This window comes from Alexandromys fortis, unplaced genomic scaffold (assembly GCF_014885135.2).
Source record: "Alexandromys fortis isolate MF-2015 unplaced genomic scaffold, M_Fortis_MF-2015_v1.1 scaffold_168, whole genome shotgun sequence".
Classification (NCBI taxonomy): Eukaryota; Metazoa; Chordata; class Mammalia; order Rodentia; family Cricetidae; genus Alexandromys; species Alexandromys fortis.
The window spans coordinates 287,555-357,738 of NW_026068058.1; the positions used below are offsets into that span (position 1 = coordinate 287,555).

A 70,184-nucleotide genomic window follows, 5' to 3' on the forward strand; every position below is an offset into this window, starting at 1 on the left:
CCAAAATACTGAGCAATGATGCATGAGAAACTGTGTGGATTTTGTGTTGTATCACAAGACACAACATTCTACTTGATTGTCTATTTGTTCTACAGTACGTAGGTGTCAAAATTCAGATTTGAAATCAACTTTCCAATATAATAATAGTTGAGGAAGTAGCTATGCCTTAAGGGTAGGGCTCATGAATAAGAATGGTGATCTTATAAGAGAACCCAGAGGCTCTTTCTGCCCTTTCCAAGCTGGCAAAATTCAGCAAAAAGGCACCACCTGTGACAAAAGCAAACAGGAATGTAGTGGTTTTTCAATTATATTTTAATAAATAAAGAATACATGAAGATCTGAAAGTAAAACAGTCCCACTGGTCAGCTTTACAGACCAGGTTATGGTAACACACACCTTTAATCCCAGTAACCACAATGATACACACCTTTAATCCCAGTAGCTACATTAGTTGCCATAAAAATCGAGCTGTACGTGCCTTTAATCATGGTGATGTATGCCTTTAATCCCAGCCCTAAGCCCAAGGCAGAAACCTCTATAGGAGCAGGTACAAGGGAGCAACTGCTGAGGGAGCAGGCTTGAGCCAGAGACCTCTGTGGGATGGGCACAAATCAGGAACCTCTGAGAGAGCAGGCCTGAGTAAGCAACCTCTGATGGAGCAGGCCCAAGGCAGCTACCTCAGTGGGAGCAAGCCCAAACAAGCAACATCAAAGGGAGCAGGTTCAAACAATCCCTGGGAAGGCAGAACAACCCCTGGGAGTGCTGAGGGACTTCCAGGAACACTGAGTGACCTTTGGGGTGACTGGAACAATGGCTCTGACTGCATCACAAGGAGCAACCATCTGAGCCTCAGATTCACTGGCACCTAGAAGACTGATTACCAGAGACACAGCCCCAACTACACCAATCAGAGTAAAAGATGAGTAGACAAGGTAAGAACACATGCAACACCACAAAGAACAACAAGACACCAACTAAAACTGGTGGCCCTACAACAGAAAGACTTGAACACCCCAATATAGATGAAGCAGAAGACCTAAAAAATAACTTTAGAAGAACATTTGAGGCCCTTAAAGAGGAAATGAAATTTTTCCTCAAAAAAAATGGAGGAAAAGACAAACAAAAAATGGAAGAAATCAACAAATCCCTTAAAGAAAACCAAAAAAAAAAAACGCAATCAGACAGATGAAAGAAATGATTCAAGACTTGAAAACTGAAATAGAGACAATAAAGAAAACACAAGTAGAGTGAATTATAGAAATGGAAATTATGAGAAAATGATCAGGAACCACAAATGCAAGCATAAACAGCAGAATACCAGAGATGGAAGAGAGAATCGCAGGCATTGAAGATACGATAGAGGAAATAGACTCAACAGTCAAAGAAAACACTAAATCTAACAAAAGCTTAACACAAAATATCCAGGAAATATGGGACACCATGAAAAGGCCAAACCTAAGAATAACAGGGAAGAAGTCCAACTCAAAAGCACAGAAAATATATTCAACAAAGTCATAGAAAACTTTTCCAACCTAAAGAAATATACGCATATGAAGATAAAAGAAGCTTACAGAACACCAAATAGACTGGATCAAGGAAAAAGTACCCTCGTCACACAATAATCAAAATATTAAACATACAGAATAAATAAAGAATATTAGAGCTGCAAGGAAAAAAAGGCTAAGTAACATATAAAAGCAGACCTATCAGAATTACAACTGACTTCCTTATGGAAACCAAGAAAGCCAGAAGATTCTAGTCAAGCATTATACAGACATCAAGAGACCATGGATGTCAGCCGAGCAAAACTATACCCAGCAAAACTTTCAATCACCATAGACAAAATATTCCATGACAAAACCAGATTTAACCAATACCTAGCCACAAACCCAGCCCTACACAAAGTACTAGAAAGAAAATTCCAACCCAAGGAAGTTTGCTACATCCACAAAAACACAAACAATTGATGATCTCACAGCAGCAAATCCCAATGAAGGGAAAAAGACACACAATAACATCACCAACAACGAAACTAAAATCCCAGCCCTAGGGAAGATTATAAAATGAGAGGAAACAGCTCTCAAAACACAGTCTCATTCTAAGATTTCAGAAGGCAGGATTACCATTTCAGACTGAGGTCAAAGTAAGAACCAGTGGCTGGCTGTTTTGCTTTTCAGATCTTCAGATTGAAACCCCTCACTACTGGCTGAAATGATCCACTCTCACAGAATACTCCAGTAAGGACTTGACCATAATCCTAAATTTTCTTTGGGTCCCCATAAGATTATCAGCACCCCCAATCAGCAGGAAATAGCCTAGAAAACTATGCCCACATTCCCAAAATATGGATTATGAATATTCGTTTTTGTTTAATGTGTTGGTTACAAGTTGTTACAGATAATGGTCAGAAAAAAAGCTAAACAAAGGAATTTAGATTCAAGGTTTTTTTTTAAAAAAAAAAAAAAGGCCAGGCAGTGCACATATTTTATCCCAGCACTTGGAAAGCAGAAACAGGTGGATCTCTGTGAGTTCGAATTCAGCCTGGTCTACATAGTGAGTTCCAGGATAGGATCTATAGGTACTGAGAAACCCTATCTTGAAAAAAAAAAAAAAAAAAACAAAGGAAGAAAGAAAGAAAATAAAGGAAAAGAAAAAAGGGAATACAAATATGAGAAGATAGAAAGATAGATTATTGAATCTACTCTGAAAAGGGAAAATATAGACATGATAATATTAAAAAGATAAATTATTGAATCTACATTTTAAAAACACCCATTAGTATAAATGTTTTACAATTGCTTTTACTTTTGTATATTGTATACAACTTTTATATATTGATACAAATTGAGATTAATTTTGTTAAAACATATTGTACATACATTTCTAATCTTGTTCAAGGTTTTATACTTATACATCTCATTTAACAATGTAATACAAATTTCTAGTCCTTGAAAATTATTATTATCAAATGTTTAGGATAATAAAGAAATATAGGTTAGTAGTTAATCACCTCCTGTAATCAAACTTGTAGTCACATTAGGTATGTTTTCAAGGTCAAACAAAGATATAATTTAAATAGAGAGGTCATCTTCAAACACTTCAGAGATCCACAGAATATGGCATTTAAGATGTTTTAATAACCTAGGCTTTTTTTTAAGACAATGAAATATGTCTGCTCCCCACAGCACCAATCTACTTCAGAAAAGACAATGAGCATCAAAGAAACTCCACATGGAGTTTGCTTTCTTTGTAGCAAAAGTAAGCCACTAGGCAAGAGAATGTTCCTGCCTTGACTTCTGACATTATGCTGTTGTAATTAGACAAGCAGAACACAAAATATCCTGCTTCAGAGAAAAGTCTGTTGAATATGCTAGGCCTGTAGGATGAAGATGGATGTCCCAACATTGCAGAGGAACTTTGGGTGACTGTCCAGGTCACCCAAAGTTTCTGTTATTATTCATATTTTTTGGAAGTAGCTTTTTTATGCTTCTTGCTGACTCAGTTAATATTATTTCCTTCTTGGGTCTCTGAGAGAGTTGAAGATTAGATAGCTATAGTTGTAATTTACCAGACACAGAGCAAGTTATTAGGTATAAGACTTTGGACTCACCAAGATAGAATACATATGAATTTGTCAAATGCAAATAGACTAGACATTGTTGATGTATTTATTGCCTGTATATATTGTATATAATCATTGTACATTTTGTGTATAGTTTTCTTATATTAGTTATAGCCTTCTTTTTTATTTTAGACAAAAAGAAGAAAGGTAGTGGCTTTTCAGTTGTATTTTAATAAATAAAGACTGCCTGAATATCTGAGAGTAAAACAGTCCCACTAATCAGCTTTACAGACAAGGTTATGGTAAAACACACCTTTAATCCCAATAGCCACACCCAGTTGCCATAAAAATCGAGTGGTACATGCCTTTAATCCCAGCCCTAGAGAGGATTATAAAAAGGGAGGAAACAGCTCTCAAAACACAGTCTCATTCTGAGATTCCAGGAGGCAAGATCACCTTTTCAGACTGAAGTCAAGGAAAGAGCCATTGGCTGGCTGTTTTGCTTTTCAGATCTTTAGGTTGAACCCCAGTTTCTGACCCTGAATTTTTATTAACTGCTTCACAGGGAGAAGCTTTGAAACCTGACTGTGCCTTGATCTTTGGCTTCCCAGCCTCCAGAATCTAGAGCAACAAATCTGTGCTGTTTATATTATTTATGTTCTGATGTTCTTGTGATAGCAACCCAAACTGTTTAAGATAATTTTATTTTTGAATGACTACTATACTATTTCATCACTAGGATTCTGAGGATGTCTTCCATGTCTGATTAGAAACGTCCACTCACTGTCTGTCAGTTCCAGTGTTACTGTGACAACATGCATGATAGAAACTTAAGATATATTTCAGCTCACAGTTTCAGAGGTTTTGGTCCACAGTCCCTTGGCTCTATTGATGTGGGAATCTTATAAGGCACAGCATCTTAGCAGCATGAGCAATGTGATAGCAGAGATTCGTTTAATCTCATTACAGACAGGAAGCAAAGCAAGAGACAGAATGAGGCAAGATTCAAGTTATCCCCAAGAACCTGCCCCTGCTAACCTAGTCTCCAGAATCCCCCAAATACCACTCTTTGGTTAAGAGCACTTGTTGCTCTTGCAGAGCACCTGTATTTGAGTCCCAGCATCCACATGAAGGCTTACAACCGTCTATAACTCCAGTTCCAGGGGATCCAACACCCTCTTCTGCCCATCGTGGGCACCAGGCACACATCTGGTGCACAGAAAGAGACACAGGCAAACCACCTATATACATAAAATGTTTTTAATCAAGATTACATATTTTAAAACAACCTGTGATATGAATTAGTGCTTACAGTAGGAAAGAAATGTTGAAAAAGAAATGACTTAAGGATCTTTCTTAACAAGTTGTTATTTAAAGAATCATCAAATTAAATGTAAAGAAAGTAGCAAAAGGGGAAAAACAAAGACTGTCTGCTTCCCAGGGTTGAGAACCTGAGTTCAATTCCCCAGAACCCGTGTGAAAGCTGAGAGTCATGACACATGTCTGTATCCCTAGGGTGTGGGTGCAGAATTAAGCAGATCTCAGAAGGTCTCTGGCCTGCTATTCTAGCTGAATGTGGCAACGCTAGATTCAGTGAGAGACCCTGTTTCAAAATCCAAGATGGGAAGCTGGGCAGGTGATGCACACCTTTAATTGCATCACTTGGGAGGCAGAGGCAGGTGGATCTTTGAGTTCAAGGCCAGCCTAGTTTACAGACCTAGTTCCAGGAAAGAAATCCTGTCTCAGGGGAAAAAACTGTAAGGTGGAGAACCAACATAAACCTCTGGCTCCATATGCATGTGAACACACCTGCACACATACATGTGCATTCACACACATTTACACACAGAGAGAAAAGTACAAAAATGAAATGACAAATTAAATTAATTTTAAACTAAGTAGCAAATTACAATTGAATCAATAAAGTTGGGGTTGGGAAATTTTAAAGACTATTAAATCCAACACACTTCTCACGAGAGTAATCAAGAAGAAAAGAAGGCTTTAAACAACTGCCTGTGGGTGTGTCCTGTTTGGGGGCAAAGTGAGAGTTGACATTGCAAGCAGAATTAAAATTGTTCATCAGCTGAGTTGGAGGGTAGATTAGGTGGGACCACCCAGGTGGCCCCAATACAAGGAAGGGAAACAGTATGAGAATGATACACTCACTCAGTAAAGTGACCAATCTTTGCTGGCTTTGGAAACAGTAAGATACCATTAACATAAACTGTCTTGAGCCACCAAGTTTGCAGAACTCTGTCATTGATTCCCTCTGGGTTTGTTTGGTTGTTTTTTTTTTTTTTTTTTTTTTTTTTNNNTTTTTTTTTTTTTTTTTTGTCACCCTTTTACTGCGCAGATGCACAGCGCCATCTCCTGGAAGCTCTGGCCCCTACAATTCTGCCGCACAGAAACTTCAGAGAAGGGGAAAGGAGCCCAAAGGGAGTTAGGCCATGCCAGGAATATTCTTCCTTATAGCCACAAGGAGGAGCCTTTTAGAGAAAATGTGAGAAAAGAAAATAATATCGTTTTGAGCTATGTTTGCGGCTTTTTCTCTGTCCTCTTTACCCTTACACTAATTTATTGTACAGATGCCCAGCTCATCACACTAGACAACGTGGTTCTTATGACTTTGAGGTTCTTGTCGAGGTCCAACTCCTATGAGTCTGCTGTGTTTGTCAAGGGCCCTGTATTTCCTAGAAATAATTATAAGACCATTCACACAAATTAAAGACTGTATTTGTTAAGTTGGGAGCGTAGCCCCAGCTCCTGGCCTGGGAGTTGCTTTGCTCTGGACCCCAATTCCCCCCAGGGAGGGGTCAGGACCCCTCTCACAGGGTGTGTAAGGGGCCTCCTAGAGGAGGAACACGTGGTTTTCAGGTCTGCAGGGGCTCCCTGCCATGTGCTAGGCCACCGGAGAGCATCATTCTTAATAAAACGATGGGCATTTTTATTGGACCTCATTAGATTCTTATGCCGGCGGAGCTGCCTTTTTTTCTTATCAGTATTCTCTGTCCCCTACTTTTTTTTTTTTTTTTTTTTTTTTTGGTTCCAAAGTACGCTTTTGGAACCAAAGGCTTAAAGAAAGTATCTGCACCTACAGGACCTGAGTAGACAGCACTGAGGTACGTGTAGCATTGTGGCCAATTTGTGTCTACCATTAGATTGTTTTATTAAGAAGTGTAATTCTAACCCGGTGGTGGTGGCACGTATCTTTAATCCCAGCACTCTGGAGGCAGAGGCAGGCGGATCTCTGTGAGTTCGAGACCAGCCTGGTCTACAGAGCAAGTTCCAGGACAGCTGTTGAAGAGTCCAAGAATAAGAAGATAAAAATGTAGATTCCAAAAATAAGAAAGTGGAGGAGAATGAGAACAGACTGTCAGCAGCTTTCTCGGCAGATCAGGGATCATTCATTCACAGTGGGCTATTTTCTGACATGTTTGGGAAGCTTAGGTCATTTTACAACTGGCTGTTTTATTTACAAGACCAGAGCTTCCCCCTGCAAATTGAGAGTGGTGTCCTGGCCATCCCTGATAAACGACAGATGTGAACTGAGTTAACCTTTAGGAGACAGAGATACGTGAGCTCCGGGTCAGACACAGTCTCTGTTATGGACAACTGGCGCCAGAACACGATATCTGTGGGTTGCATCTGGTCACGAGAAAACATTCAACCCCCTTGGGTACCTTATCAAAACTGTCAAAGCAGCCCCCCAGGGTACCTTATCAAAACTGTTGGATGGCTATGCTCCCCCATGCTGTCCCCAGGATGACCCAAGCCCGCCATTTAAAGGACCAATGAAATTGCTGTTGCTATGTTCCCCCATCAAGTAACCTGTAAAATCCTATATATGCTGGTTGGAGAGCTTGCTCCGTGGACTCAGCTGGCGGGAGCTGCTGTGTCACCCACAAGCGCTTGTGAGCATTAAAGAAGCCTCTTGCTGATTGCATCCGCTGGCCTGGTTTATTGAGTCTGGGGGTATTTCCAAACACCCTTGAAACCGAGGGTCTTTCACTGTTACACAGAGAAACCCTGTCTTGGAAAAACAAACAAACAAACAAAAAAGTGTAACTCTCTTTGATTTCCTTAAGAAGATACAACCCTAAGGGCTGGAGAGATGACTCAGAGGTTAAGAGAACTGACTGCTTTTCCAGAGGTCCTGAGTTCAATTCCCAGCAATCACATGGTGACTAATAACCATCTGTAATGAGATCTGGCGCCCTCTTTTGGTGTACAGGCGGACATGCAGGCAGAACACTGTACATACTAAATACAAAAATCTAAAAAGAAAAGAAGACACAATCCCTTTGTTGTGTGTCATAAGCTCTAACTGTCCTCTCTCCAAAACCAATTCTTCGGGAATAACCCATATCTTTTCCTCTGGAAAGCGCTAGGACAAAGTGGGGCTTGTCATCTGAGCTAGTCACATCCTTCCCAAACAGAAGAAAGTTCTGTGAAGCACGTTCCAAGAAAGAAACAGTGCCTGCCTGTGCACTGGCTTATCAATCATGTTCCCGTGGAGGTAGAAGGCAATATACACAGATTAGCATTTCTAATTTTCTCCAGAATAGCCAGGGTAAATTAAATTACGTAAGTGATGAGTTAGAAGCCCCCTTCACTTTGGGCCTGTCATTTTATTGAGATAGGGAGGCAAACTGGGGTAAACAATGACATAATAATAATTATATGACTGATTAGTACACACATTGTAAGCCAACAGATCTTGGTTACAGTTGGTTGATAAATATAATCAGTCACTTCGAATGCAGTATATCAGGAGATCCAAAGTATCGGTAGGTCCAGTACAAATTTCTGGCACACAGAATGTCAGGTCCGTAAATTTTGTTCTGTGTCTTCAGGAAACGTATGATGATGCTCTCAAACAGGCAACACAAAGCATGGATTTTTGTGAACTATGAATTTTCTAATTACATCTTAGATGCTTTCTCTAAACATAATTCCAAAAGGAATTTGTGCTATTAATTTTTTTTATTTTATGTATGAAGGGACTCTAATCAGCTCAAGCGTGGCAAACATGGCTCTGGCAGGCCTTGCCCTTCTCCCCTACTTCCTCTGCCTTGCTAAAAAACCATTAGATTATGTACCTACAGCTAGTCACTGATGTCTACTTCCTCATCCTGAGGCTGACTATCATGGTCCAGCAATCAAAAGCCCCCCTTGGCTCACCTGATTAACATGCACAATTAAAATTAAACACCTCATCCTAATATGGGGTTTCCCACTTTACCTTTATAAACTGTCATTTGCCTATGGACCAGATCTATTTCCTCTCTATCCAGAGGCAGTCCTTTGTCCCCTGGGGCAAATATCCCTTCCCATTCTCTCTTATTTCCTTCCCCCTTTTCCTCTTCCTCTATTTCCTGTATTTGCCTCTCTTATCTCCTGCCCATTGTTCTCCTGGGGCAAATAAATCTCTTTTGTGCTGAGTACTTGCTCTTGGGATGTCCTGAGTCCATACATGTCTCATGTATGTATGTGCATGTGTCTGTGCCAGTGAGGGAAGGTGCCTGAGGAGTTCAGAAAAGGGTGTTGGAGTCCCTAAAGCTGCCCATTGTGGGTGCTGGGAACCAAATCCAAGTCCTCTCAAGAGCAGCACATGTTTTGGGGTTTTTTTTTGGGGGGGGGCTGTTTTTGGTTTTGTTCTTTTAGTTTTTCCAGACAAGGTTTCTCTGGCTGTCCTGCATCTCGTGGAACTCATTCTCTAGACCAGGCTGGCCTTGAATTTAGAGATCCTCCTCCTGAGTACTGGGATTAAAGGTGTGTGCCACCACCGCCTGGCCTATAGATGCCCTTAACCACCGACCCATCGATACAGCCCTATAACATGATTCTTAAAGAACAATGCTTGGCTTAAACTATAAAATGTAAATTTCACTCCAAACTATATTATACAATGTGCATTATCACTGGATAAACTTCTATTTTAAAAGTCATAAGTCTTCACTTACAGTTTCCAAATAAATGCTTCTGTAGAGAAAAAGATAAATAAAACAGAATGCAAACAAAGGAAAAATTATGAATGAAGGAATATTAGTCAACAAAAGGTGAGCATATGACTGCTTTCTTTTTCAGGGAAAACTGTAAGCATTCTTCTTAGTATTTAGAGAATTTGTGCATGCATTTAAAGACTGTCATTTGAAAAGTTGCCATTAGCAATAACGTACTGCCAGATTTTGTGGGTATCAAAGACTGTGTCAAAGGACAGACTAACAGAACTGTTGTCTTCTCAACAACAACAATCTTTTAAAAATGGAGTTCCAATTCAGAGTCTAATTATATCAGATATAATTATTCAATTATTCAATAAATTATTCAATTTATAAAAGCTAGTTGTAAGTAGCATATTAAATATGGCAAGAAAATCAAGCCATTCTGATGATGAGTTTATTAAGCAATGTATGGGAAGCATAATAGGTATAATCTTATACAAAGAAATATATATATAAAGGACTATTTGTTTAAAAAATATAGTTAAATCATCACTTGTAGCATAACTGATAGTGGAACGGCACCTGGCAACAGGTGATGATGTAACCACTTTAGTGGCAGAGGCAGCAACAAACATTCCTCCCATTTGTTTATTATGAAAAGAGGAGGAACCTGGAACAGGTGATGACGTAACCACTTTGACAACAGAGGCAGGCCGCTACTGTGGCAGCAGAAACTGACAGGGACACACCGTGACCCAGACTACTCTTATAAAGAAAGTATTTCATTGGGGCTTGCTGACAGTTGCAGAGGTTAGTCCATTATTGTCATGGTGGCATGAAGGCAGACATGGAGCTGAAGAAGCAGATGAGGGATTCATCCTGATCTGGAGGCAAAGAGAGAAATACTGGGCCTGGCATAGGCTTTTGAAAACTCAAAGTCCATCCCCAATGACACACTTTTTTCAGTAAGGTCACAGCTACTCCATCAAGGCCACACCTCCTAATCCTTCCCAAATAGTGCCATTCCCTGGTGGCTAAACATTCAAATGCATGAGCCATTCCTACTCAGACCACCGCATTGGTCCAGATCATATAGGGTCCAGGGACAGAATTTCCTCTGTAGGTATGTAAGCAGAGTGACTTGATTATCATTTTAGGAAACCTCATCTGGTAATGATATCGAGGACAGATTGATCCATAAAAGATATAAGAAAAGGCATGGAGCCATTATCTAATGAGAATAAAGAATAAAAAAGCACACTGTGTTTAAATACGTTATTTCATAGGTACTATGCTAATATGCGTCTTCTCACTTACTGACCAAGTTTATCCAAGCTTACAAAAAGAAGATTATCTGCGTAGAGCACAAATGTTTCCTCAGTTCTCACACATCACTTAACACACTTCATTATTTACTTTATTATTTTACATACTGAAAGACTTTGAGGCACCTTAGCATTACTGCACCCCCCTTCCTGGGAACCAGGCCCTTAGCATTACTGCACCCCCCTTCCTGGGAACCAGGACCCTGGTAACCAACCACGCATGCACGGGAGCTTTGAGTACTTTCCATCCCCATTGTAGTCTTTCTTCAATAGACCCGGACCCTGGAACTGGGGTGAGACGACCTGCAGGTGTTCCTCCTTGTAACCGCCATAACATTGATCAAGTAGTTAGCTGGCCATTGAATGAACTAGTCAAAACAGTTGACAAATGATTTTTGGACTTTCTCTTTGATTCTGTACTACCCCCCCCCCCGATTTTGTGGTTTTTTCCCTTTAAAAGAGCTTGTAATAGACAAAGCAGGCGTCCTTCTTCTCTTGAGGCTGAGGGACCTCTACCATGGCAGAATAAAAATTCCTCTTGCTGTTGCATCAACCATGCTGAGAGTGTCTCTTGGGCGACCTCCTCCTTGGTGGGGCCTTAGGGCCCAACAGTACATGAGTGTTTTACCTGTTGTACATATGCATGTTCACCATGTGCCCACCTGGTACCTGTGGAGGTCAGAAGGCAATGGGTGCCCTGGACAGAGAGTTGAAAGCTAACACATAGACACTAGGAATCGAACCTGGGTCCTCTGCTAGAGCTCTTAACCGCCGACTCAGTTCTCCATCAACACAACAAACTTCTTTCATCTAACTGCTTATGCTCATCTCCCCAGGATATCTCAAGGTATCTTCTGGATGTGTAGCATCTCCTAAGCTCAATGGTTTAAAAGACGGGACCCCAGTGGGTGAATCAACTCATCGGAAGGTGGCTAGATCCGAGGGGTCCAACCTCAGCAGTTGACCAACTCAGTAAAGGTTCATAATTTGGGGGCATTATTAGGAGGTGGGACCTGGTTAGAGGAAGTAGGTAAAGAAGGTATGCCCCAGCCCCTTCTCAGCTACCTCTCCATCTCTCTGCTTCCCAGCAGCCATAAGATAAGCATCTCTGTTCTGCCTTATGTGCCCACCATGATATTCTGCCTCACTAAGCCCCAGGAATGGTAGAGCTAAGTGAGCATGAATGCAACCTTTAAGCACAATGAATCTTTCCTCCGCTGACATTGCCCTGTTAAGCTACAGCAGCAATATACATCTCTCTGTCCCCTTCTTAACATCCTGGCCGTTATCAGCTTAGCCTAAAGTACCACAACCTACACCTGGAATATGCACTTATCTCCCATTTAGATTTTACATAGAACTGTGCACACATCATGGATCAAAGGATACACAGTATTGTGGCATGAACCAAGAACGAAGAGATAAGTGAAAGGACGAGAAGGGCCTATGCAGTGAGACGCATGTTATAGGTAGTGGAAAAGAACAGGCAAAGGTCGCGGCGGATGAGAGACTGAAAGAGAACCAGGAAAAAGGTAGATAGTAGAGATGAAATGAAGAGGTAGCTTCTCTAGAATCACTAATTATAGGCTCAATGTCCTTTGTTTATGGCTAGAAACCAAATATGAGTGAGAACATCCCATGTTCCTCTTTTTGGGTCTGGCTTACCTCACACAGTATAGTGTTTTCTATTTCCATCCATTTGTATGCAAAATTCAAGAAGTCCTTGTTTTTTTACTGCTGAGTAGTACTCTAATATGTATATATTCCATACTTTCTTCATCCATTCTTCCATTGAAGGGCATCTAGGTTGTTTCCAGGTTCTGGCTATTACAAACAATGCTGCTATGAAATCTCAGGTCCAAATCAGGAGCAGAAGGAGAGAGAGCATGAGCAAGGAACTCAGGACCGCGAGGGGTGCACCCACACACTGAGACAATGGGGATGTTCTTTCGGGAACTCGCCAAGGCCAGCTGGCTTGGGTCTGAAAAAGCATGGGATAAAACCGGACTCGCTGAACATAGCGGACAATGAGGACTACTGAGAACTCAAGAACAATGGCAATGGGTTTTTGATCCTACTGCACATACTGGCTTTGTGGGAGCCTAGGCAGTTTGGATGCTCACCTTACTAGACCTGGATGGAGGTGGATGGTCCTTGGACTTCCCACAGGGCAGGGAAACTTGATTGCTCTTTGGGCTAACGAGGGAGGGGGACTTGATTGCGGGAGGGGGAGGGAAATGGGAGGCGGTGGCGGGGAAGAGTCAGAAATCTTTAATAAATAAAAAATTAAAAAAAAAAGAAATGAAGGGGTAGGTCACGTAAGCCATTGGGAGGGATTCTGGATTATCCAGAGAGCTATGGAAACTGAAGCAGAATTGGGGTGTGCTATGAAATATTCAGGTTTACACTTGAAACTGTGTAACAGACGTTCTCTCTGAATAATTTGTCACCCATTGGTGCTGATGGGCCATAATTTAAATTTGTGATTGATCAATGTCAATTACTCCCAAAGGACAAGAAGTTTCTTAAGGATTGAGACTGTGCCTGTTGACAGAGGTTTCTGTCCCACCCAGTTCTGCAGCCAATCAGTTCCAAAGAAACACACAGAGGCCTACATTAATTACAAACTGGTTGGCGTATTAGCTCAAGCTTATTATTAACTAACTCTTACATCTTAAATTAACCCATAATTCTTGTCTGTGTTAACCACATGGCTTGGTAACTTTCATCAGTGAGGCATTCCCATCTTGCACTCTCTGCGTCTGGGTGATGACTGCAGACTGAGCCTTTCCTCTTCCCAGAATTCTTCTAGTCTGGCCTCCCCCATACCTATACTTCCAACCTGGCTACTGGCCAATCAGCATTTTATTAAAACAATACAAGTGATGAATCTTTACAGGATACAAGACCATTGTCCCACAGTATGTGTCTTTTGTTTTTGTTACTAAGGATTAAGCCCAGAATCCTGTACATGCTAGGCAAGTGCTCGACCACAAGCTGCATCCCCAGCCTCTTGTGTTTTGAGACAATCTCATTATATAGTTCAGGCTTGCCTCAACCTGAAGATCCTGCATTCCCAGTTTCTCACTTGCTGAAATTTTTATTCAGTTATCAAATCACCAAAACATAAATCACAGTAAATTGCATGAGTGCCCAATAAATATTTATTGGATAAATAATCATGGGACTAAGCAAGAGAATTGAAGCCAATGTCTGTTAAGTTCACTGGCGACTGTCAAAAGTAGCCTGAGTTTACAGATGAGGCAAAACTCAGAAGCAACTGAACAAGAAAGTGAAGAAAAGAAAACAGACAAAGCGAAAGAGCAGCAGCGGTGTCAAGAGAAAGTTGCTTGTTTTCATTCTGCTGTTGTCATTATTGCTATTCCTCTATACTGAGAAGACAAAGAAGAAAAATATTGAAAATGACAGGGACAGGATATAACCTGATAATTGTAGTTAAGGGGATCTTAAAATGCCAGCAAAGGGGTAAGGAAGCAAAGATATCATGAAGGTTAGTTAACTTAAGCATGACTATATAACGAGTTGAAAATATTTGAATCTACAAAGATGCTGGCGGGCTAAAATAAACTACACCTAGTTAGGAGGAGCAAACAAAAGCGAACCGTGTCAGGAGAAAGACAGTCCAATAAGCTGGCTCCTTTAAAAAGTAAGGTACAAGGAGGGGAATGGAGCTGTTTCTAGAATAAAAGAAACTCACAATGTGCAAATCTGATGGATTCTGACTTTAAGGAGAAGCAAGTGAAAAACTAAAGATGGACATTAAACCATCTGAACTATCATGTATGAAGTGTGGTTATAGGACTGCTAGGTTTATCTTCATTTGTGGGTAGGTGAGGCACAGTCCTACAACTGCAATACTAGTGGAAGACAGACAGAAGAGAATCTTGAGATCCAGGCCAGCCTGGGCTACACAGCAAGCTCCTAACTTGAGGTATAGGGATAAAACTGAAAGTCAAAAAGTAGGTTAAATAAATAAATAAAAATAAAGCCTTCCTCTTGGGACACGTTAATTGGACGTTCTATGCAAAAGAAAAATCTGTAGTGTAACATGAAGACAGAGTATTTGTTCCCGAGGAAAGAATGTGTTCCCTAAAGAGGTTAATGTTTCAGTCAAGGGGCAGTCACTAAAAAATATCCGGTCTATCTCTGCCATTATCTCGATTTTATTCACCCACTTTTCTTAAATAAATCAAGGTCCTGAGAAAAAGTGAGCTACGTAAACGATAGGATGGAGTGTTTGAAAGAGTTACGCTTTCTAGATTTTAAAAAATAAAATTGTTTTCTCTGCTTATTTATGATAGAAAATAAAACCGTAAGGATTTGGATAAAAAAATACTTTAGACTCGAAGCATCCCAATGAGTAGAATGTTGAAGTACGGGGGGGGTCTCTTTTCCGATCTTATCCTCAGCAATTCCCAAAGCACTGGGGTCCTTTTTTTCTTTCCAGGCACGCACATACCCTCTCTCTCCCTCCCTCTCTCAAAGCGTCAGCTAATAATTTAAAAAAAATAAATAAATTTTTATTTTGTCAAGAGTACGCTCAGAAAAAGGGTAATAATAGTGCATTCCGGGAGAGAGCACATTGTGCCGCAGGAGGGCTGCGGGGGCACCGGTCAGGACGCCCTGCAGCGGGTGGCAGGGAAGGCGGACCCACGAGCCCGGCCAGCGGCGCCCCAGAACCCTCCCCTCCGCTCCCCTCCGCCGCCGCCAACTGCGGCCAAGGGCGGCTGGAGCACCGAGCAGGGCCAGCCCCTTGTCCATCCGCCCCGCTAACACCAAGGGAACCAAAGCCAAAGCTTCCGCGCCACTACCCGGCGGGTTCCCACTTCAGCTCCGCGCCCCGTACTCCGCTTCCGGGCCCGCGGGGGAGGGCCGAAAGAAAACACGCACCAATCTCTATGTAAGCGTGGAAGACGTCTGGCTTCTACGCCAATGAGAGAGCTGGTGGGCGGAGCCAGGGGCGTGGGCTCGCTCCGGGATTTAAACTTGAACGGCCGACCGTTAACGACGGCATTGAGCGTGAGCGAGGGCGATTTGTCCCCCGTGTGATTGCGAATCTGTGGTCCTCACTGGGCGGCGAGGAGACGACCCAACCCGCGGCAGCGGTGGTGGCGGCTGGTGACGAGCGCGGAGCCGGCGGCGGGGGACACTTCCTGGGCCAGGGCGCGGCGGAGGCCCGTGCTCCTTCCCTGGACCGCCACGCGTGGATTTGCGTTCCCCTCCCTGGCCGGGCTCTTGCATTCAAGGTAAATCCCGGCGTGGGCTGCCTGGTGCAGAGGCCGCCCAAGCTCCTCCAGGTCACAATGTGCACCCTGTACGCGCCACTCTTGCCCGGAGGCTGAGCGAGCTGACTGAGCCCTCGGGGCCAGCGTGGAGGCTGGGGACCGGTCCCTGGGGAACCGGCACGCCCACGGCCAGATGGTGCGACCCGTGTTTTTGTTCGAAGAGCAGGGAAGTCGTCTTACGTTCGGGTTACACCTTTTGTGGGCTCACACCTACAGCCAGCCTTCCGTAGCGTTTGCTTAGGATTTAGGATAGCGGGTAAAATTGAAGGACCCGCTGTGTGTGACTGTTTCCCGGGTAGAGATAAACCTTATAAAAGCTGTACAATAATAATGCAAACAAAAATATTAAACAGTGCCCTTTCAGGTTAAGTTTTTCAACACGCAATGCTGATGAAAGTGAACGCTAAAGCTTGTGCTGGGTAACGAGATTTCCTAGAAAGCAGGTGTCATTCGACTTGGAAGTTAACTTACACCATAACTTCAGTTATATCCGAATCCACCCTCCGAATCCTTTCAGCTGTAACTAGGTAATAACCCTGGACCAATACACTGCTTAAGATTTAAAAAAAAAAAAAATAGGTATTTTGGTCATTCACAAAATATAAGATTGGTGGTTTAGCTTCTGTGTAAGTTTCTCTCTAGCTGGTGAGATTGTCGTGTTTTATTAGAATCAAAAGAAACTGACCATAACCTGTAGACCTTATGAAAAGTTGCACCACCACATTTGAGGGGTAAAATAAAGGGAATGTAGTTTGAACACAAAGGACAACAGCTTATCAATGTTTTGTAAACATGCCATTTAAAAGTCCTCTGGGCTTTAGTGTCCACAATCGTCCCAGGCCAGCTCCAGAAGAGAGACAGACGCACACATATTTCAATTAAACTCCAAAACCTTTTTAAATGGAGAAAGTAAAACTTAAGCCCTTCTTTACATTTCTCCAACATCACTCCTATCTTTGAGTTTTAATATTACTTCAGTGATTTTGCAAACATACATTCTGGGGAATTCTCATTTGCTTCTTCTGAGATGCCTATCAACCATAAGGTCACTGAATCATTCTTTTAGATTCAGAGCGTCTTAAAAGAACTTTATTCGAATTTAAAGCCTTAGGCTCTGGCTTCTATAGACTCCTGAGAACACCTTTTAGTTAGGGCTTTGGAAGGGGGACTTTTTAAATATGGGCTATTTCTTAAAGTCTGTTTTTCTTTTCTAGGTTTTTCCTTTTGGTTAACTCAAGTCAAGGCAAGCCAAAATATGGTAAGAAATTGCTCAAACAGATCCCAGCACCCAGTGATGGCTCACAACTGCCCAATCTTAAGATGCCTTCTCCCAACCTCTAAAGACACCCATGTGATACACACACATACAGACATTAAAGACTTAAAAATTTAAGGACAAAGCAACTCCTTTTAGAATGTTACGTTGACCAGAAATGTTAAGTCACTTGGTATCACTGCTTTCCTAGCTCCTCTGCGAGGCTGTGAAAGCTGTGATCGTGTTGCACTTCTTCTGCACAAGTCACCCACTTTATCCTCTAAGCCTGGAACGCCCACAAGTCTGTGATTATATACTCCACCCCTAGGAGCTATAGGACTTAAGGAAGCCCCAGATTACTGTAAATATTGTTCTAACTGTCCGTGTGTTCCTTGTATTGAGCAGTATCAAGATACAATCCGTTCTGAGTCTTGAACATAAAAACAAACTAGTTACTGGTTGATTGACAAACATTTGGGTTTTATAAACATGTCTAGTAAACGTGAAGAACACTTGCAGTGACAGTTACTAAAGTAGGAATCTTTTAAGTTCGTTTGCTATGGCATTGTTACAAAGGACAATGTGTCAAGAATTTCTTATTTTTGCATATTAGCAGTGCTTTAGCTACATAATTTTCTTGCTTTTAAAACTTCTTAGTGACCCCGTAAGATATGACTGACATACTGGCTGACCTAAATTAGGCTTCCGTCCCTTTGTAGTCACACTAAGTATGTGCTAATTTCCAAACCTAGAAAGGACTTGTATTTTCTACCATGGAATCAAAACTTTTTCTTGTTTGGTTGAGGAGTTTCTTATAATAAGCCCAGCTGGCCTTGAACCTCCAGCTTCCACCCAAGGCTGGGATTATAGGTGTGTGCCAGTAGACCTGATTGGCTCAAAACAGATTTTACCCCTCTGTCTCCCAATTCTGCAAAGTTGAACTTCCAGAACTTGGCCAACAAAATCCAAAAATGTTTTGACATCTCTAAAGGGTCATAAGAAGAGTGCAACATACATTATTTTTCAGAACCTAAAATATCTACTCTTACCCTTGGTAGAAAAAAATTGCCAGCCTCTGCACTAGCTGCCTCATTAAAAACATACTGTCTGGGCTGGAGAGATGGCTCAGAGGTTAAGAGCACTGGCTGCTCTTCCAGAGGTCCTGAGTTCAATTCCCAGCAACCACATGGTGGCTCACAATCATCCATGAGACCTGGTGCTCTCTTCTGGCCTGCAGGCAGAACAGTGTATACTTAATAAATAAATAAACATTTTAAAAAAGACATACCGTACTACATCATACCTGGCACTAAACCCATCTATCCAATCTTTAATTGGTGGAATTTAATAAGAAAGTAAGACACTCTGGCAAAGATCTTTCCCATAAGTGGTTATCTCGTTTGCCTTGAAAAGGAACGTTCAAGTGTGAGATGCTGTTGACTTAGCAAAAAAGAAAAAAGAAAAAGGAACATATGTTATTTGTAGTATCAGGCTTTAATGAATTTAAATTCAAGGCACAGATTTCCAGGGGTATAGCTAACAAGTGCTTTTTGCTTTTTCATTTCATAATTCTTTTGGACAGGAATTAGAGAATATTTAGACCCTTTACTGTTTAAGACTTGTTAGGTCTTTTTTTATGAGCCAGTCTTTAGAATTTTAGCTGGTTGTTGCTTCTTGTCCTGGTAGAGAGCCTAGCTTGCTGGGCCTATACAGTAGTGTTAACTTCTGCATCTATTATACAGACCCTCTTTGTTGGAGTCTCTGAAACATTATTTTCTTCTTCTGTGTCAGCACAGTCCCTTTTGGTCTTTGTTTCTTCCTTGTGGAGTATATGTGGGTGCTCAATGCGTCCTCTACGTACAAAATGCTGGATCCGGGATTCCAGTCCTTGACATTTAGGGCGATCCATGAGGGGCTTATATGTGCGCATTCTCACTCCTTCTACAAAGGCACTAGCTTGCTTTATGACAGAGGACTTAATGTTTCTCCATTCTGTTACTTCATCCGTCTTTGTTCCTGCCCCACATGTTATCATGACAGAATCTAGTCCCTGTAGCATGCTATATAGCATGTGGGTTTTAACAGCATGATTAGCCCATAACTGTTGTAGGTGGGTAACATTGAATTCCTGAACCTCGTGATCATAAATCCATTTGGTATTTTCAAATTTGCAGTCATACAAAACTAGAGGAAATTCAACAGCCATGCTAAGGAGAAACAAATGCAAGAATGCACAGCAGTTAGCCAATAGTTCTTTTTTAAATACCGAGCTTTAGTTGAGATTAAGGGGACAAGGAAGATCTACTAATGCCACTGGTTAGTAACATCTAAGAAAATACAACACTGTCTTAATCTGGAGCAACTGTGACTTCATTTTAAAAGTAAGGAAAAAAAAAGCAATGATCAATTTGATTGGTATTAAGTTAATGTCAGTAGCAACAAATAACCAAGATGTGGGTTGATAATCCATAAGATGCTCTGGCTCCCCATACCATAAAATTTAAGACCGGTTATTTATCCAGATTTGTTCAGCCTAGGAATGAACTACTGGTATCACTGTTTAGCCACAGCCTGTTCACAAAAGAAAAGCCTCTTTTCTACCTTCCCTATAATTTCAGAAGCTGGGAATTAGAAGCCCAGTCCAAATATCTATTTCCTTATTAATGGAAAAATCTAGTATATGTTCATAACATTCTACAAATCAGAAGTTTGTGAAGGGAGCTGGGGAGATGGCTCAGTGGTTAAGAGCACTCACTGTTCTTCCAGCCCACATAGTGGACTACAACCTTCTGTAACTCCAGTTCTAAAATATCTGACACCCTTTTCGTGGTTACCAGATACACAAGTGGTGTGCAGGCATACATGCAGACAAAACATCCATACACAAAATAAAATCTAATAGTATAAAGTTTAATGAACCACATTATTATTTCAGTAATCATGGGAGAGAAAAGAATGTACGAGTTTGGTTTAACTTACCTATATTGAGGTTTCTCAGGATTTTTCTCTATGTTTAACAATTCATCAATAATCTCTGGCTTTTCCATTCCTTGGCCAATCAGGAAGAGGATAGCCATCATACACCGAACTTGATGATACAGGAATGCCTGGCCAATCACTTCAAATTGACATAACTGGAAAGGTTCTTGCCTTCTCTCCTCACCCAGAGTCTGAGCCACTAGTTGTACTTGTGCAGACAGAATAGTCCTCTGAAAATTAATCACTCCATTGGCCACATCCATTTTACACAAGTTTCTGAAATCATGAGTGCCAACATACTTCTGAGCTGCAGAATTCATAGTTACAATATCTAAATCAGCACGAGGGAAAAAATAGCGGTAAGTCCGCTCAAGGCAGCTAAACCTAGCACTGAAGCTAGGCTCTACAGGGGCCCAGGCCAATATTCGGATATCTGCAGGGAGCACCCGATTGAGAATGTGGGTATAACGGATCTCTTTAGCAACATCATCAGCTTCATCTTTTAAGTTAGAATCATCTGAATCCCTGCCCCTTGGAAACTGAGAACGTAGGTCCAGAGAAATCACCTGTAGAATTAGAGAGAAACTGTTTCAGAGATGATCTAAAGACTCAGTATGTACACTCAGATTCCCATTATTACGTGCTTTGAGAAATAAGGTATTGGCCCTTACCTGACCAAAGGCACTAACTCCTTTGTCTGTTCGACCACACCGGTGATAGTTGGATGTCTGTCTGCTTTCTACCAGTCGGGTCTTGGTTAAAGCCTCAAACAGTTTCTCTTCAATGGTATTGCTTGTGTTTTCCTGACTGGCAAAGCCCTGGTAACCCCAGCCTAGGTAGGCTATTTTTAGAGCTACATGTCTTCGGCCATGAGCACTGAAATCAAATGCACGCTTAGCTTTTCCAGAGCCTAAAGGATTTTCTCTGATGTTTGAGTCTTTGATACTATTGGCCTGTTCTTTCTTAAGTCTTTTCACTTCCTGCTCCAGTTCCTTTACTCTGTTTAAAAGTTTCTCAATCTGGTTTCTGTCTGTGTTTTCAGCCATGACAGCAGTAGGAAGAAATCATGCAGGTCCTGCATGGGAAAAAAAAGTGAAGTAATACATCAGTTCCAGTGGCTGGTCCTTTGGAGATGTTAGTGTCACATGAATGAGTTATCATCTAAGCTGCACATGGCAGTGCAATCTTATAGTCCCCAGTACCTGGGGGCACAAGTTCTAGGCCAATCAGGGGTACAGAACAAGATACTACTTCGAGAAAACAAAAGAACACTCAGATTTAATTTGATGTTAAAAGTGTAGGTTTAGATTGCCCAAGGTAGTTTAATTAGTATGGATTCATCACTCAGACACTGTCCTTTTACATTCTATCTGGCTACTTCACATAGGAAAAGGGAAAGATGCACCTATTTTTTAAAATGTAGGGAAATGCCTCAATTTCATTTCTCTATTCCTTACCAAGATGATTTGTGTAGAATGTTTTCCTCCCTATAACATTTCCTCTTGATTTCTCAGTAATTTATACAGTATTTTTAATAGTGACAATTACTTATATGGGCTACTTATGACTACTTCTGTTTCTATTGTTTTATATTTCAAGTAAGTGGCATATATATTGTTATCTAATGTTCTGTTTTGTTTTAAAGGTGGCCCAATAGAAGCTGTCTTAATTGAAGAAATATAATAAATGATTATATTTCACATTAGAAGTAGAACCTGGAGATAAATTTTTCTTTAAGCAGTTGTAATGGCAGAAAAAAGGTAATAACTATTAGCTTTTTTACAACCAAATTTCTTACGTTTATAAAAGATTTCTATAACAGTTATACAAGAGTTAGTGTGACATAATTTAAATCTGGAAGTTGAAATTTCTCATGTATTTCAGTAACCAAACAGCAACAATACCACAGTCTGAACACTTAGGTAGTTCTAACTAATTTATGACTGAAATTACTTGGATAGCATTTCTACATCTGTTCTAGGGCTGACTGTGACTAAATGGTTCCCTTCTAATCTTTGGAGTTTATGATGAAAAATTAAACATTAAAATCTTACAGGTGAATCTAAAATTACTAGAAGAAATATGGGGAGATGACGTTTTTAATATTACTAAACTATCAGAGAAAGCCTGGTGGGGAATTGAACTTAGAAGCCAGGCAGTGGTGGCGCTTGCCTTTAAATCCCAACATGGGGGGGGGGGGGGGGNAGGAGGATCTCTGTGAGTTCAAGGCCAGCCTGGTCTACAAGATACAAGAGCTAGTTCCAGGACAGGTTCCAAAGCTACAGAGAAACCCTGTCTCAAAAGAAACAAAGACAAAAAAAAAAAAAAAAAAAACTGAACTTAGAGCTTCCTGTATGATATGCTGGGCAATTAGTCAGTCACTAAGCTGTATCCCTAGGGGAAAGGCATTGCTAAGTAAAACATGTTCAAGTATTTGAGAACAATTAATTGTGGAACAGTCTACAAGGATTAGAAAGTTTGATGGTATACCACTGTGGAGGAGTGGAAAACTCACAGGTAATCCCATCTTGGAAATTGAACCTATGCTACACGCTTGTGCAAGTGTGTAAAAGCTTACAAGGTACTCGCTGTACTTTTAACAAGTGACTATAAGTCTAGTGTAAATAAGGAACTGGATAAATCTGATACAACATTAAATGGTAAAGTAGTTTTCATGTGCTGACAGCTGAATCACAATTCAAAGAGAAAGATTTTGTGCCATGTTCCTTTCTCGTGAAAAAAAATTTAGTGTTAATACGGAAAATTAGAAAACTGCTAAGAAACTGTCTTTTAGAGAGAAGTTTCATCAAGGAGGGAAATCCTTTGAAACTATAAGCATGTATTTCAACTTCAAGAGAAGCACAGGGAAAGCAAAGTAGCAAGCAATAGATAAAACTACCTTGATCCCAGTCAGGAAAGCAACCACTAGGTGTTTAGGTGGTTGAATTTTATTAGGACAGATTTGTCTTATACATATATACAGAGTATATGCATACATATGTGTGCTTTATGTATGTGCACAGCCCATTATGTTGGTTTTTTTGATCTTCAGGCCATTATCACTTAGGAGTAAAAGCAAAGACTCAGTGTGATTCAGACTGCCAAAGCATGATTCCAGCTCTGCTGTTTACTACCTTTGGGCAAGTTAACTTCCTGAAGCTTCCTATGAAAAAGAACTCATCCTAAAATATAAGGATTATATGGATTAATAAACATGAATAATGCCATATGCATAAAGCATCCTCTAAGCATGTTATATAATGTTCAGTAAGCATCATGTTCCATTACATGGAGTCTCAAGCTTTCCATATGCCAGAACTCAGCCCATACCATAGGAGCCACTAAATGTGACATGGCAGTAACAGTGTAAGAAAAGAGTAGACATGACAGCAAGGAATAGATAGAACTCTACCACAACTATTGAATTTATTATTGCTTTGGATTTTCCATTTGACTATAAAATTGAGACAATAATGAGCAATTAATGAGATGGAAACTGACCAGTTGTTATCTCTTACAGACAGCCTTATAATGTAGAAGAAGCAATGGAGCACCTGATAGGACCCGGTGGACAAAAATGGGCCAGTATGGACCCAGAAGAACGAATGTTAGCTGCTGCTACAGCTTTTACACATATCTGTGCAGGGCAGGGCGAAGGAGATATTAGGAGAGAAGCCCAGGCTAGCCAGTATGATCCCTACAGTAAAGCCTCAGTGACCCCAGGAAAGAGACCTACTCTGCCTGTACAGCTGCACTGCCCACACATCAGAAGCCGCCTCACTTCATCAACATTTTCAGAGGCTTCCCAAAAATGCAGAAAGCCAGTGATGAAGAGAAAGGTTCTGCGCAGAAAGCCAGATGGGGAAGTACTAGTGACAGATGAGTCTGTTATCAGTGAGTCCGAATCTGGTACAGAAAGTGATTTGGATCTCTGGGACTTACGACACAAGCTGATGAACCTACAATTTCAAGAAGGCACAGAATCCCCAAATGATGCCTCACAGAAACTTAACCTACCACATGAATATCAAGTTAACCTACCACGTGAATATCAAGGAATTTCACAAGAAAACCAGCTCATTTGCTATCTGCGAAGAGAAGAAATGGGCCCTCCTGTTTATGAACAAGACTTGATTGTTGCCAGCAGACCCAAATCCTTTATTCTCCCCAGGCTGGATCAGTTAAGCAGAAACCGGGGCAAGATAGACCGAGTAGCCAGATATTTTGAATACAAAAGGGACTGGGATTCAATGCGGTTTCCTGGTGAAGATCATAGAAAGGAGCTACGCTGGAATGTCCGAGGACAAATGCTTTCCAGAACAGAACCCCAGTCCAAGCCTCAACATGTGTATGTTCCAAACAATTACCTAGTACCAACTGAGAAGAAAAGATCTGCCCTTCGGTGGGGTGTCCGTTGTGACCTTGCAAATGGTGTCATGCCTAAGAAGCTTCCTTTCCCTCTTTCTCCTTCTTAAGTCTTTTTTACCTGTCTCCTTCCATCGTATTTAGGATAACCTAGTTCTTCCTCTCTCTCTCCTTTTAAATACAACTGACTAGAAAAGCATGCAGAACACAGGGTAAGGACTTCACTGGTCCTTCCTATGTCACATTAGGTACCATACGCCACTTAGATTTCTAAACTGACATTCTCAAATGCAGCAATTTGGGGAGTTGGGGGGACTACCTGAAATGTGAATTTTGTCAAAGTAGTGCCATTTTGAAAAGACTTGTAAACTTTGTTTTTTTTTTTAAATTAGTGGGTATTAAGCTCAACTATTAAAGAATTTGGCAAATGATAAGTTTGAACCTTGTTTTAAGTACTTCCCAGTGTAAGAGGACCTCAGCCAGCTCTTCCTCTGATCATCTAATGATACTCAAAGTTTCTGTATATAGTCTGACATGAAGACACAGAAATGAACTGTCTGGGTACAGATCAAAACACTAGTTCTGGGTTTTTGCTAGAATTTACATTCTTGATAATCTAGTAAGGAATACCTAAAGATCAGAGTTGTCTATTTCAAGCACTAAATGTGGGCCTGAAGTTTTTATTAAAGTGTTTATTCAAAAAAGAAAATAAACATGAATAGTCCTGGTCATTGCTAGTTGCTGAAACACTCTCCAAACAATATCTGAGGCTAGAGATAGAATACATTGACCCAGGGCCACCCACAGCTGGACATGATCAGGAAGAAAGATAATCAGTAATAGCTAAATGCTGTGGAGGGACTGACATCAGGAAAGTAAAATCTGCAAACTCCAATAGTACATCTGAGCAAGGACGATGCCACAAATGCCTGGGGATACAAATTAAGGACCTTGTAATTCAGCAAGATCCATCATACATGCAGAGCACAAAAAAAGTTTTAGACTCAATTCTAGGTGCAGGATTAAAAATAGAACAGCTTTTTCAAAACAGTTAATTTAAACAAAAAAAAGTTTGCCTGACCCAAAGTTCAAATTAAATCAAAGGGGTTTTGAAGGTATGAATCCCAGTTTAGCTCCTAAGCATAGATCAACCCAGTCATGAGGCAGATTTAAGTGGGATGACCCCAAGACTTGGCCCAGTACACTAGGTTTACCAATAAAATTTGGAAGGTGGACCCACAAAGGGAATTCCTGGGTGTACTAAGCACCCACCCTAAATTAGTAAGCCTCGGAGTTTTTGAAGTTTACAAAAAAAAAAAATAAAAGGGGGGGGTGTGGATAAACATTTCCTCGTGATTAAGAGTTCAAAACGCGCTATGATCATTAACTCTGTATAACTATAGCGTAGAGCAAAACCCAAAATAAACTAGTTTCTGCCACGCCTTCCTCCCATACTTTCTTTACTGGGCTACACTATTGTTTGTATTTGAGCAATTCAGAGGCCCTCAACGCCAGTTGCAGAATCTAAGCCCCGCTGGTGGGACCTATCTCCAAGAAGTCCCAGACACGACACACACGCGCGCTGTCCTAAGTCCCACCTCACCCACCGGCGCCTTCCTGAAGCCCTTAAGTACCGGGGCAGGAGATAGTCATTTAGTTTCCATTTGCTCATTCCTCTCTAAAACTCAAAGCAGCCCACCTGGAAGAGTGCACACTTACCTTCCGGTCATCAGCTCGCGGCCACGCGACTAGCAGGAAGCTGAGACTTTGTGTCTCCAGTAAGCATGCGCCGCCTCACGGGCGGCGCGCCTGCGGTTCTGGGAAATGTAGTTCCGAGGTCCGGTGGCCGGCTTTAAGCCAAAACCCAACGTAAGCACAGATTTCTGACTCAGCCCTGTCTTCACCCCAAGGCACAATCAATGACAAGACAAATTACGAAATTATAATTATGGTCTAAAATAAGTTTTTTTAATGCTGACTAATCTATATAAAAACTAGGAGATTGAAGATCGTGTTCCAATCTTGCACATCGTTTAGTTAACAGAAATTTAACATTGAGAGTAAAAGACATCTACTATTAGAATGGTAACGTAAAGGCTAAAGGGAAATGCTATTATAGCCTGAGTGAGACTGTGACTGTGCAGGGCAAAGGAGTGCTGCTTCAGCACCACGGAGAGATCATGGCGACAGTTTTGTTGCTTTTCTATTTTTGTCGTTTCTAGAAATGTTGCCACGACTCTTAAAATTCCAGTCGGAAAACATAAAATTCTGGTTCATTGGTCCAAACTTAGCATAAGGGATCTACTCCCGAGCTGTGCAATAATAAATGATGTAGGTAGTGGTGACCAGTGTTGCTTTAACGCGACCACGCCTTAGAATAAAAATTAAAATACGTGTATAGGAGGGCACATCAGAGATACCCAGGGATGAGACAGATGTCTGCACTTGGATTCTGCTTTCTTTCCGAACCTCCAGTCAAATCCCTCTGTTCCTCCGCTACCCTGTGCAATCTCACACCTTTGATGACCAGGCGGAGCTGTCCCGGGAGACACCAGCACGAGAGCCTGCAGCGCGGTGCGGGTACCGCCTCCGTGCTCAGTTTCTCTCTGCTGTGCCCATGGCCGGCTGGCCAAACGGAAAGCTCGCGGGTGCCCCGCACGGCTGCGCCCCGCACCTCGCTCTCCCCCCCGCCCGCCCCGCGCTGGGCCCGCGCCTGCGCAGTGCGCCGCGCCACGGGTGGTCGCGAGGCGGACGCCGGTCCCGAAGCCTAACCATTGGCCACTGAGCCGAGCCGGCGCTTCCCCCGCGCGGGGGCGGCAGCACGTGCCGGGGGCGAGAGCGGAGACCACAGCTATGGCGTCGTTACTTTGGGGAGGCGACGCTGGGGCGGCAGAGAACGAGCGGCTGAACAGCCACGTAACCGCCGCTGAGCAGGGGAGGGCCCACGGGCGGGAGCTAGAACAAGGAATCCCGAGGGAAGTCCCCTGGGAGGGGGAGCGTCCCTCTGGCGTTTGGAGTGGGGTGTCAGGTGATGGGGGGGGTGTGGGCAGGGGTGGAAGGACCACGGGAAAGGACCCTCCCAGAGGAAGGGCAGACCTTGGGTTTGAAAGGGCAAAGACCCCTGGAAATACAGATAGAGAACACAGCTGCTGGTCCTAGCACTGCTGAGTTTTCTCCTCTCCTGATTTTCACCATTTAGCAGGTTTCCCTTCTTCGTAGCCACCTTTCCCTTGTAGGTGTTGTGTTCATCCAGGTACTGCCCATATTCAGACTAAGAGAGCTCCAGAAGAGACTGGAAACTCACGTCCTTTTGTAGGATAATTCGTTCAGTGGCCAGACTGATGAAATCGTTAATCCTTAACATTGCAAAGGAAGCTATTTGGTTGGGGTGGTCTTCCCTCCCGCTGCTGTAGGGATAGCACCAGGCTTGCTGCTTGATGTCCTGCTTCCTAACATTGGTTGAAATTTGTGCCTTTCAATAGTTTTCAAATCTCGTCCACCCCAGAAAGAACCTCCGTGGTATTAGAAGTACCACAGTCCCAAACATAGGTGAGTGATGTTAGGCTAAAGTAGACTCGCTCAATTAAACATTTTTGCTTTCCCCCAGTATCTGCCAGTTGAAACAGCTTCGGCTCCTTTAATTTTGCATGCACAACCGTCCCCTACCTTCCCAATCACTTTATCTCCCTGGAGGTGACTCTGTCTGCATACACTATAAAACCGGTGAGAAATTTTAAGAGTCCACTGTATTTCTTTTCAACGTTTTTCTTTACAGTCATTGTTTCTCTTTTGCCATTTTAGACGGCTCGCTTAACGCTGAAGAGGAAGATGAAGAAGACGATGTAGGTAAGAGACGTTTGTTTGCACGCACTTTCTGGCGTTGCTCGGTTTATCATCACTTCAGGAATGTTAATGAATAGGATTGCATTGGGAAAGCACTGTCTTTGCTTTATTTTTGAATGAATACTATCAGACAAAAATACTAAGATAGGAGGGGTGTATTTCTTTAGACAAGATGAAAACTGCAAGGAGTGGGTTAAGGATATTCAGTTTTGCAAGGAAGAATTATTCGGTCCTGTCATGATTCGATGTTGGTTTGCTCAAGGTCATGCTCAAGGTCAGGGGTTGGTGCAACAGGGTATAAGAAACTGGATTTTTGTAAAAGAGGGAATTCTCGGTGCTATGGGATTCCTTCTACAACTTTCCTTAGAAGAAAGATGAGCCTAAGCTGTAGTTGTTTTTGTATACTTTACTGTGTGGGAGAAAGCGGTTAATTAGATGCCATTCAGGAGGTTTGATGCCTTTTTTTATTTTTGCTTTTCTAGTGGATTTGGCAGCCAGTTCACTCTTAAACAAATTAATCCGTCAGTCCTTAGTAGAATCCAGCCATCGAGTGGAAGTCTTGCAAAAGGATCCCAGCTCACCACTCTACTCGGTGAAAACCTTTGAAGAACTACGGCTGTGAGTACCTTGACTCTTAGTGATTAAGAAGGCTCGTGTTAGCTACAGCTGTGAGTATCTTAACTCTTAGTGATTAAGAAGGCTCGTGTTAGCTATGGCTGTAAGTACCTTGACTCTTAGTGATTAAGAAGGCTCGTGTTAGCTACACTGTGAGTATCTCAACTCTTAGTGCCTAAGAAGCTCATGTCAGCAAGCACTAACTAGGATGCTGGCACTAAAACCACCAGAATCCCCTTTATTCTCTAGTATGCTGTAGTCAAATAGATTGTATACTATTACATGCCATTAAGCTATAACTCAAGGTGTTGAGCTGAGGAGGAAAGAGCATCCTGCTTGTGGGCGGCACTGTCTCGTGGGCTGGAGTCTCTGAGGAACAGGTAGGGCAGGAGAAAGCCGGCCAAGCGGCAGCACACAGAGCAGCAACCTGACTCTTTCACCATTATGCCCTCCCCTACCACAGTGGAGGACTCTACCCTTTCTCAAACCATGAGCTAAAATAAATCCTCCTTAAGTTGCTTCTATCAGGCACCATGTCAGAGAACAGTCCCAGTGCTCAGCTGCAAAGTGGCTTCCCTCAGAAGTGTACCTTGCAAGTGTACACTTCCGAATGTGGTACACGCTGACCACAGAGGCTTTGCATGTCTGGGAATTTATTTAGCTACCTATGTATCCATCTGTTTATTATTTTACAGAAAGGAAGAGTTACTAAAAGGGATTTATGCAATGGGATTTAAAAGACCATCCAAAATCCAAGAGATGGCCCTCCCGATGATGCTCGCACACCCGTGAGTTTACAGGGTAGTGGTCTTCCAAGTTGGTTTTGGTCTCTTCTATTTATACCCCGGATATTGTGCTCAGTTTATACCCAGTCCTCTCCTCAGTTTCACAGTCCCCAGAACCTCATAGCACAGAGCCAGTCTGGAACGGGGAAAACAGCTGCCTTTGTCTTAGCGATGCTCAGCAGAGTGAATGCCATGGAGCTGTTCCCACAGGTAAGGAAGGGCGGTGGTGGAATCACTGCGACTGCCATGCCAGCAACGTTTCAGCAGTGCCGGGTCTGTCCGCAAATATTAGGGTCACTGCAGGAAAATGAAGACTAGGGGTTCCTTCCTAAAATCCTAGCGCCCTGGGTAGAGTATGGGGATGCCCAGCCCCAGCCCTAGAGTCCAGCTGCCTCCAGTCCCAGGCTCACCACCGCTGAGTGTCCGTTTCCCAGCATCTGTTTCCTTCCTGTAAAGCCATCTCTCTAAAGACATGGCTGCTCATTGACCAGTTCATGCTGGACTCCCCACACCCACGCAGTGCCTGGATCGTAGGGGCAGTTGATTAAGCATTGGATGATAACTGAGTAAGTATGTGTTCTCCTCCTAAAGTCACCTACCCTTTTAGCACGATGCTTGGTTTTAAGTAGGCATGTAGTGATGGCACTGCTTAGCTGTAGGGTCAGAAAGGCATACAATTCCCTCATTTCTCAGCGTGTCTTCCTATCATCACAGTGCCTGGCTGAGGCACCCAGCTCATAGTTCTGGCCTCATTTCTTTTTCACAAAAAAGAAATCTGGTACTGTTTCCCTTTTTCCTCCAAAGGGCACCAGAAAGTTCTTTCATGGACTTCCCACATGTGATAAAAAGCCTTCCTCCGCCAGCGATTCCTATAAATTGTAGGTGCGTGTGATGGAGGCCACGCCCAGGGAGTGTGCTTTCCACATAAGGTTATTGATTTTAGTATCCATTAAATTATTCAAGAGGGCCATGTTTGAGCCCTTGTTTTGAAAATGTGTGTGGAAACTATTTCAGTGCTTTGGTAGTTACCTTCTCTACCATAGACCCTGAACATGAACACTTTAAATATCATCAGTTTCTTCCACTGGCGTCTTCACTCAACAGTCGCCATTTCTATGGGAGGGCATAGCAAATGGGCATAGGAGGGGAATATTATCCTGGCAGGATTATGCATCTATAATATGGATTAAAAGCAGATCATGCCAGAACAGGCAGACTCTTAGGAGTAGAAGGTGATAGGTATTGTATGCTGTGGTTCGTCATGCCTTCTTCATGGACTCCCAGCTCGCTGCATCCCTTTCTCTCTCCATCAAAAGACAGTGACCAGTAACTTGCGTTTCTAAATAGCCCCATAGAGAGAAGTATATAAAGTAACCATTTCTTTTCCCTTCAGCTCCAATGCCCCTAGTATTCACCTCAAACCCATCAGCTACTTATCAACTGCCAAATTGTATTCGATTTAAAATGTCTCATGAGCTAGAATCTTCAGTGCTATTTCTGTGACAACTTTTAACTGTGGTTCCAATGTGAACAGTGGTTTGTATGAACCTGCCCCCTCCCCTCTTCTGTCTCACAGTGCCTCTGCCTGGCTCCCACCTATGAACTGGCTCTACAGACTGGCCGTGTGGTTGAAAGGATGGGGAAATTCTGTGTGGATGTTGAAGTCATGTATGCCATTCGAGGAAATCGAAGTATGTACCAGTCAGCCTGTCTTGGCTACTTGTTAAATCCTGGCTTCACACCTAGCTCCTCTGCTTTCTCACCTCTGAAGTGGGGGAAATATCTCTCAATGAAGCAGTCCAGGCTTAAGCACTGGTGCAGCCTGGCGTAAAATGAGGGCACAGCAAACAAGTTCACATTTTGTAAGAGGATGCTGTTTTTATGGTCTGCTTTTTGAGACTTGATGGTTTTGTGCCAAACAAGTTTTATTGGAGATTTTTTACTAAAATTCTACATGCTTATCATGGAAACTGAGACGTTAAAGGACGAAGATGAGGAGATGGAAGTCTGCCCTGCTTTGCCCCAGGAGGGGACAGGAGCTAGTCTTTGCTCTCCCTTGAGCCCATGCGCATGCATCATCTGCATGGTTGTTTCCTTGTGTGCTCACAACCCAGAAGCCCGTCACACCACCCTCCAACTGGCTTCCCAGCATCCCGTGTTTTTTGCATCTAGATTATTACTGAATATTTTTGTTAATTCCCATTTGGACAGGCTTTGTTGTTTGGAGGGTTTGGTTTTGATTTGGGGTGCTGGAGATAGACACTGGGCCACAGGCATGCTAGCTAAGTGCTCTCACCCTGAGTGTCCCCCAGTTCCTGTAGCAGAATAGGGTCTCTCAGTTCATGCAGTGACAGACTGGCTGTGAGTGTCACCCCTACTGCAGTCTCCAGAACAACTGGCATCTTTTCCTGTACTGCCACACCAAACCAGTGTCCCCTTAGCCATTCCATTAGTCCCCTGGGACAATAGAAATGTGGAATGTGCTTTTGTTTGTTTGCCTTTGATTTTGTTTTTGTTGTTGTTTGGTTGGTTTTTGTTTCATTGGGGAGGGGTTGGGTTGTTGTTTTATTTTGTTTTGGTTTTGGGTTTTTTGAGACATTGTCTCACTGTGTTGCCCAGACCGGTCGGTCTTGAACTTATGTGAGCAAGAGATCACCTCACTTCAGCTTTCTGAATGGCTGGGCCTACAGAATGTCCCAGTATTCATTTTATCAAAGCATAGCTTTTTAAATGACCATGGAGCACCATCAAATATATAGGACTATTATTACAATAACCTTAGAACTCTGGAACCCATCCTAAAATTCTGCAGCATCTAAATGCATCCATGCCCCTCGGGGTTTGCACTTGGGAAATGCTGCTGTATTTCTCTCACCACCAAGCACTATATCATATCACCCTGGCCTGTGCCCTGTGACAGTGAGCTGAGCTGTTTGTATCTACAGGAACACTTAAAACCCTTTTCTCCACAGTTCCTAGGGGCACTGAAGTCACCAAACAGATTATAATTGGTACTCCTGGGACTGTCCTAGATTGGTGTTTCAAGCGAAAATTGATTGATTTGACTAAGATCCGTGTATTTGTCCTGGATGAAGCAGATGTGATGATTGACACCCAAGGATTCTCAGATCAGAGTATTCGTATCCAAAGGTAATCTTCACGTTCATCCGTTCCTCCTGGATTTTCAGGCAAAATGATCAGTTTTGTTTGTCTGACCTTCCTAATCACTTCCATTGCTTCATTTCTTGCCATCTTCACCTTCGGAGTGACCTTGGGTTTTCAACAGCTCAGGGACCCCTCAGACTGCTACAGTGCCTGCCTTCACCCTGTGGTGTGCCCCTCTGCCGTACTTTTGTTGGAGTGCGGGCTACAGGTGAAGTGTGTGTCTTGGATCGCACCGAGTGTTGCTAATTGGAATCTGCTGAAGGCTGCTGGAGGCTAATGAGCTAGAATAGAAAGGTGGTGCTGGAGCAGGTCTGGCCCTGCTTCTAAGTTGTCAGTGAATCATCTGTTTCCCCCGATTTCTCTGCCAAATCACCCGAAGGGCTTCCAGTAACACAGTTCTGGGCCTTCTCACACTTACTGCATTGAGATTTGGAGAGGGAAGTTAAGAATCCGCATTGCTCTTTTTTGTTCCTTTCTTTCTTAATAAAGTTAAGGTGGTGGCGCACGCCTTTAATCCTAGCACTCAGGAGGCAGAGGCAGGTGGATCTCTGTGAGATGGAGGCCAGTTTGATTTACAAAGCAAGTTCCAGGATAGCCAGAAGAAACCCACAGAGAAACCCAGTCTCAAGGGGGAGAAAGTAGTATTTACTCAATTTTAAATTCAACTTTTTTGAAAGTCTGATTATGAGAGCAACAGTCCCAGCACCTGCTCAGCCCCGAGAACATGTCTGTCCTTTCTGATGTCGATCTTCAGATCTTAAATAATATGCTCATCTTACTGTTTCCTGATGTAAAGTCTTTGTCTCCTCAGTGTAAAAAGTAGGCCTGAATTCTTTTAAACTACAACCCTTGTCCATTCCCTTTCCTCTCAGTGCTTAAATCCTAAGAGTTTGACTATGCCAACACCGTTTATATCCTTCTAAGCACACGCGTGTGAACACAGGCACTGTTCACTGCTGGGCCCAGCATGGTTGTGTTAGTATTTTTTATTGTATCAGTTTTCATCTAGAGTTGTTGTCTATTGCCTTTTTCCTGTGCATTATCCCTGTGTAAGGATTTTTAGCTTTTCCCTAACCATTCTGTCATGCGTGTCATATGCAAGTGGTTTCTTCATAGTCAAATCATGCTTTTATGTTTAAAGTGTTTAATTATTTCTTTTATATTTGAGATTATAATCTGATTACATTATTTCCTCCTTTGCTTTCCTCCCTCCAAACCATCCATGTACCCCTCTTTACTCTCCTTCAAATCCATGGCCTCTATTTTTAATTGTTGTTAGATACATATATTATATGTTTGTACATACCTTCCTTAGTAAAACCTGCTTGGTCTGCGAAATGTTACCTGTATGTGTGTTTTCAGGGCTGACCATTTGGTACTGAGCAACCAATTGGTGCACTCTGCCCTGGGGAAGGCTGTTCTCCTGCTCTCAGCATTGCTTGCTGTCTGTAGTGCTTTGTGTAGGGCTGAAGCCCTCAGATACCTGTAGTCCTCACCCCAGGAAACTTTCTCTTTGCAGCAGACAGAAAGCATTATAGAAAACCACAGCTGATCAAAATGTAGTTGTAGAGCCAAGTCCCATTGGATACCTCTACAGAAATCTAAAGCTCAGAGATTGCTGAGGAAGAGGGGGGAAGAGGCTGTAAGAGTCCAAGGAACAGGTAGTCTGCTGTGATACTGTGTTTCCTAGTAATGTCAAAAGCTACACCCACAAAGCATCACTGACAAGACTGCATCAGCAGGAGTTTAGCGAGGACAGCAGTAGGAGACATGCCAGAGTGGATGGAGGAAAGACCATGAGGCCTCAAATCATGCTTTTAATCCACTGACTTGTGTATCTCAGGGTCTCCCTCTCCTGCCTGTGGGGGTGTCCAGGCCTGCTCTGTGGTTGAATCATGGCTGTGCTGTTGGTTCACTGGCTGCCTTGCATCTCCCAGTTCCTGGGCGCTTGTGTAATCTCCCTAATGTGCTGGGTTGTATTTTCTGGTCTCTTTTCTAAAGCATATAAGAAGTTCATGGTTTGGTTTTTTTGCTTGTATGTGTCTTGGCATGTTTTTATTGTCTTGTAAACCTGGTTTTTGACTGGTATTTATTGCATAGGAATCCTGTATTAAAAACCATTCTTCCTCCAATTTCAGATGCTTATTGAAAACAAAACGGTTTTCTGGGGTGACTTTATATATAATTAGCCCTGTGAGCATCTGCTTCTGTGGCTGAAAGGGTTGGTGTCACCCTGCTCTCCCAGACCTTGTCCTTAGCCTACCACTGGGTCTCCTGCCACCTCTGCATCCTGATATTTCTCACTGGAGTTTGTTGACTTTTATTATCAAACCTTGTGCCTGCAAGTTTTGGAAATTCTCAGAAGTTGTTTCTTTTCATAGAATGACCAACTGTTGAGAAAGCCAGTGTAGGACACAGTCATTGCAAATAAGAAGCATTAAAAATGGAAATAATTACACATGTGTTACTAAAGCAGGGTGCTATTTCTGTTTCCAGGTGACCCATTCTCTGTTCTCCTTCTGTGTTTCCAGTTTGGAGAAGGACATCTCTCTTTCACCCATTGTACATCTTTCCAGAGCCACCAAAAGTATTGTCACCACGTGAGCACATGTCCTCATAGCTAAAGATCTTAACTGCGTGTAAACTTTAAACTGAAAAGTGGCCCAAACTTGGAGAACGAAAGGTTCAATATCAGGGTCAGATACTGTGTGCTTTTTAAGATGTCAGGTGCTAAGTATGCAAGACATGTAGCTGTTAGGACCATTCTTGTTCGTTTGGTAAGGAGTTTGTGGGATGAATAGAATTTGCCAGAATTTATATTTACACTCTACCATTAGTTTATGTTTGAATGAGATGTGAGCAAACCTGTCTTTTGTTTTATGAAAAGTTCATAGATATCATCTCCATTTTAAAATTTTAGTATCTTACACTGTGTGTGTGTGTGTGTGTGTGTGTGTGTGTTGAGAAAGACTTTTTTTGCTGTAGCCTGAGCTGATCTAGGACTAAGTATCTATATCCAGCTTATTCTCAAACTCATGACAATCCTACTACTTCAGCCTCCTAAATGCTGAGATTACAGGTGTGAGCCAACATGCTTAACAGGGGGCATGTTTTTGTTGCTGGAATTTGGTGTAGCATGGGATTACATGTCTGACACAGATTTAGAAGAATCGACTCTCACACCGAAAGCTGTGTCCTCTGTTACCAGTTCTTTGGCCTTTGTTTTTGCTCCCAGAATGTTTTATTTAGGCCTATAAACGGGTCTCCCCCAACCCTTTATTTTATTTTCTCTTACAGTATATCCTGATATGGTTTCCCCTTCCATCACTCCTCCAAGTTCCTCCCCATTTCCTGCTCCTCCAGATCCACTCCCTTTCTGTCTCTCATTAGAAACTAAGCTTAACACAATAAAATACAACAAGGTGAAGAAAAACTTTCATATCGAAGTTGACATGGCTACCCAACAGGAGGAAAAGAGACAGAAGAGCAGGCACCAGAGTCAGAGACCCACTTGTTCCCACACACAGGAGTTCCATACAAACATTAAGCTGAAAGCTGTAATATATACTCAGAGGACCGGGTGCAGACCCGTGTTTGCTCTGTGCATAATATCTAGGTGCATGGAATAAGTATACATGTCAAGCATTTACTGAAAATAAGTCATAGATTTATTTTAAAAGTTTTTAGTAAGCATATAATTTTATCATTAGTGATAAATTTGCATAATGAGATAGGTGTGCCTTTTATATCAAGAATGAAATATTGTCTGAAACAAAGCTTATTCAGTATTTTCTAGAGTTGCTATGTTTAAATTGCCAATGCTGGAAGTACCTCTTTTTGTAAGTAATACAAGCAGTGGAAATGTGTTTCACACCATTTTGGAAATTGTTAGAAATTTTTTCTAATTCCAAGCCACAGTTATGATTTTTTTTTCTTCATGAAACTGAAGTCAGCAACTTAAGCAGTTTTTAAAGTCAAACCACCCAGCAGTTACAGCATACTGACTTGAGACCACGCTGCAGATATCTCTGTGAGAACAGAAAGCTGTGTAGGGCCCTCATCCACATACAGTGTACATTATATACAGTAGTGACCAGTCTGAGCCAAGTGTCTCCAGCAGCACTTGCTGATAGTTTGTTTGTATGGCCTCAGTGGCAAACACAGCACAAGAGCCAAGACTGCAGTGAAGTTGCACTGTGCAGCCCAGGCAAGCTCTGCTAGAAACACCACAGGTTCATGACGTGTTTGCCTTTGAATTCATTGTTGCAACCTATTTCACAATCCCCATGTTCAGCTATACAACCCAGACAGGGCCTCAGGCCACAGTAAGACAGTGTGCTGTAAGCCTTGGGCTGCAGCTACTCCATGTCATGGAAATGGATGCCAGGGACAACACGGTGACGCATGCTCATTTGGGTGCTATGGCTGAGGTAACTGAGGGGCTACTGTTTTCACAGCAGCACTCGGCCCTTGAGGAAGCCACATTTAAAAGTTTGGAGGTACTGCCTTTCTCTCTCAAGCTTACAAGTCCGTCTCTACACTGACCTCTTAGATCCCTGGCCCTAGCGCCAAGTCTCAACGCATTCCCCCAGGTACTGTGTTCATCTGTGTGTGTTGTGCTCTTCCCCTGTCTGAGGTTAAAATGCTGTCTCTGGCTTTCTTTTTCCTGTCTGGATCCTACTGGTGGTATTTTCTAGTTCTTTTCCACCACTTCCTGTTCTTGTGTTCTGGATGCAGCACCTCACCTACCTTCCCTCACTGAGGGTACTAATTTCAGTATTTTTGTAGGGTATTGTTGCTGCTATTTTGTCTATTCTGTGTTGCAAAAGGAGCAGCGGGCTGCATTCCCGCTGGGATCCCAGCTCCCCAGCTAGTTTACTCCTGAAATAATTACACGGAAACTGTATTCATTTAAACACTGCCTGGTCCATTGGTTCTAGCCTCTTATTGGCTAACTCTCACATATCTAATAATCTGTATGCCACCACGAGGTCGTGGCTTACCGGCATGAGTCTAGCCAGCGTCCGTCTTGGGAGGGGAATCATGGCGTCTGCCTGACTCTGCTTTCTTTCTCCCAGCATTCTGTTCAGTCTACTCCACCTATCTGAATTCTGCCCTATCAAAAAGCCAAGGCAGTTTCTTATATTAACCAATGAAAGTAACACATAGACAGATGGCCCACCTACTCCAATTCTGAGTTTACAACATCGTCTAAACTGGCTGCTCACCTGGTTTGTTTGCTGCATCTGCATTTCACAAAGGTTGACCTTGCTTCTCTGCCAATACTTGCCTGCTCTTCCATAATCTGAGAGACAAAATTGCAGTAGCCAGCTCTCAAGGTCGGTACCTTGAAAGCTTTACGTTAGGGGGGTTGTCATACGGGGGCATTGGAATAGAGCTGTATGGTGTTCAGGTCTCCTTCCAGATGGCAGAGCTCGGCTGCTGGCAGTCCGGGTGAGAAGAGGTTACCAGGAAGTATGCATGCTTACATTTGGTTCACTCCCTTTAGCCACGAGACTTATCTCCACCTACTATTAAGGCTCATAGCTCCAAATATGGAATTTTTGCACTAGTCTCCTGGTAGTAAGTGTTTATCTGCTGAAGTGAGGGATCCAGCCATTCACTATGGCCAGAGATCAAGAGAGACTCCCCTCTTGCTACCCTCTAACCAGTAAGTTAATGTGTTTATGTTGTAAAGTAAGTGAGTCAGAACTCAAGATTTAGTGGTCGAAGGGGGCTTCTGAAAAGGCCCCTTCTATTTCCTGCTCAGGAGGATACTGTATAATAATTGGAGCACTTGCGTTGGTTGCTCCCCACCCCCTGTTCTGATTCCCTTCTTCTGGTTGTTAAAACAAGTGGTTCACTCCATCCCCTTCAGCTGTGTGCCAGTGTGAGACTACTGACTTCAGTAGGAGGAGATGGGCGTGACTGCCGACCCTCCCAACTGCATGTCTGAACTTGGCTCTGAGATTCACATTCCATATCTATTTTTGCAGATTCTTGGTGGCAGATAGGGACAGGCTGCTTGACTTGTGTAAAGGTGGAGCTGATCACAGCACACGGCACCACATATGCTACAAGTGTGCACAGAGCAGCTGAAGGGCGACAGCCTGCTAGCTGGGTGACGGCCACCTTCCTTTCTCTTCCAGAGCCTTACCCTCCGAATGCCAGATGCTCCTCTTCTCCGCGACCTTCGAGGACTCTGTGTGGCAGTTTGCAGAACGGATCATTCCTGACCCCAATGTTATCAAGTTACGAAAAGAGGAACTGACCCTAAACAACATCCGACAGTATTATGTGTTGTGTGAAAACAGAAAAGACAAGTATCAAGCCCTTTGTAACATCTATGGTGGCATCACCATTGGCCAAGCCATCATCTTCTGCCAGGCAAGCCTGCTGCCTGTGTCTTTGCCATGGACAGATCCCACACGAGCAGAGGGGAGACGGTACTAGGAATACATGCCATCTAGCCAGGCTCCACGTTCAGTTTAACCCGCAGAACAACTTTGAGTAGAATCTCCAGTTTCAGGGCAGAACTTAGGAAGGTTGACTGATGGGATGGGATCTTAAATAAATGTCCCTTTCAGAAGCCCTGCTGCCGACACATCCACACATGGCTTGAGGTTTGCTGTAGCCTTTCCCTGTCCATGGTGTTACTTATACTGATGTCCCACTGCTTATTTTATGGGGGGGGGGTGTTTTCTTTTTCCTCTCTGACACTTCATATTCATATGTTTTATTTTCGTCCCTACCATGTGAACATGCAAAGCCTTGTGAGCAGGTTGTTGAGACATGGCTCCTGCTTTCAGCTGGTCTTTGCTGCCCCAGGACAGCCATGGAAACTTGGCAGTGTCTTGGCTTTGCAGTTGTTTTCTTTTTGTTCCAATTAACAAAAACGATGCTGAAGATGAAGAAGCAGAAATGGGGGAGCTATTTTATTGTGTATGTAAAGATGTTAATTGCATGGCTCCTGCAAAGAACTCTTGTAGTGTTTGTTGGTTTGGTTTTGGCTTCAGTTTGTGGAAAAGAAGGCCAAAGCTTGGTCAGGTTGACAGAATATGATTCTTAGAACTGCAGAGAGTGCCATGCCACAGTCTAAGGCTTCTTGCGAGACTTAGAGAAGGGGGAACAAAACCCCTCTGCAGCTTTCACCCCACACCCATGAGCATCCCAGGAGAGCCAGTCTGCTTTGACCTGCTGCTGTTCTGTCTCTCCCAGACCCGGCGCAACGCCAAGTGGCTGACTGTGGAAATGATGCAGGACGGCCACCAGGTGTCCTTGCTGAGCGGGGAACTCACGGTGGAGCAGCGAGCATCCATCATCCAGAGGTTCCGAGACGGGAAAGAGAAAGTTCTGATAACAACCAATGTCTGTGCTCGAGGTATGTGAGAGTTGGGTGTCACTGTGAACTCAGAGCCTGCCACCCCCCAACATTGCCCTACCTCCTCCCAGCACGTTGCCTCTGGCAGCTGTTGGTGAGATTTCAGTATTTCTCTGTCTCAGACTAATGCCTGAGTTGCATCATATAGTGTGTAGCCTCTGTGGCTATGTGTCCGCCTCACATGATGCTGGCTACATGCGGCAATAGGAGGCTCGGAGCAGAGAGAGCAGCCTGTCAGCGTGGGGCTGGAAGGCCCAGAGAGCATAGAGGTATCCTAGGCAGCACGAGGGTTGAAAAGTATTGAAGGAAGGAAGGTAGTTCAGCTTAGTTCTTAATGCTGGTATTGAACCCCGGGCCCTGTGCTTGTAAGGTGGGAGCTCTACCACTGAGCCACGTCACCAGCCAGGAGAACAGTTCAGCTGGGTAAGGAAATACAGTGGCTTTGGAAAATGGCTGCCTGTGTAACTGGAGCTGGATGAGGTGAGCCTGTGCACGGCTGGAGGAGTGTATGTTCTAGGTGTGGCCCAAGTGCCCTGGACATGGCTGTGGTGCCCATCCTGTGAACTTTAGAGAAGTGGGAGAAGAGACAGAGGGAAAAGCATTGTAGCATGGAATGGAATGTGGAGGTGGTAACGGCTGGGGCAAGAGATGAAAAAGACCTGATGCGAACCCAGTCATGGAGTAGAGTTGAGCTGCACCCCATAATGGGTGAGAAGACCATGGACCTAGGAGCCTGCAGGGCACTTAGCGCCACAAATTGGGAGGAGCTTGGCGAGGGTCTCTCTCTTCCGTTTCCCCACTCACCTATACACACCCATGCCTTGCGCCTGTTTAGATTTCCGCAGATTTAGCATCCTTACCGAGCAGCACAGGCACCGAGTGTGCAAGCAGACTGATCTGTGTTATGACCCACTTGTGGGAATTCCTTTGGCAAATACAGTTCTTGGTGGATTTGTCCTGAAGAAATTACTGCAAGACACCATAGTGCCTTTCTTCTCCTAGGAATTGATGTGAAGCAGGTCACCATCGTTGTGAATTTTGATCTTCCTATAAACCAGTCAGCAGAACCAGACTATGAGACTTACCTCCACCGTATAGGGCGGACAGGACGCTTTGGGAAAAAAGGTCTCGCTTTCAACATGATTGAAGTGGATAAACTGCCGCTGCTCATGAAAATACAGGACCACTTCAGTAAGTAGCAGGCTTTCACATGCGCAGTGGGACCCACAGATTTGCTCATATCGGCCATGAGGGCAACGAGGGGCTGTGTGGGAGCAGAGGTCGTGAGGGAATCGCTTCTAATTCATAGAATGAGAGTCATAACGTGGGCCATAATTCCTTTGTAGTTAAGCAGAAGTTCTACGTGTCAAGTAGAAGTCACATGAGCTCACTCTGCAGTCTGTAGAATTTTATGCCCCATAGAGCAGTACCACAAAGTAATGAACCCCTTTAGGATCTATTGTCTCCCAATTTCCACTTTCATAGTTTCTCCTTCTCTTGTCTCGCAGTCTCTGACTCTCAGAAGTCCTGACTTCTGAGCTTTGCAACCCTTCCCCAGCCCCACCCCTAAACAAGCAGCCTCAGCTAGCCAACTGGGCCCCACAACTGACAGAATGCCCTCACAGGAACCTCAAGGATTATATCACCCAGTAGTTGTAACCCCTCACCAGCAAAAGTCAAGTGTACTGGCACACGCCTTTAATCCCAGTACTCGGGAGGCAGAGGCAGCCTGGTCTGCATAGTGAGTTCCAGGACAAGCAGAGCCACATAGTAAGAATTGGTCTTGAAACAAACAAGCAAAAGTACTCCAAGCCCAGGAGAGCATAGATGTGAGCGGGGAGCGTGGCAGAAAGGCAGTAAGTGCCGTTTTCCTGATGAGCCTTTGTTGGTAGCAGTGATACCCTCCCCAGGAAGTGGACTCATAGAACATCTGGGGTAGAATTTCAGGCTGACTGATGCACTTCCTACTGACCCTCTAAAGGATTGCTTAGGCACCCCATCTTACATTCCCTGGAGTGGCTAGGAGATAAGGGTCCATGCAGGCCACCGCTGCCATGTTAACTCTTAAGTAACTACAGTGGGGAGGCGTGGTCCTCCCCAGCTTTTCTCACTGTCGGCATAGCCTCTCTTTCTCAAGTATCTGGACGTGAACATTCTCGATCCAGTCTATCTGTGCTGTGTTATTGTATGTGGTCAGCTATTTGATAGGTGTCACTTGTCCTGGGCTTTCTCTACAGAATGTCACAGGAGCAAGTGTGTGTGTGTGTTTGTTTGTTTGTTTGTTTGTTTGTTTGTTTGTTTGTTTGTTGAGACAGAGTCTCACTATGTAGACCTAGCTGTCCTGGAACTCACTATGTAGACCTGGCTGGCCGCACAAAGATCCACCTGCCTCTGCCTCCTGAGTGCTGGGATTAAAGGCCACCACACCCTGCTTAGTTAGAAACGGGTTATCTTCAAAGGTGTCACTATTTTTGCTGGCTCGCATGAACTTGCCTTCAGGACCTGGGCTGAGACTGCTTCCTTTCTCTTTGTTCTTTCAGATAGCAATATTAAGCAGCTTGACCCAGAAGACTTGGATGAGATTGAAAAGATTGAATACTGAAGAGAGGCCTTTGTTGTTTGTGGGCTCTCCTAGTTTGTGTGAGAATGCTCCAGCAGGTTTTGAAGATAATTTTCTATGTTGAGGCTCTGTCAAGGTGAAAATGTCACAGATGAAAAAATAAATGTCATGATAATCTTCATTCTAAGACCTGAGGTCTTTTTGAACCAATTTGATTCAAAGCACGTGACCATTCTAAATGAGAACTCAAGATTGCATCTTCTCTCTTCAGGAACCATCTCCTTGAGCTCCTTATGAACCTGGCCACGAGGGGGCAGTAGAACATCACTGATTTTAGAATTTCAGCTGGAGACTTTAAACTGGCAGGACAGACAGAAAAAAGCCACCCATTGCCAGGCCTCGCTGCACCTTGCCCTTTCTGCATATTAATTTCCCCACTCCTGCCCCATGCTCTCAGGTGAAAAAGTAAACTTTAAAATTTTCTGAGAGAGCATTTAACCTTTTAATATTTTAAGTGACATCCAGAATTTCAGAATCTTTCCCTCTTCTGCTTGTTAACTGTCTTCAAATTAGGATTTATTCTGTCATGTTATATCAAAGTCTTTGAAAATATGGTTTTATTCTAGACATTTCCCAAAAATGGGCAGTGAAGGCTTCAAAAACAAGAAGCGAGGACCTGGGGAGCTGCGCCTCAGAGGGTGGCGTGCTGGCTGTGCGGCCGGTGCAAGCATGAGAGTCTGTACATCCTTAGCCCCCACAGAAAGGCCAGACATAGTTGGGAGCCGGAGACACAGATCTAGGAACTCACTGAAATGGCAGGCTCCTAGTGCAGTAAGAGACAGTGCCTCGGAAACATGCCTGCAAGCATCTGTGCTCACATGCACATGCATGCACACACACACACACACACACACGCACACCCCATACATGCGAGCATCACACAAATTCACCAAAAAATTAAACAAAAGCAAAATAAACCCAGAAGTAACATGTCAGGGAATCAAAGATTTTGTTTATAAAAGCTTCATGGTAGCAGAGCATGGTGGTGCATACCTACAATCCCAGCATTCAAGGAGCTGAGTCAACACAGCAAGACCCTGTCCCAAAATTTAAAAAAAAAAAATAGTTTGTTTCAAAGAAAAAATTAAATCTTCCACAATAATGTAGACCTATTTCTGCAAGCAAAAAAAAATTTTTTTTCCCAAGACAAGGTTTCTCTGTGAAACAGCCCTGACTCCCCCTGGAACTCTCTGTGTAGACCAGGCTGGCCTTGAACTCATAGAGACCCACCTGCCTCTGCCTCCTGAGTGCTGGGATTAAAGGAGTGCACCACAGCGCCCAAAGCAAAAATGTTCTTCATTAACCACATTTGCTACTTAGAAATTAAATCATGAGCTTGAAAAAAAAAAAATGGGATGAATGGCTAGAGTCTCCGAAAGCCCGAAGCCTGCAGCTCTGCCACACTCTACACTAAAAGTGGCGTCTCCAGTGAGTGAGTGCCACCCTGCTGTGCGTGCGGTTTGTGGCTTAGCTATTTTGACAGTGCACTTGGCTATCACCGTGCCCATGTTAATACCTAAGTGCAGGAATGGGAGAACCAGCAGGCTCCCCCATGCACTACCAGGTATTTATCATGCATCCTTATGCTAAGCAGCATGGAAAGAAAGATAAATAAGATTCAAGACACCTCAGCAGAGAGTGTAATGGCGGAGACCCAGTATAAGCCAGCATCCAAACTGCTAAGAGGGAAGAACATATATATCTAGTGTCACACGGATGGGTCCCTAATAGCCTCCTCCAGGGAGGTGGGAAATACTTCGCACCATGGGTCCACCGGGGCAGTGTCCCAGAGCCAGCTCATCCTGCCCGTCCCTGTCTGCATAGACAAAGCCAGATGCGGCTGAGGCCAGAATCCAGAAGATGTTAGGTAGAGAACTCTAAGTGTTGGCCGAGCAGTGGATAGAAGGAGCACTGTCTGCAGCACGCTGAGGCCCAGAGGTTCTCGGAGACGGAGTTTGCCAGAAGGAGCCGTCATTTGGGAATATCTGCTCACCTGTTTACATGCATCTGCTGTCCTCTCTGCGACTGGAAACTGTTACCTTGTGTACTCAGTACCTCGCCCGTCACGGTGCCCATGATAGCAACTCTCCTAGTAACTATTTTTCTTCTTTTGATGCCTCCTCTTCATTTGCATTTTTCCATAGTTTTGAACCCCAATAGGAAAACATAGGATAAGCAAGCATGAGAGACATAATAAGGTTTTTTGTTTTTTGTCTAGATATTTGAGAATTGAGTTGGACTCTCCATCCCAGTCAGCTCAGTGTCCTAAATGAAGCCGTACATGCACACCATCCCCAGTGCATATCTCTGGCGAGGCCTCAGCAGGTCACCGCCCTTGGGAGGCTTCCCCGGCAGCTCTTCCCACAGAGTCTGCAAACACCAGACATTCTTGTGCCTTGCCCTTTGTCCCTCTCTTCCCATCCCTTTGTCACCACCTAGGAGGCCGCAAGGCCACAGCTGTATGAAACTGCTGTCACAGGTTGGCGAGTCAGGGGCAGCTCCGTGCTCGGAACCATAAGCAGTTTCCCTGTCTCCACAGTGACCTGACCGGGTCGTCTGAGTGCTGGCTTGAGGAAGGAATAAATAGGCAAGAAACAGCCACGCGGTTTCAGAACATCTGTGAGCTGGCTTAATCAGCTGTGTGTTACTTGGCACCAAAGACCAAACCAAATCCAGGAGGTTTATATTGGCCAGCTCTGTCCTGTTAGCCTACTGAACTTGGTGATCACATGTGGCAAGGTTGTGACCTGCAGGGGAACCGTGAGTGACCAGTGATCAGCCTGGGCCCTGTTGCTGGGATGGGAGTTGCCGGATCTAAGGAAAGGTGAAGAGTTTCCCACAGTCTGGAAGGATGTCTGACAGCTCAAGGGATATTATTGTGATTAGACAAAGTGTTGCTCCTCCCCTTAAAGTCTTAGAGGAATGTGAGGATTGTGGGGAGGTAGGGAGGATAGTTGTGCCAAACCTGCCTTTGGTTCTTGGGCCTCTTGATTCATATAGGTGCCCAGGTTAAAAAAAAGAATCCAGAGACATCCCTGCTGCTGGGCTGGTAACAGGAAGACAAGTCCCGGCCTGGGCCTCTCAGGCTAGGCCTGCAGCTCTTTCCCACTGGACCCTCTTCCATTGGCACACTGACCAGTCATGCCAACTAATCCTCACAGTGGTCCTCCCAGAGCCTGCACTGCCTTGCAACACTGTTAGTCTTCCAGGGGAGCTCCAGAAGGTTCCGTTCCTTTCGATCCTGACTGCTCCAGCCCTCCGCCACGTCCAGAGAATAATCAGGACTATCTAAGACCCGTGTGTCATCTTGCCCCACCACACATGAAATATAGCCTAGCTATATGCCTTGAGGAATACTGACTTTTACAATCTAGCATGGGGAGAATTAGGTATCACTCTACCCCCTCATGCCTGTCGGCTGGCTTATCCTGCTGCTGTTGCCCCTCATTTCCAGGATAGGGTTCTTGTACAGACTCTGCCTTCTCATTTGGCTTGGGCATCCTAGAAGGTCAGGTGCGCCGTGCTCTGGCCTGTTCATATAGTGTGGCCTGGCCCATTCGCTCTACTCTTCTGATTTCCCCAACTGCTTTGCAAACTCTTGTTTATAATGTGGGTGGGGCTGAAGTACCATTCACAGTTCTTAACTACATTTATTTTTTTACACTGTTATGAGCACGTGCATGCCAAAGAACACATGTAGAAGTCAGAGGACATTTTTCACAGTTGGTTCTTTCCTACCACCACAGTGGTTCTGGCGTGGAACTCGGGCTGTCAGGCTTAGTGGCAAGTGCCTCTACCAATGAGCCACCTCTGTGTGTGTGTGTGTGTGTGTGTGTGTGTGAGAGAGAGAGAGAGAGAGAGAGAGAGAGAGAGAGAGAGAGAGAGAGAGAGAGAGAGGTCTGAGATAAGCCTCACTGTGCAGCCCTGCCTGGTTTGGAGCTTGCTGTTTAGACCAGTCTGGGCCTCAGACTCAAAAAACTCCAGCTGCCTCTGCCTCCTGAGTAGGATTAAGGCATGTACCCATTCTCCAATTTTATTATTTCAGGTCTGAGAACATATATTCACTGAATATGGATGCTCTCCTATTTATTCTGAACTTAATAATTTCCTAAGTTTGAACCAACAGACAGTCTTACTCTTGACCTGTGGTTCATGGTCTTGGCTTGAAATCTGGTTGGAATGAAGTCTTAACTAGGAAGCCCAGTTTTAAGTTCAGAGGCCCAGTCACATATAAAAGCCTCTGTTGGTACTGAGAAAATATGGGTTATTTTAGTTTGATATTTCTATTATAAAAGCAATAAAAAGCAAGCGCTGGTAACAAAACTCTCCCTCGCTGTAGCGGTTGCTGCTTTGATACACCCTTTTCGTCTTGACGTAAGCACAGTTCACCATAGTGCACGTCTGATAGTAAAATAATGAAGTGTGGTTTTGCCTGTTGTTACCAGTATTTGGGATTATTATTTAGTAAAATAATTGACTAGATTATCTTGTCTGGAAATATGCACATAAATCTTTGCTCATGATCATGTAGTACCCAGCTTTCCAACAATATAAGTGATACTGTACAATAGTCCGGATTATTTCTTAGGATTTAAGGTGTTAAGTTTGAATGCCAAACTGAAGGATTCTTAGGACTGTAAACAGACGGCAGCAAGCTGCTTCCCGAGGCCAAAGAATACCACCAGTCTAGCCTCAGCTTGCGAGCAGGGGAGAGTTTCATTTTCACACTGCAGGCTCACTGAGTTTGAATGACATTTTCTCCAAGCAAATGCTATTACTTATTTGTATGTGATTTACCACTTGGAAAGCATCTGTAGTATCATTTGTCTTGTGAGATCATGCTATCAAGTTGTATGAAATACCTGTGTGATTTTTTTCCCATATTTAATAAAGATACTAACCTTATTATTGAGAATATATTTCCCATGCCTGCATTTTTAAATTTTAGGTTACAGTCCAATATAAAATGATGTGGCTCTGAGGTTAAGAGCATAGACTGCTCTTGCAGAGGACCTAAGTTCGATTCTCAGCACCCACATCAAGTAGTTCCTAACTGCCTGTGACTTCAGTTCCTAGGGTTTCAAAGCCTCTGGCCTCCTCAGGCACTTGTATTGAAATATATAAACTCATGCATGCACGCACACACACGTACACACATGTATACACACACAATTAAAAATAACTTTTAATCTTGTAATGAAATAGGTTCATAATCCTGTGACATCTTTTTCATTTATTGATTCTAAATGTTAATAATACTCTAGAAACATTTCAGATTTATGCCACGTTATTTTGTGATTTTAATATTTGATTCCACTTATTTGTTTAGTGTCTGTGTGTACCCATGCCATGGTATGGACGAGGAGGTCAAAAGAGAATCTTCAGGAGTCAGTTCTCCCCTTCAACCTTGTGGGAGCCAATCTAAGTTCACCAGCTTGGCAGCCAGTGCCCGCACTCTGCTTTAACCCACCAGAAACATCTTCCCATCTTTTTCTGCTTAAGAAACAGTGACTGTGAGGCTCCAGGCTTAGCCCAGTGGTAGAGCACTTGCCTAGAGTGTGTGAAGCCCTTGATCCACTGTCCTGCAGCCAGGATGGGGCAAGTCTAACCTCTGCTGTGGAGAAATCTGTTCTGCATTTCTTCTGCTATCTCCTTTTTTCATAATACATTTCTATATCCTGAACACACAGGATTCTGTGATCTATTGATTTGGGTTTTTTTTTCTAGTACCAGTTGAAAGATTAACCATTACAGACTGTATTTGTTTTTTTTTTCCCCTAGTACCAGTTGAAAGATTAACCAGTACAGACTGTAGTTTAAATATTTATTTCTCCTCTAGGTTACTCTGTTTCTTTTTTTTTTTTTTTTAACAAAATCCTCACCCATTCTTCAAGATTAACTTTAGAATTTATTAATCAAACCCTCTGGGTTTTGGCTACACCATTTGGCTATAATAATTAATGTAGTTCATATATCACTCTGCAGAGAATCTATTTCTTGTTGCATCTGGGTTTTGTTTTGTGTTATGAGACAAAGTCTCGTTACATAGATACAGTTGGTCTCACACCTGTAATCCTCCTGCCTCAGCCTCCCAGGTTGCTGAGGTTACATCAGGGCACCACCACATCTTGGTTTCTTTACATGTTTTGACCAAGTGCTGGATCAGTCAGTCCTGTCTTAAGGAAAACATCAGGAGCCATGGTAGTATAAAGACACACAGACAGCAGCTCAAGAACCCGTGGCTGTTGATCGGACGGGTTCAGGGATGAGGTAGTCCTCAGAGGGCCATGCTCAAGTAGAGGCCCCAGCAGAAGCTCCAGGCTTGATGAAGGCTCTTTACCTGTCCCGTCCATTTCTGCAATCCTTTTCATTAGTGATGCCCCTGTGCCCTGAGCTTCAACCTCTGCTTCAGCTTCCCTGGCTTAGAGACAGCAGAGCCATGTCTTCTGTATTTCCTCCTCTTTGGGACCAATGCCCTTCCCAGGGCTGGGCACCCAACATGTGTTCCCCAGACATGGGGAGAGAGTAGAAAGTGGAGGGGGAAAGCAGGCAGCCCCTGCGTGGAGAAGAGGTTCGTGTGGACCACTGCATCCTGCAGCACTGACTCCAGTATAAAATCAGGTCTCCTGGAGATTGTGTAAGCTTCCGGACCACAGTTCAGTTTCAGAATGTTTGCCTAGGTAAGACTCCCAAAGAGAGAAGGAGCTTACTTCAGTATTGGTCACAACTATACTTAAAGCCTATATAAATTTGGGTATGGACAAGCTTGGAAGCATAAAACTACTTGACACATTATGGGAGTTGTAAGGCTATGGATGACTTCTTGTATGTTTGTTTAGATTTTTGGGTTTTTTTATTTGTTTTGGTTTTTTTTTTTTTTAAGACAGGGTTTCTCTGTAGCTTTGGAGCCTGTCCTGGAACTAGCTCTTGTAGACCAGGCTGGCCTCGAGCTCACAGAGATCCGCCTGCCTCTGTCTCCCTAGTGCTGGGATTAAAGGCGTGCGCCACCATCACCCAGCTTCTTGTATGTTTGTTGCTGTCTACTGCAAAGAACAGAAACGTTGAAGAAAGAGCTTTGTCAAAGGGGAGGAAACAGTAGCTCCTACAGCGTCATGAAGTCTGTGCGACATAGCACTCTCCCCCTGTTCTGAGCTGCTCTGTGCTCCCCGGGGAAAGCCTCTCTCAATCTAAGAAGTTTCAAAATGCTTGTGAATAGCATGCTTGACTTTTACTATAGTTTGGAAGCACTGTCGGGCGATGGCGGTGCACACCCTTAATTCCAGTACTTGGGAGGCAGAGGCAGGCAAATCTCTGTGAGTTTGAGGTTAACATGGTCTACGTTAATGAGTTCCAGGACACTCAGGGCTACACAGACCCTGTCTCAAACAAAACAACAAATAAACAAACACAAAAGAATATGATCATAGCCCAGAGGGTGACACGTGACACGATGTCCCACTAGCAGAAGAAGCCTGAAGAAAGAAGAAAAGTTGCCAGAGCAGCTGACCAGTCACTGCCGCAACACCTTTCAAGGGCATCATTTTTAAATATCTGACTACTGGGCCTATGTTCACGCAGGCCTGAAATCCTAGCTACTCAAGAGCCCAAGGCAGGAGGAGCACAAGTTCAATGCCAACCTTGGCAGTTAGTGAGACTTTGTCCCAAAGGAAAAGGAGAGCCAGAGCTTAGCTCAGGAGTAAAGCCTACCATGTCCTATGCCCTTCCTTCAATATCCAGGAGCAACCCGTGTATACACATACACACACACACACACACACACACACACACACACACACACACCTCTAAGTTGAGCATGGTAGCACACACTTGTAATCCCAACACTCAGGATGCTGAGGCAGGAGGATCATGAATTTGAGGCTAGCTCAAATAGAGAGACCTTATCAAAAAGAGAAAGAGAATGCCCCTGAGGAGTGGGACTCAGTGGTTAAGCCCCGGGGTCGATCCTCAGTACCATGAGGAAAGTTTTTTTTTTTCCTTTCTTACTGGAAGAATTTTTACGAGACTCAAGTGTTGACAACTGTGTTATTCCCAGAACCTGCTAGCACCGCCGCTCCACCCCATCCCCACGGCCTTAGTGTTTTAGCGTTTTTTCCCTCCTCACTTTTTTGGGGGGGGGACTGTCTTGAGCAAGCAGAAAGTTTTACCCAAGGTGTTTGGCAACGAAGCTGGGTTCTAGGAAAGATTTATGTCTTGGTCTTTTGGCACAGGTTCGTGTTAGCTCACTTAAAATAACTGAATAAATGAGTTCACTTTATCCTGTCGAAGTGGAGCCTAGGGCGGCTTGGTACCCAGCTGGGGTCCGCGGGGACCTGAGGCAATGTTCATGTCTCAGTCACTTACTCTGAGCTCAGCCAGTTTTATGTCTATCTGAGGTCATTAAATCGAGGTGGGCAGGGAGCAGAGAGACTCAGGACTGAATGGCGTGATGGAAACTCCAGCTGAAGTCAAGGGGACACAGCCAAGAGCTTGGATATGGGGGTTCACTTAGAAGGCTGTTCGATCCTACCCTGTCTCTCCCCTGTCATGAGTCTTTAGGACTTGAGCAAGGATGGTTGCTTTGAGTTTTAGCTATGGGAAAGCTCTTCCAGAAAGTTCTTCCTAGCTGGGCACTGGGGCACACATTTGTAGTAACAGCACATGAGATTCAGAAGCAGGGGGATGGTCACAAGTTCCAAGGCAGCCCCATCTACACAGTAAGCTGCAAACTGGCCTAGTCCTCATCATGTGATCTTCATCAGGAAGAAAACAAAACGAGGAAGTTCTCTTCATTTGCTGATCTCTAGAATGTGTAAATTTTCCTTTCTGTGTAAGCTGTATCTTTTCTTCTTTCCTCTGACCTGTTACCATTGTATCATTAAATGCTGGGACAATGTCAGTCTATCCAGAAAAAGGAATATGAATTCCTTTTGGATGGACTTTTGGGGCCTCACCAAGACTCATCCCTCTCATGTCGGTTGACAAGCTGGCTCAGGGGGAAAAGGTGCCTGTCACCAATTCTGATGGTCTGAGGTCCATTCCCAGAACCTACAAGGTAGGAGAGAAATGGCTCCTGCAAGTTGTCCTCTGACTCTCGCTTGCTGCCAGTGGCACAGGTGAATTCATGTGCACACACAGACACACACAAGAAATAAATTAAGGTGTAAAATAAGCAGAAAAGGACTATAGCCAAGCAGCTTTGCTGTCTGTCATCTGAAGGGAGAAAAAACAGAAAAATAGAGATGGGGTCAGAGAGATGACGCAGCCCTTGAGTCCTGGCTACTCTTCCAGAACCGGGGTGAGTTCCCAGTGCCCACATAGTAGATCTCAACCATCTGTAACTCTACTTCCTGGGGAATCTGACACCCTCTTCTGGCATCAGGGGGCACCAGGTATAGATATAGTACACAGACATAGGCAAAGGAACATTAGAACAAAGAGCAAGTTGGAGGTCAGGTTCTATACCTGCCCATTCAAGGACACACCTGAATAACCTTCCATTCCTCCCCCATGCTGAGCCTGGTTCCCCCTTACAGAATATTCTCTGATGGCTGGGGGTTCCTGGAACTGTTACAGTTATTTGCATTTGGGTAACTGACCATGTGCCCATGACTGTGAGATGATCCAAGAGAAAGAACGGTGCCAGTTTAGAAGAAGAGGAGTTTTGAGAAACACTATGGGCACATTGTGCCATTGTACAAATGAAGTTGGGACAATGAGTGTCCCTCATGTGGCCTGTGGCCCACTCAGGTCTCTCCTGCATAGGTACTACCTAAACCTCCATCACTCCTCAGCTGCTTGGCCATCTTTGCTCATCTTCCCACTGTGTGTTCAGGTAAACATAGCCACACACCAGAATGCATTAAATCCCGTAAGAGATAGAACTTTTTTGAGTGACCTGGTCTCTGAACACAGGTCAGACTCTGGCAGTGGCTTTCCGTGTGGACTCCAGAGCCAGGAAACAGAAATTCTGGAACTAGAAGATGGCTCAGTGGTTAAGTGCTTGTAGGTGCTTGCCGCTCCCACATGAGGATCTGAGTTCAGCTCTCCCAGCACCCATACAAAAGCTAGGTGTGGCTCCCAGCCTCCTGAGTCCCAGCAACAAAGGGCAGAAACACATCCTAAAGGCTGAGAGTGGGGGTGGGGGTGGGGAGCTCATTTACCTAGCCAGCTTAACTGAAAGGGTGAACTGCTGGTTCGCTGAAAACATGCTAACGTCACTAAATTCAACTTCTGGCCTCCACAAGTGCGCACACACAGCATATATGCATACACCCAAGGAAATACAAAACCATAGACCCCAGCACATACCACCTCAATCAGAAACCTTGGGTGAGGGCTAACCATCTTTTCTCTCAAACCCTACAGCTGATTGATGTACCTACTGAGAACCTCTTAGCCAGTACTGACCGCTTTAGAGTGTTGGATGTTTTCTCTGTGTGTGCCAGCAGCTCCAGCCTCCTCTGCTGATCCTCTCTCTGAGTGTTTGCCAAAGCTGTTGACCTTTTCCTGCACGGCTCAAGCCCCTGCCCCTTCTCTCGGGGTCATTATGCTCATGAAATCAGACGCAACCTTTTATGGTTTACCTGAGAAAGAGAAAGCACACGTAATGGCCTCTTCATCAGGGCAAACATCATGCAGCCTACCTCAGCAGGGCATAATACCTGCTTACTTTTCTTACTTACCTGTGACTTCTGGGGTCAGAACTCAGAGGTGAGAGGAGAATGCAAGAACTAAATGAGCTCCCCACACCTACATCAGTGCTCTCAAGAACATTCTACAATGATGGAAAAGCTCTAAACCTGCACTGTGTTGAGGAACAATTCTCTACAGGTCTCTTACATACCTATAATTTTTTTATTTTATTTATTTATTTATTTATTTTGCCTGGCAATAAATATTTTAATTCTTTTCGCTTTATTTTTATGATGACAAATAATTTTCAAGTTTATTTCCTTTTTTTGTTTGCTATTTAAATACAAAGCTAAGCCACCTATAATTTTTTAAAAGCAGACGCCTTGACTGTATTCTGAATGCCTGAAGGAGAATTACTGTAACTGACAGCCTTAGAAGACAAATTTTCCATTTTTTAAGTTTGAAATCAGGGTAAAACAAAAGACCCTTCCTATTTCTCTTTTTGTGTGTGTTGATTTTTCAAGACTTGGTCTTACTGTGTAGCTCTGACTGTCCTAGAACTCACTAGGTAGACCAGGCTGGGCCTCAAACTCAAAGATATCCACTTGCCTCTGCCTCCCGAGTGCTGGATTAAAAGTATGCACCACCATTCCCTGCTTGCATCCGTAGACAGATATTTCTGTCCCACCTGGCCCCGCAGCCATTCGGTTCCAAAGAAACACACAGAGGCTTATATTAATTACTACAAACTGTTTGCCCTATTAGCTCAGGCTTATTGTTAATTAGCTTTTACAACTTAGATTAACCAATATTCTTGTCTATGTTTAGCCATGTGACGTGGTACCTTTTTGGAGTAAGGCATTCTCGTCTTGCTTCCTCTGCATCTGTCTGGTGACTGCATCTCTGCCTTTCCTCTTCCCAGAATTCTCCCAGTCTGGTTGCCCTGCCTCTGGCTACTGGTCAACCAGTATTTTATTGAGCCAATACAAGTGACAGATCTTTACAGTGAACAAGGACAGTATCCCATAGCATGCATCTGTTTCTTGACTCATCACTACATAGCAGCAACTGAGCATTTGAAATGTGCTGATCATTTTTAAAGGCTGCATCTGGAGAGGATCTACCATTTACAACAGCATGGTATGGAACACCCTTGCATAAATGAGAGTAGCCACTGGTCAGGGAACAGCCACTCTGAGATGTAGGTGTAACATAGGAACCATTGTCTAGTAAGGATGCATCGTTAGAAAACAGCCCCTGCTCAGGCCACAGTCCCTCCACAGTCATCTTTCACCTTCCACAGATACTGTGATGGCGCAGGCCCAGGCGGGGCGGCAGAGCACCGGGGCGCGCAGGCCCAGGTGGGGCGGCAGACCACCGGCGCAGGCAGCGACAGACCGGTGCAGGAGGCGGCAGACAGCGGGGACCGGCGCACAACACCGAGAGCGGTTCGCCCCACTACAATTAAAGCAAAGAGGTAGGCCTTTGGTTGGCGAGATCCCTAGCAAGGAAGGAGCTGGGTCCTGTTCCTGAAGACCCTTCTGAGGGCTGAGAGGGAACTGGGCCCCTGGCAAGAGCCAGGAAACGGAGCGACAGCATTTTGTAGGAGGAGCCCCTGGCCAACAGGAAAACCTGCCCCGGTTCTAAAAGACCCATTAGATAGCTTCGATAGGAGGAAATGGGCAGGCGCCAAGGCAAGAATTCACCCAATAATCTGAACAACAACATGAAAACACCAGAACCCAATGATCTTACAACAGAAGGACTTGAACACCCTAACACAGAAGAAGTGGAAAAAATAGACTTTATGAAAGCAATAGAGTCCATTAAACAACATGTGAAAAACACCTTTATAGAAATGGATGAGAAGTATAACAAAAAAGTTTGAAGAATTGAGTAAATACGTACATGAGACCCTGGGAAACCAAGAAAAAATGAACAAACAGGTAATGGAAACAGTTCAAGAATTGAAAACTGAAATGGAAGCAAGGAAGAAAACACAAACTGAGCACCAGCTGGATATGGAAAATCCAGGTCAACGAGCAGAGCCTACAGAAACAAGCATAATCAATAGAATACAAGAAATAGAAGAAAGAATCTCAGAATCTGAGGATACCATAGAGAAAATAAACACAGATACTGTGATGGATGTGAATCTGGCTAACAGATATCCATGTGCCAAGGTTTCTCACCAGGGGAAGTGAGTTACATCAAAGGCGCCATTGGTGCTCACACCCTGTAACACGAGGGCCTGCTTGTTGGGATTTCTGTCCTGCCCAGTACCCACACTCAGCAAAAGAAAATCCCACAGAGGTCTCCATAAGATTATAAACTGGCCCATTAGCTCAGCCTTCTTATTAGCTCTTGTAGCTTATATTAACCCATTATTCTTATCTATGTTAGCCATATAGCTTAGTACCTTTTTCAGTGGGGCAGGTCACATCCTGCTTCTTTAGTGTATGGGCCAGGACTGGGAGGAATGGGCTTCCTCCTTCCCAGAATTCTCCTGTTCTCATCGCCCTGCCTCTGCTTCCTGTCTGGTTGACCCGCCTATACTTCCTGCCTGGCCAATCAGCATTTATTTAAAACATGATTGACAGAATACTGACAATTCTCCTGCACCAACACCCTCCTGTTCCCATCTTACCTGCTTCCTGCCTGGGAAGCAGGGAACCTGGCTACAGAATTCTTTTGTGAAACTGCCCCCATACAAAGGAAGATGTAAGAAATCCCCCTACTTCTGCCACATGGGTCCTAATCTCCTCCCTAAAGAGCCCCTGTCTGTTTGTGTCATTAATAACTCTTCCAATAAACTCTATACTCTCAACAGTCTGCCCCAGTGTCCCCTAGAACACATCCAAACCTTTGATTTTCTAGGTTATTTTCAGCATTTGACTGGAATCCTGGAGAGGCCGAGCAGAGAAATATATCCTTCCTTATACGCTCATGAAGGAGGTCTGGCCGAGCATCGCACTGAAGGCAAAGAGTAGGCAACGCTGTCTGGAAGTGGAAGATGCTGCAGACATCGGAAATGCCTTTTGAAAGAGGTTAGAAAGCCAGTAAGGAAAGACATGACCAGAGAGGAGAAGCCACCATGCTGTGGCCCTTGGATTGGTTCAACCCCACCATGTGTTTCTCCCCTCAGTCTGAGAATCACCCATCCTTCCCTGGCTGCCTGGGACCCCCTTTGGGTCCTCCTCAACTCCCCAGACTTCTGCCCCTCTCACCTCCAGGCTCAGAACAATCTCCTCTTTGATGGCTGGCTCCACCCACTGCTTGTCCGGTCATCTGCACCTAATCAGGAGGAGCTGGGCCTGAGGGATGATAAACGGGGCTTCTCATTTCAATAAAGTTTGTGTAGAATATTGGAAACAGCTGTGGTCCTCCACTGCCCCCCCCCCCGTAGAGCCTGTGGGGGCCTAGCGTGGGGGGAGGGATTTGAGATGGGGGCAGGAGACTGTTTAAAAAGGTGCTTAGCCATCAAAGCTGACAGAGCTATCAGCAAGCGCAGGTCAGCTCCAGCTTCTACCTGGAGCACCAGGCTGCGAGGCGAGTAGAGAGGACATCCTCAAGGCTGGCGGGTCTCTATTTTCCAGCAGGCATTTAGTTACATTTATTGTTAGTTATTTAATAAATGCCACATAGTTGGTTTTCTCACCTAACCCCCCCCAAAAAAAAACCCACTTCAATTTGCTCTTTTAAAAAATTGTAATATGCATATAAAGTAAAATTTTCTGTCTTGCACAGACTTTTTGGAGACAGGATTGTTGCAAGTATAGCCACATGGCTATATAACCCATCTCTAGACTTTCCTTGTTGCAAAACTGAAATTCTCAGTTAAACAATTCCCTGCTCCCTCTTCTTCCTAGCCCTGGCAAGCACCGCTCTATTTTCCATGTCTGTGATTGTGACTGCCCCAGGGACCTCATATCAGGGAATCCATACAGCATTTTCCTTTCTGTGACTTATTGTTTTCATAACTGCTCAGCAGTATTTTCTAGGGGGGTTAGAGAGATAGCTTAGTCAGCAAAACGCTTGTGGCACAAGCACAAGAACCCGAGTTTGATGCCCAGAATCCACGGGAAAAGCTGCCCTTTTAATCCACCTCTGGGCGAGTTTGATGCCCAGAATCCACGGGGAAAGCTGCCCTTTTAATCCACCTCTGGGGATGCAGTCACGACACAGACCTTTGGAACTCTGACTCTGGACAGTCCAGCCTCCTCTGTGAGCCTCAGGTCAGCAAGAAACAATGCTTCAAAAAACAAGGGGCTCTTCACTTGAGGCATCTCCGTGCATGTGCTCACACATGGATACCTGCACATACGTGTGTATGCCCATGTGAACATGCGTACACATATCATTCTGCCATCACTATTCTGTGAAACACACACACACACACATAGTATCTTGCTTTTTTCTCTCCCAGTGGCTTAATTTCCAGATTTTGTGTAAATTGACCAGAGATTCATATTCTCAGTTTCACATGCTTTGATAGGTGCCTTTCTCAAAAGGTTGAGACACTACCCATAACTTCTAAGAGTGCTGTTTCTCCCTCAGCTTCCTTAGCACCACGTAAGACCATTCTGAAGTTTCAGCCTACTCGCAGATGAGAAACGGTTTCACTTTTTTTTTTTAAAAAAAAATGCATTGATTATTCATGAGGTAGAGCATCTTTCCATAAATTCATTGGCCATTTGGGTTTTCTTTTCTTTAAATCACCTATTTGCGTCTTTTGCCCTTATTCCCTGCTAGGTTATAGCTTTTCTTACTGATGTGTCCGGGGACTGCTCAGTGGGGTGCAGATGCCCACCCTTTACTCAAGATACACATCGGATATTTCCTCTCTCCTCTTTATATCTGCTATATGGATTTTGCTCTATAGATCCCAGATTTTCTAGTTTATTTAGAAAAAAAATCTCAAACTCGTTTATACAGTCGCCTACCATCATTTTCTCATGAAAATGCCTTAAATGTTACATTTAAATCTTGCATCTCTTTAAAATAAAGTGAGGTAGAAAGCTCAACTGTTTCTTCATTGCAGACATAGTAAATTGTGTTTGCATAAGTTTTTAATAAACCGTGGTTGAAATACCACCTTTATTGTTCCCTGTGATCTATATGCATTGGTATGTATTTCTGGACTTGGTTCTATTTCTATCCTGAATTGATATTAATTTTATCTTTTCTTTTTGTCCTTTACTTTTAATATATGACTTGTTCAAAGTGATTTTATTGTTTTCCTAAGGCCATTCTTGCCTCAGAAGAGAGTATCTGACTGCTGTTAATTTTTATCATTACTATTAAAAAAAAAATTCTTGGACCAGCAAGATGGCTCAGAGGATAAACTTGTGACCAAGCCTGATAACCAGACTCCCAAAAATCCTCTTAAATTCACACACCATAGTTCAGGCATGTGTGAACACATAGACACATATACACACACATATGGTGTGTACTGGTGGGGCTCCCCAAACTTCTTGCTCTTCCATGGGACCCACGTTCAGTTCCCAACACCCACAGGAGGCAGCTCACAATTCCTTATAGCTCCAGTTCCAGGGGAAGCTCATACCTCGAATCTTGGAGGGCACCTGTCGGCTCTCTCTCTCTCTCTCTCTCTCTCTCTCTCTCTCTCTCTCTCTCTCACACACACACACACACACACACACACAATTTAAAATAAATTATAAAACAATGTAAAGCCAGCATAAATTCTTCCCAGATTTCAGAGCCTGTGAATGCCAGTAACCCTTCAAAACAATCAGGGCTGGACAAAGCTGCCCACACCTCATGTGGTTCTTAAGGAATCAACACCTACAAGGCGCAGCATTGCTCTTTCTATAAGCAACAATGCTGGAAGACCCAACTTTCCCAGTCCTGATCCATAATAGCTCAAGCTTATATTCTTCCACACTCAGCTTTGCAACACAGGCCTTAGGAACTGCAAACCTATTTCTGCTTTGCCACGGCTCCTTACTGGTCTCAGCCACTAGAGGGAGTGTGTAGGCTGGAGCGGAAGGCAGGACAAGCTCCTACTTGTGCTCACAGCAAGTAGGACGCAAATGGTGCCTTCTTCACCCCAGCACCCACCGGCCCACCTAACAGCGTCAGGTGAACCCAGTTTTCAGATTTTCCACATTTGTGTCTTCATCATCTACCTCACCGCCAACGACCACGCTATCCTCCTACCCAGCTGGCAGCTACTCAAAGGTCTGGGCATGCAAGCCCTTCCTTTTCACCCCCCAACCCTACCACCACCTGGGTAGAGCCCCGCTCTTCAGAGACCCCTTTCTTGAGAACTTCTCTGGTTTTCCCAGCCCTGAGAGGGAGGCGCGCTTGCAGGTGTGGCTTCCCTAGTCTTTTCTTGTTACCCGCCCCTTACCTAATTAACCTTAGGCCTCCTTATCAGTTCCTTATGTTAAATGTTCATTTTCAGCGAATGCATGGTTTCTGTCTCCCGACAGGACCCAATTGGCACAAGTAATGAGGAATTGAAGTTTTCTGGGGCTGAAGGCTGCTTCTCTTGGCTGCCCTGCACACAGCTCCCCTCCCTCCTCCATTCCCAGAATTATTTGGCTGCTAGTTGTCAAGGAGACGGCTGACAATTTCCAGTTGCCAAGCCTCCCCCTGAAGCCTGCAGAGACATTCTGGGAACTCCCTAGTCCTTCCTGAACCCCAGCCAGAAAACTTGGAACACCGGGCCAGGTTGGGGTGGAGGGCTTTGGAAGGAGGCAAGGGAAGCCAGCCAGTACTGAAAGATGGAGAGAGACTGGAGGTTTCTGTGGTCTCTGGTTTTCTCCACAGATCCCAGGTGCCTGGCTTGCAGTCAAAGGCAAAGGGCTGGCCTTGATGGATGCCCCTCTGTTTTGTGTGGACACACGTTCGTCAGGATCTGTTCAGGTGTCAACTGTCCTCTAGACAGACCTCCTACCACACACACAAACAGTCCCTACACTGTCACCTCAGGCCTAAGAGAAGCCCCTGCTGCTTCTTTCTAGGGAAAATCCAGGGAAGAACCTGGCAACTGAAGGCTGCAGAGGGAAACTTGAACACTTTGTTGGCACCACACAGCATTTAGCACCCTTTGAGACCTAATGTCACAGCCTGCGCTGTTTGACGGTAATGACATCAGTGCCAATCACAACAACGAAGAATCTTACTCTAAAAACTTATGTGCACGAAAATGCACATTCCTTTCTTTCATTAGAATCAGAGTTGATGGCAGGGGCTTCCTCTCCCTTCCCATGTCCACCAGAATCCAGGAGCTGCATTGCTATACTTAGAAGAGGGCTGCAAAACTTATGTGTTTCTGGGGCAACGTGATTAGGGGATGGGCTTAAAAGAAGAAGTTAGACTCCTTCACTGGGAATGGGTTGGGTGCCCTTATAAAGGGGCTTGGTGCACGGAGTTTATTCCTTTTGGCCCTTCTGCCTTCTGCCACGTTAGGACACGGTGCTCATCCCCTCCAGAGACGTAGCATCGGGCACAGTCTTAGAGGCAGAGAGCAGCCCTCACCAGACACCCAAGCCACCCAGCACCTGATCTTAAACATCCCTGAACTGCTCCTTCTAAATTACCAACTCCGTTCTTCTGGAGACACCATAAACAGGGACAGGCCTCCACTCCCCTCAGTCCAGGCTGCTGGCATTGTCCTCATCCCTGACAGGAGTGGGCCTGGGCATCAAAGATGGCATTCGTTTCTCTGCCCTGGGCCATTCTTTCCTGGGTGCCTCCTGACCTCCTCGTCTCTGCTCTAACCACCCCCACAGGCCTTGCTCTTGACTGGCTCCCAACACACCTCACACACCTATTCCATAAATTCAGACTTCTAAAAAATTAGGAAAATTTTAGCTTCTGTTCATAATCCCTATGGCAGTTTAGAACTGGACACATGGTAGAAGCGCCACCAATTTTATTTTTGTAGATATATTTAAGGTATATGGAATATATTATTATGTTCCATCAATGAATACTTTAATATTTATTTTAAAATAGAAACAATGCATATTCACAAAAGTACTCATGTAATCAAATTAACAATAATTTCCTGATATGATCTAATAAATGATTAATCCATTTTATAGAAGAAAAACTAGGACTCAAAATGAATAAGTAAAGTGTGTGTGTGTGTGTGTGTATTTGTGTGTGTGTGTGCTTTACTGAGGACAGAACCTAAAACTTTGCATATGCTAACCATGCTCTCCGATTTACCCGCCGGTTCTGTAACCACGTTTTTAACCTACTAGGAAACGGGGACAGAGAAAGGAAAGGTTTTACACAAAGTGGCCCAGGAAAGGCCCGATGTGAAGAGGTCCCTGGCACAGGGAAGCAGGTGGAAGGTCATTCGTTTCCAGACCCTTTGGCCCCAGAAACAAGACTTTCCCTCGGCCCCAGCAGGTGAGCTAGCTCCTGTCCCACCCCGCCGTACTTCTCCGTCTCTTCCTTCCTCCCCTGACGCACTCATCCCCTTCCCCAGCCGCTCCAGCAGGGCTTCCTTCATTTCCTCTCCAGTCCCCAAGGTGCAGTTTACAAAGTGACTGATCGCTGACCCTAGCTGGTCCTCTGTCCCTCTTGTCCTTCTTTCCATTTTGAGCACAGCCAAGGATGTGCCGAGCATGGAGCCTCTGACCCATGTCCTTTCCAGCTCCTCAGCTCATCTCCTGCTGGCGTCCCCAGGGGCTCATGCTGGCCTCCAAAAGGTGCGTATGGAAAAGCTATTAGCTTCCAGAAGCATCTGCTGCCCCTGCTCCAGCTGTTCCCATCCTTCCGCACTCCGCTTCTCTCTAAAGCCCTGAGACTGCAGAGTCAAGTTCCAAAATGGTTACACCAGGCCCGTGGCCGGAACAGAGCACAGAGCTCAGAGGTTGCCTCTAGGAAGCAGAGAGGCGAGAGTAAGAGGCAAAAGCACAAGCGTCACCTGGCTCTGAGTTTAACTAGCAACCAGGTTGGTGTAGCTTTTGCCGGTGCCAGGGTAGAGGAGGAATGGGAGGCAGCAGTAGGAAACCTGGGCGCCTGTTGTCACCAGCATGGATGCAGACAGGGTCAAGAGACACAGGGAAGCACTGGGATGTCCTTGCAGATGGAAGAAGGCTTTCCCAGCCTTCCTCACAGGCCTGCTGGGTAAGGGCTCAGAGTGTAGTGTGCCATCATTTCCTAATGGTCAACACAGGTTACCTAAGAGAAGCAACAACAGCCTCACACTGTATATGGCCAAAAGGATTTTGAGTAGCCCCATCAGAAGAGAAGGAATTTACCACTTCTGCAGGCCCCTGGCTGGGCAGCACGAACCACTGTATCAGAGCGTACAGAGACATACGGGAAGGTATCCAGAGCCGGAGAGCAATAGGGCCCATGGAAAACAAAAGTGGAGAGAATTGGGCATATTTAGGAAACATGCCAAGCAGAACTTTCTCATGGTGTTGTTGCAAATTCTTACGCCATGCATCTTTTCCTGCCCTCAGATTCCCAGTGAAAAACTAGCTCTCTGGGGTACCACAACTTACCAAGCTGCAGTATCACATGAGCAGAGAGGCCTTAGAACAAATCTCCTCCTGAGGGGCTTGGGTGTGGTTCAATGCTCAGGTGCTTGCTTAGCATGTATAAGGCCCGGCACAACAAAAAGTTAAAATAAAAAAAACCTCTTGCAATATACCCATACATCCTGTTGGTTCTAGTTCCCTGGAGAAAACTAATGAATAGGCCTCTTTCCCTGACTTCCTGACTTCCTCTCCTCCGGGTGTGAACTGAGAAGCCCGCCTGAGTCTTCTGTGATCCTGCTGTCCCTAGATCAGAAAGAGATATAGGGGTTAATTCTTCATGCAGCATAGAGTAACTTCTGCTACAGAGCAAACCCTTCTCATGGGCAGGAGCATCCTGTAAAAGTTTCCTAATTCACACTGCCTCGGCTCTACACTCTTTCCAGAGACAGGCTAGTGAACACCTTGAGGCAGAAGGCAGTACGAGGTTCTCCACTCAATGTCCCCAAATCTATTTGAGTTTCTTTTTCAATTTTGGTTGCATGTGTACATCTATGTTTACATTTGTGGGAGCACACATGTAAGGGGCAATGTCTGTGCATGTGGAAGTCTGAGGTCTTCTACATGATCAATGAGGAAGAACATCTCCATCAAACTTGTCTCTCCAACTTGCTCTGGTGATCCCCATCTCTGCTTTCTGAGGTTGGAATTACAGGTGTAGCCAGAAGTTTCTGTTCTGCCTGGTCCCACAGCCATTCAGTCCCAAAGAAATACACAGAGGCTTATATTAATTATAAACTATTTGCCCTATTAGCTCAGGCTTATTATTGCTTATTATTAACTAGCTCTTACAACTTACATTAACCCATAATTCTTGTCTATGTTTAGCCACGTGGCTTGGTACCTTTTATCAGTGTAGCATTCTTATCTTGCTTCATCTGTGTCTGGATGGCAACTGTCTGGTCTTTTTTCTTCCCAGAATTCTCTTAGTCTAGGTGTCCTGCCTCTACTTCCTGCCTGGCTACTGGCCAATCAACATTTTATTGAACCAATACAAGTGACAAATCCTTGCAGTGTCCAAAAACATTGTTCCACAGCATACAGGTGGGCTAGTATGCCCATGTGGCGTTTACATGCGTTCTGTAGATCTAAATTCCAGGCCTTGGGCTTACATGGCAGGTGATTAGTCACTGCGCAGTCTCTCCAGCATCTAATGGGGTTCTGAAGAATCCTGCTTTGAGAAACATGTCAGAGATCAAAACAAGTGATCCATATGAACTAGTCTCCAGGATCAGGCACACTTGTCCTCACTACAAGGATGGAATCAGATTTTTCAAGGACTACCAGGGCTAAGGGGATGGGGGATAGGAAACCTTGCCCATGGGTTATGGGAGGAGGCAGAGTCTGTTCACAGGGCTACTCTCCCAGGGCAAAATTACAAAGGTCAGAGTATCTCTGAACCCAACTGCCAAGCAGTTGCCTCTGACAGCGATCCTGTCACCAGAACCTGACACCAGACATCAGATCTCCCTTCTCACTGGGGTCCAGAAATCTCACCCTCCCCTCAACCCTGTCATGGAGGATGGAAAAATCCGACCCCCATCTCAGACTGTCATTCAAACACCATGAGGGTAGCAGGACGGGATAGGAGACACACAAGAGAGGGAGTCAGAGAACCCTGGAGAACAAAATGCTGAGTTCTACTCTAGCTCCAAACAATGGTGCACCTAGTGCGTGCTAGGCAGGATTCACCTGTATATTTGTACATGTATATATACATACACCTGTATATGTATACATGTGTGAATCATATCAAACAAAAAGTGCATACAATTTTAAGGCTTTGTGAACTGTGACCCTACCCAAATCAAGAAACTGGATGTTACTAGCATCCAAATATCCCCCACACATTGATATAAATTTCATGTAACATACACAATATGTTGTAACTTAGAGTGTAATCCCATTTATCTATGAAGTTACCAAAGTTCCAAGAAGCTAGAAACTTCCTGAAATCCCATAGTCCTTCATCTCTGTTTGACTCCTCCTCCTACATCTCTAGCTTCCCACAAAATATGGGGACAACCCAGGAAGGGATGAATGACATTCACTAACATGTTAAACCTTAGGCGTCCTTCCATGGAAGCCCGACATGGAGCAGTTGACAGGCTCTGAGGCTGGAGGCTTCATTCACCACCGCAATTGGTGACACTCTGGTACAACTCAGCTGGAAATGCGGGGGCCATGGTCCTCTCCGTCATGCCTGCCCCTCACCAACCTTGCGCTATGGATAGGGTGAATTGTCAGGTAAATAATTCATGAGTTATCAGGGCAGTCAGGGTAATAGGAGAGCAGGGGTATCAGGAGGGCTGAGGTTGGCAACCTGAGCCTGATCTCCATCCTCCCAGGACTTCTGTGCCCTGAAGAGAGGGATTCAAGAGTTAGGCAGGAGCTGCAAGTGGCCTGATGGGGCCATGGTGGGTTTGAGTGCCCATCACAGACCTTTCTGCTGCCAGCTCCTGGTACTCTTCTGCCTACTGCATCCAGGAGCCTCAGGTGAGTGACGCTCAGACCTTCTCCTATCCCCTTCTCGCATCCCATTATTTCTTCTCTTTTGCACACACATGTGGTCATTTGATGGCTTTCATTCACGTCATCCATCTGCTAGACATTTAATTAACATGTACTAACTATAATCATTAATGCGCTGCACCATGATTGGTTGACAAATTGATGGAGCTGGGTGGACTGGCAAAGGCTGCTCTTCTTTCCCTGGGTCACAATAGGATCTAAGGAAGCTAGAGTCCTAGCCTGGAATCCTTACAGAGAAACTTCCAGACCCTGTCTAGCTCTCTTGTGTCCCCAGGATTGCCATTGTCACCAGTCTAATCAGACTGACCTTGGGATGCTTGTTGAAAACCCTGTTTTGGAGATGGAGAAATGGGTTGCTGGTTAAGCAATCATAAGGAGCTCAGCTTGGATGCCGGGGCTCATGTAACAAGCTGGGCATCCCTGCCAGCATCTGTCTCTCCAACTCTGAGGGATCCAATACCCTTGTCTGATTCCCACATGTGCACCTGCAAACACACAAGTGCACATATACGCACACAGACACGTGTGTACACACACAAATAAACACACTAAATCTGAAAACAAACAAACAAACAAAAAACAGACTCCTGGTCCCTGACCCCTTCTCAGACTCTGGGATTCTTACTCATTGGTCTGAGGAGCCCATGAGTTTGTATTTTTAGCAGATGGTTTGATGGATAGATGAGAGGGTAGACAGGCTGGCATGAAGGTGGGAGGGAGAGACTCTGCTCAGGATGCCTCTTTATGTCAATCAAACTCCCTTCCAAGCATCTAAACAGGGAACCCCCACAGATTCCCTCCGGGACTGTCTCTCTTGACTACTTGCCATAAATCTTGCCTACTGGCCCCCACAGTCTCCCAGAAGCCCATTGGGCTCCCTGGACCTACAGGGCCAGAAACAGACTTCAGATAATGGGGTGGAATACACCCTGGAATCTAGGACAACATAGACATTATGGTTGTCTCTTATGTCCCCAGACCAACCCCACTCAACCTCCAACAAACCTGGAGAGGAGGCTTTGTCTATCCAAGGAGTGCGGGGCAGCTCTGTGGAACTAGACTGCCGTCCTGGGCCCGCCCCAGTGGCGGTCCTCTGGAGCTTCACTCCTCTGGGCTCCCTGGCTCTTCGACCTGTGGCAGTCGCCAACGGAGCCTCTTCGAGGGTGGAGTCCGGGGCGAAAGCTCTGGGAGTCGTGAGTCTGAGGAACAGCAGCCTGGTGATAGAGGAGCTCCGAGAGAGTGCCCGTGGCCACTTCCTATGCCAGACCCTGCTTGTATCCGATGGCCAGGTCCACACCACCTATTTGTATCTTACACTGGCCGTGCTGGGTGAGGCGCCAAGGCTGTTGTCGCCAGCCTTCAGCTTCTATGCATGCCCTTCTTGGCGCGTGGTGCGCTCCAGATTTAATGACTCTTCCCGCGAGTGGGGAATCCTGGGATTTAGAAGATGGGCTGTTCCAAATCAAGTGACCAGAAAAGCCCATGGACAGCAGGGCACGGGCCGTTGGACAAGGGTCTATGTAACAAACCCAAGGTCTCTCTTTCTCTAATCAGTGCCTGTGTCCAAGCCTCGGGTGCACCTGAGTGACCCATCCCCAATAGAAGGCGTCTCCGTGGTGGTCACATGTGCCGTGAGGGAGGGCACAGAGCCATTGACCTTCTCCTGGCGCCATCACACACCCCAAAGACCTGAGGAGGTCCTCGTGGGTCTTTCAGAGCCCAGGCTCCAGCTAGATCCAGTCAACCGGACCCACCTCGGCTGGTACAGGTGCAGTGCCAGTAATGCAATCAACCAGCTGAGCAGCGACGGGGCCTTCCTAGATGTCATCTGTGAGTAGAACTAACTCGGGACCCTGGCTGGCCCCTACCTACCCAAATTTGGCCTCTGGTCCCACGTTAGAGCTTCCCAAATCCTTTCACAAGAGTGCTCCAGCCCCTGCCCCCAGAGACTCCAAACATTAGAAGGTGCTTTTTCCCATTGGGGCCAAATGTGTCTCTCACGTCAAGGTTTTGAACCTTTGAAAGTAATGAGTTTGTTTTTCCAGGAAAAGGGGCATCTATTCCCATTTATGATCTTACTTACAACTTGGGGAGTGACCTCAAAAGCTGGTCTTTGTTTTGAGTGTGTGGGGCTTTAACTGATCAGCAGACCCCTGGGGGAGCTGGGAGAAGGGCCACAGAGCAAAGAGAACAGCAAGCTGGCCCAAGAGCTGCCAGTCAGAAACCAGAAAGTGAAGGCCGGAGGAAGACAAAAAGCCACTTTCAGTGCCCGTTATGGTGGCCACAGGTGTCTCTGATTACTTGAGAATGTGGCCAATCTGAGCTCCACGAATAAGGGCGAAATGCACCCGAGGTTTTAAAGACCCATTTGAAGTGAGGAAATATAAAACAGCACAGTGCTAACTTTTAAATTGAATAGATATTGAAATAATGTTCTAGATATATCTACTTGACATAAATATTAAAGTAAAAACTGGTGTGTGGTTTGCTTGATTGAATTTGGTTGTTTTTGCTAGGATTTGATTATCGTAAATTTAAACCCACAACACAATGACCCCCAACAGCGGTGGTCTAGGTAGAGAGAGAGAGCTATTCATTTGCTTGCTTTTTTTTTTTTTTTTTGACAAGGTCTTAGTCTAGGCTGGCCTCAATCACTGTGTAGCCTAGACTCATCTTGAGCTCCTAATTCTCTCCCTCTACCTCTGGAGACTGACATTCTTAAAAATGCTACCTTGCCCACTGGTCCAGAGACCTTAAGGAGCAGGGACTGATGGTGCCCTTCCAGTAACTTAGATAGTGTGTAGGGAGGGATTGCAGACTGAAGACAGGGTGCCGTAGAGTGAGCAAGAGAGCCGGGGAAAGAAAAGGAAGCAGGGTGGAGGAGGAAGGCAGACTTCTCTCCCTTCTGGAAGGTGGAAAGGATGGCAGGAGTGGAGAGCCCCATTTCGGAAATCCAGAGAGGGGAGGGCAGCCACTCAGTGAGTTGAAGAGTGTTGGCTGTAGGCTTTTTGCTCAGAATGTTGTTCCTATGTTTCCTTCCTTCTGGAGTCTGGAGTGGTCAACCATTCCTGATCATCTGCCTAGTAGGACCCTTGCTTCAACCCAACCCTATAGGCCAAGCTCAGTTCCCACAATATGAGGCTCCAGCCTCCAGGAGACTTGTCCACTCTGCGCTGTACCGTGCCTATGTCCCAGTCTTCCCAGTCTCGGGAGCCTCTAACACAGGGAACAAGGCTTGCAGCTAGCCAGTGTGTACTATGGATGAAGACAATCAGCAACAACAGCATGAGCGAACGGAAGGACAAAGGATGGAGAGGTGTGACGGACCTTCCTTGTCCTCCAGATGGTCCAGACAAGCCTGTGATCACTGTGGAGCCCCTGGGATTCACTGAGGACGGGTTCTGGGCCAGTGAGAGGGAAGAGGTGACCCTGAGCTGCCTTGCTGCATCCAATCCTCCTAGTCACTATGTGTGGTTCCGTGATGACTCTCAGGTCCACCTTGGACCCACCTACATCATTGCCAGAGCTAGCCGCACCCACACAGGCCTGTACACCTGCCTGGCCCACAACAGCCACCTAGATACCCACACCCAGTCCACTGTCCAGCTCACCATCTACTGTAAGTGTTGAGTGGGGAGGGCACCCAAATCTGGAGCTTACCCAGGCTTCTGCTCAGGCAGCCTCCAGCCACCTTGGAGGACATGATGTCAAAGTTATTGGAGTTGGGAAAGGTGTGTCTGGAGAAAGGCCAAGGGAGGTGATGGGAAGAGCTGGGAGACAGGAAGCTCCTAGACTTCCCTAGTACCCTCTCCAAGTCATTACTCCCATGGTCCCAAGGCCTGGACTGAGGCACAGAGAAGGGCACTACAATGACAGAGAGGCGAGATTCCAGGGGCAAACATGAGAACCAAAGGCCTTTCATGGGGCCTCTGGGAACCCAAAGGAGCTCCGAACTGCCTACCCCTTGAACTCCTTGTTCCTTGACTCAAAGGCCTATATTTTCTTTGCCAACCCCCTTTCCATTTTCTTCCCCTTCGTCACCCCCGTTCTCCAAGCCCCCACCTGGGCCTTCTGGGCACTAACAGGGGAGCCATTTCAGCTCCTTCTCACCCACCTCTCTACCTAGATCCCCCCAAAGGGCAGCCCTCCTGTGCTGTGCTCCCCACCCTTGGGGTTGTGACTCTGCTCTGCACCTGGTCTGGGGGTTTTCCAAAAGCCCAGCTTCACTGGGAAGGGCCCCAAGGGATTGGCCCGACTGCCCCCAACAATGTCACCTGGAGCTATACAGCCACTGGACTTCCGAATGGCAGCATCTTCACCTGCATGGGACAGCACCCAACC

General features: G+C 44.7%; 4 protein-coding genes across 8 annotated transcripts in view; 3 read left to right on the forward strand and 1 right to left on the reverse strand.

Annotated features, from left to right (window-relative positions):
• The first annotated feature begins 15,839 nt into the window (after positions 1 to 15,839).
• On the forward strand, positions 15,840 to 26,038 carry Hyls1 (HYLS1 centriolar and ciliogenesis associated). 2 transcript variants are annotated; one of them, XM_050120051.1, is made up of 4 exons: positions 15,840 to 16,099; positions 17,353 to 17,396; positions 22,018 to 22,132; positions 23,893 to 26,038. In XM_050120051.1, exons 3-4 carry the CDS (start codon positions 22,119 to 22,121, stop codon positions 24,845 to 24,847), a joined length of 969 nt encoding a protein of 322 aa, XP_049976008.1. In that variant the 5' UTR covers positions 15,840 to 16,099; positions 17,353 to 17,396; positions 22,018 to 22,118; the 3' UTR covers positions 24,848 to 26,038. The 2 variants fall into 2 exon arrangements, with proteins under 2 accessions (XP_049976008.1, XP_049976009.1); XM_050120052.1 differs by lacking the exon at positions 22,018 to 22,132.
• Positions 18,869 to 26,506, reverse strand: Pus3 (pseudouridine synthase 3). Of its 3 annotated transcripts, none has more exons than XM_050120048.1 (4): positions 26,457 to 26,506; positions 21,044 to 21,447; positions 20,373 to 20,938; positions 18,869 to 19,600 (listed from the first exon to the last, which is right to left on the reverse strand). In XM_050120048.1, the coding sequence occupies exons 2-4, from the start codon at positions 21,416 to 21,418 to the stop codon at positions 19,099 to 19,101; spliced, it is 1,443 nt and encodes a 480-aa protein (XP_049976005.1). In that variant the 5' UTR covers positions 21,419 to 21,447; positions 26,457 to 26,506; the 3' UTR covers positions 18,869 to 19,098. The 3 variants fall into 3 exon arrangements, with proteins under 3 accessions (XP_049976005.1, XP_049976007.1, XP_049976006.1); XM_050120050.1 differs by lacking the exon at positions 26,457 to 26,506 and adding an exon at positions 26,372 to 26,393; XM_050120049.1 differs by lacking the exon at positions 26,457 to 26,506 and adding an exon at positions 26,345 to 26,367.
• Positions 26,507 to 27,475: 969 nt separating this feature from the next.
• On the forward strand, positions 27,476 to 43,245 carry Ddx25 (DEAD-box helicase 25). 2 transcript variants are annotated; one of them, XM_050120038.1, is made up of 12 exons: positions 27,476 to 27,653; positions 28,220 to 28,286; positions 28,539 to 28,583; positions 29,063 to 29,198; positions 29,891 to 29,983; positions 30,088 to 30,190; positions 31,557 to 31,671; positions 32,953 to 33,130; positions 39,295 to 39,532; positions 40,364 to 40,526; positions 41,529 to 41,717; positions 43,067 to 43,245. In XM_050120038.1, the coding sequence occupies exons 1-12, from the start codon at positions 27,591 to 27,593 to the stop codon at positions 43,126 to 43,128; spliced, it is 1,452 nt and encodes a 483-aa protein (XP_049975995.1). In that variant the 5' UTR covers positions 27,476 to 27,590; the 3' UTR covers positions 43,129 to 43,245. The 2 variants fall into 2 exon arrangements, with proteins under 2 accessions (XP_049975995.1, XP_049975996.1); XM_050120039.1 differs by having other exon boundaries at positions 27,607 to 27,653; positions 28,243 to 28,286; positions 43,067 to 43,244.
• Positions 43,246 to 65,725: 22,480 nt separating this feature from the next.
• The window catches only part of Vsig10l2 (V-set and immunoglobulin domain containing 10 like 2), a 9,019-nt gene continuing 4,560 nt past the window's right edge, over positions 65,726 to 70,184 (forward strand). The window contains exons 1-5 of the mRNA XM_050120060.1: positions 65,726 to 65,807; positions 66,822 to 67,172; positions 67,398 to 67,673; positions 69,187 to 69,462; positions 69,970 to 70,184. The exon at positions 69,970 to 70,184 is cut by the window's right edge and continues 34 nt beyond it. Coding sequence (XP_049976017.1) covers positions 65,726 to 65,807; positions 66,822 to 67,172; positions 67,398 to 67,673; positions 69,187 to 69,462; positions 69,970 to 70,184 — 1,200 coding nt within the window. The remainder of the gene's footprint in view (positions 65,808 to 66,821; positions 67,173 to 67,397; positions 67,674 to 69,186; positions 69,463 to 69,969) is intronic.

What these genes read in the sequence shown, in the direction of transcription:
- Pus3 (XM_050120048.1), bottom strand. Translation starts at nt 21,418, where the DNA reads ATGGCTGAAAACACAGACAGAAACCAGATTGAGAAACTTTTAAACAGA. An exon ending in GAGTTAGTGCCTTTGGTCAG is followed by an intron (nt 20,939 to 21,043) that starts GTAAGGGCCAAT and finishes CTAATTCTACAG; the next exon opens with GTGATTTCTCTGGACCTACG. An exon ending in CCTGAGAAACCTCAATATAG is followed by an intron (nt 19,601 to 20,372) that starts GTAAGTTAAACC and finishes GTTTCTCCTTAG; the next exon opens with CATGGCTGTTGAATTTCCTC.
- Ddx25 (XM_050120038.1), top strand. Translation starts at nt 27,591, where the DNA reads ATGGCGTCGTTACTTTGGGGAGGCGACGCTGGGGCGGCAGAGAACGAG. An exon ending in ACGAGCGGCTGAACAGCCAC is followed by an intron (nt 27,654 to 28,219) that starts GTAACCGCCGCT and finishes GCCTTTCAATAG; the next exon opens with TTTTCAAATCTCGTCCACCC. An exon ending in AGATGAAGAAGACGATGTAG is followed by an intron (nt 28,584 to 29,062) that starts GTAAGAGACGTT and finishes TTGCTTTTCTAG; the next exon opens with TGGATTTGGCAGCCAGTTCA.